Source organism: Podarcis tiliguerta (assembly GCF_965153285.1).
Source record: "Podarcis tiliguerta genome assembly, chromosome: 8".
Taxonomy (NCBI): Eukaryota; Metazoa; Chordata; class Lepidosauria; order Squamata; family Lacertidae; genus Podarcis; species Podarcis tiliguerta.
Genome location: NC_139541.1, coordinates 69,683,226 through 69,755,071, shown reverse-complemented (window position 1 = coordinate 69,755,071; position 71,846 = coordinate 69,683,226). Strand labels below are relative to the sequence as shown.

Here is a 71,846-nt window from a genome sequence, read left to right as displayed (position 1 = left end):
GAAGTCTCTCAGCCCCACTCACCTCACAGAGTGTTTGTTGTGGGGGAGGAAGGGAAAGGAGAATGTTAGCCGCTTTGAGACTCCTTAAAGGGACTGAAAGGCGGGAAATCAAATCCAAACTCCTCCTCCTCTTCTGCTGCACACTTGAGTGCAGACCTCCCCTTCCCTGCCAACTTATTTGCCTCTCGCCTGTGCACAATAATAATACTTATGACTTGCCAGGAAGGTAAGTAGAAACTAGTCTAAAGCAACAAAGGTACAAAGCGAAAATTCAGATTAGTTGCTCCGCCCACTTTTGCCTCTGACCCTGCCCACCAGTGGCATGTGGCCCCCAAAAGATTGTCCAGAACAGAATGCGGCAGCTAGACTGGTGACTGGGAGTGGCTGCTGAGACCACATAACACCGGTCCCAAAAGACTTACATTGGCTCCCGGTACGTTTCTGAGCACAAGTCAAAGTGTTGACCTTTAAAGCCCTAAACGGCCTCAGCCCAGTATACCTGAAGGAGTGTCTCCACCTCCATCATCCAGCCCGGACACTGAGGTCCAGCTCCGAGGGCCTTCTGGTGGTTCCCTCACTGTGAGAAGTGAGGTTACAAGGGACCAGGCAGAGGACCTTCTAGGTAGTAGCGCCTGCCCTATGGAACACCCTCCCATCAGACGTCAAGGAGATAAACAACTATCGGACGTTTAGAAGACATCTGAAGGCAGCCCTGTTTAGGGAAGTTCTTAATGTTTGATGATTTATAGTGTTTTTAATATTTTTTGGCGAGTCGCCCAGAGTGGCTGGGGAAACCCAGTCAGATGGGCAGGGTATTAATAATAATAATAATAATAATAATAATAATAATAATAATAAATAATTTGGCCCTCAAGCTGAAAACATTTTCTTGCTACAAAAATAATTGTGCACTTGTTTCTTGGTACTGTTGCCTACCTCCAGTTCCCTACCCAATTCAGTATTATTGCCCTTTCTCCTTGCCAAGGGCATTGGGATTGTTTTATTTTTTTTTAAAAAAACTGCCCAGTTTGATATTTATACCCTGAGACTGCCAGCGATTGGGCTTGGTAACATTAGGGGAAGCTGACCATAGGACAATATATCCCTGTCTAAATACCCCAAGACAGGTTGGGTTGACAAATGAATCTATTCATTCCTATTAAAGTGTGCAGGATTTGTTCCGAGCTGCACCTACTGGGAGATCATGTATAAAACCCCCACTGAGCTATAGACCATACGGGCAACAGGGATCAGTGTGACTCAAGCGTTCTGAAGGATTGCTCTGCAAACACGAATGGGAGGCTGGTAAGAGTTTCACTTTTGGGGTAGAAGGTGGTGGAATTCTCCAACTTGCTTGCAAAAAACAAACAAACATGGTCATACAAAGTCTTCTGCTTTATCTGTTTTTAACCAGGAGCAATGTTGTGTAGTGGTTAGAGTGTTGGATCTGGAGGGTGCCTCCAGGGTTGTGTTTATTGTTTGATCAGGGCTCTTCGTGGATGCAGGTTTTTCAGAGCATCCACACGACATCATTGGCATCAGAACGCCAGCCAACATCTCCATTTCCAGCAGAAAATCTGCTAAGTTTTAAAACGGTTGTGAATGACTCATTGGCAATATTTGAATGACCTAGATTGCCTCTAGACTATTAGTATCGTGTGGGAGGAATACAAGCGCCTACTGAAAGTTTAGGTTTGTACTTATAAAGTGGATTAAAGCACTCTGTTGTACTTATAAAGTGGATTAAAGCACTCTGTTGCCCTAGCTCATGGGTAGGCAAACTAAGGCCCGGGGGCTGGATCCGGCCCAATCGCCTTCTAAATCCGGCCCGCGGACCGTCCAGGAATCAGCATGTTTTTACATGAGTAGAATGTGTCCTTTCATTTAAAATGCATCTCTGGGTTATTGGGGGGGGGGGGACTGCCTGGTGTTTTTACATGAGTGGAATGTGTGCTTTTATTTAAAATGCATCTCTGGGTTATTTGTGGGGTATAGGAATTCATTCATTTTTTTATTTTTTCCAAAATATAGTCTGACACCCCACAAGGTCTGAGGGACCGGCCCCCTGCTGAAAACGTTTGCTGACCCCTGCCCTAGCTCAACAAAATGACTTTTAAAAAACAAAAAAACCCAGACTTTTTGCTCTTTGGAAAGTAATGAGGAAATGGATAAAAATGTGTGGGGTGGACAGCCGATTAGCAGGAAAACATGCAAACACCCCACAAACAAACGAGGATGAATGCTCATTGTCATATAACCAACCCACAAACAACTCAAGCTCAATAATGCTCAATGAACTGGACACAGTCTGACCACTGCAGACAAGCAAATCAGGATGAATGCTGAATAACTTGCAATACTAAGCCCCCACCTGCAAGCACCATTCGAGGCAGCACCCCATTCACTCATGAGAGTCACCTGGTGGCCCCTAGATTTACCTTCCTTGCAGGGCTGCTGGGAGAATAAAGCAAGGGCAACTACACACACCTCCCTGAGCTCCTTGCAGAAAGGTGAGATTAGAAAAATGCAATAACAAGAGGTCCAGTTCACAAAATTGTAGAGACTGAGATTGCTGGGGACATGGGTTTCTGGAGGGCTTTGCCTCAGGCCTGATGTTTGCTAGAGTTTATTCTAAAGAAAGGGTTTCATGCAAAGAATACAATAGGCATTTTGGAGGCTTCTTGTCAGGTGGAAAGAGGGGCATATCGATATTTTAAATATTTTAAATATTTAAATATTTTAAATAAAACAAATCACACTCAGCTCTGGTTTGTGCCAACCATAGTTTACGTCCCTATTGCTTTAATTGTTACTATAATTTCTGATATCTGATTTGAAGCCCTATTGAGTGCAATGGGACTTACCTCTGAGTAGGCACACTGTAAAACTTCTATGAGTAATCAAGTAAGATTCGGATTAAAGCCTGAGCATATAAAATAATGCACAGTCCAACTCAGAGTTAAGCCCCACAGTGTTCAGTTCCGCTTACTCCTAGGAAAATGGCCAGAGGATTGCAGTCTAAATTAATGTATTCAAAGTAACTTTTACAATATAACGCCAGAATGGGGCATCCTTACTCAATTGACTCGAGAGAGTTTGGCAACTGGCCCTAACAGAGAAATTGACCAACAAAATGTGATTAGCTAAAAGAATCACAAAGACTCATTTATAACTGGCTAGTACTATTTTATTGATAGGAATAAGAAAAAACAATCATTACCTTCTGCACCCATCCATATCTTTTGGTTGATCTATGTTAAACCACATCCTATGCTTTACACTGCTGGCTGTGTATTCTTATGCTATATTTTCAAAGTGTACCCCAGGGTTTTGGTTAAGGGGGTGGGTGTTTGCTATTTAAAAGACACGTTCACCATTGAACTATTTTAAAGTACAAACAAGAACAAAGCAAAAATGCAAATTAACTTATTAATTATTAGGTCACCAACCCAGTTCATGTTATAAAAAGTGAAGGAGGGGCTAAGAATAATGAGACCACACCTCCTACTGTTCACAGAACTAGCACTGGGTAAGTATGTCTTCTTCAAAAAAAAATGCCCCCCAGGCGTACCCAAAGAGTCAGAGAGCCAATGCAAAAAGCCTCTGACTATAGCTCAGTATTAGCCATTGTGGGGTAATTTATCTGCTTTTAGAGGTGCTACCAGCCATGAATAAGGCTTCCCTATTCAGAAGCAAGGAATACCAAGCAATGGAGATTTCCTTGGCTTGTTGGCCATAGGCAGATGGGAAGAAGTGTATCTGACTAGCAAGTAACCCATCAGGTGACTTGTTCTTGGAAAGCCCTGGGGATCAGCTGATTGTTGGGGCTTGCAAAGCACAGGGTTTGTGCAGGGCTTTGCAGATGTTGCCAATCAGCTGTATGGCAGTGCCTACAAACCCCCTTCTGGTTCATCCACATATTTACCTGCCCCGAACCTGATGTTGTATATGTCAGGTATAGGACGGGTGGGCATGGCTTGCCTAAAACAACCTCCTGTCCCAAATGTAGAGGCTTGATGGGCATAATTAGGGCCACAGACTGCAGGTTCCCCACCACTGGTCTAAGGGGATGATTCTAGCATAACGCATGATAGGTCCTAAGCTCAAATCTTAGAGCATCCCTGTATGTAGGAAAGGAAGCTATCAGATCTTTCGCAGCCCAAAGCCTGAGACTCAAGTAGTGGGTTTAATGATGTGTTGATGTCATTGAGACAGGGCCTGGTAATGTCACAACTCTTGAATCAAAGATAGGCATGCAGGTCAGGCATGGTGCATGACCTCTAGATGAATGGGTGCAGCCTGGAGTTAAAGGGATAGCGCTAGAGATGTTCAGCAGATGCCAGAGCTCTTGCTAATTCCATTGATTAACTTGCTTCTAATTCTAGCACTGCAGGGGCTATTGTTGGGAGAAGTAGCTGAGGCAGGTAAGTTGAATTCAAGTACTCCAAAGCCTCCCCCAACATGATGCCCTCTAATTGCTTTACATTCTAGTTGTTTTAGCACATCATAAAAGAGTTGCTTCAGACCTTGGGCACATGGCAGGCTCTCTTTTCTATGCAACTATTAACAGGCCTCAATTAACATTGAAGTGTTTTATTTTCTTTGCACTGGGCTCAACTAATATGCACTGAGTTGAAGATGTGGTCACACTTTTGTGAGATCTCCCCCCCCCCCCAAGATTTTATTAAAGCTTTTTCATAATACAATAAGATGAAAGAAACTAATCTAATAAAAACAGGAATGGGAGAGGGGGGAGAAGAAAATACAGAGTCCTCTCATAAATGCAGCTCTTAAGCAACCCTTCTCTCACACAGAAAGTGGTGGACCCTCCCAGCTTTCCTTTCTTCTCCCAGTCTCTGAAACTGGGAGGTCTTCCCTGCCCTCTTTTCCCCATGGCCACTATTCTGAAATATTAAAATAAACTGCAATTTTCTTTCTGGAAGCTGCATGGTAGTATTCACAACACTCCTCCCTACTATTACTCACGATTTCTTTCCCGATTCACTTCAGATGAACTGCTCTACCCTTATGGACCCAAACACCAGGACAGAACCACCCCAAAGGCAGATGACGGGGCATCTCCTCAGATCCCCATCTCTGAGAGCTTCTACTTTTACACCAGGAGGTATCAGTCTCTTTATGTAAGTATCACTCTGATGGCTCTCACGACCCTCTGTAGCCCTTTCCATTTACAGCAGAAAGCTCTCTGGAGATCTCCCCAACTGTCTAGGAGGCAAAACCAGCCTGTGATACCCCAGAGCAGGGGTAGGCAATGTCGTGCTTTTCAGATCTTGGTGACCTGTAACTCCCATCATCCCTGACCACTAGCCATGTTGGCTGGGGGTGATGGGGGCTGTAGTCTGGCAACATTTGCATAGCATCACATTGGCTATCCAGCCGCTGCTGCAACTGCCATCATCCCTGACCAAGTTGGCTTGGGGTCTGGAGCCCAACAGCACCTGGAGGAGCTCAGCTTCCTCATCCCTGGTCTACACAGTGGCAGATGGGCCACTGACACCTTGCAACAACCCAGGACTCCTTTAAGAGTCTTACAGAAGAGCAGCTATACAACTATCAAAAGTGTGAGGGCCCTGTCTTCTTTTTCACCTGATCACTCAGGTACATTGGTTTTTTAAAGAGACTGTCATTTTATTCTCAGGACTTCCTCTGAGGCTGACCTGAAATTTCCCAGAAAATAATTTTCTGACAGGTTTTAGAATGCTCATTTTTCAAGCTGCTCCTGAACTATTGGAGAATTCCCCTTCTCCCCTAAACAATATTCAGCAAAATAGCCTCCCCCAGTCTTTCTGTCTGTGAATCTTGGGTGCAAATGTGGATCCAGTTAGAATGTTTTGGGATTTTATGTTAAGATTACGGATTGGACCTTTTGCCTGCCCCCCCCCCCAGGTGAACAATAATGGAGTGGTGTCATTTGGTAAGCCAGTCAGCCAGTTCACTCCTGATCCTTTCCCCTTGACGGATGGACGGGCCTTTGTTGCTCCCTTTTGGGCTGATGTCGATAACCGCATCACTGGCGAGGTCTACTACAGGCAGAGCCAAGAAAAGCAGCTCCTGCAGAGAGTCACAGATGACATCAACACTTACTTCCCAAGTGAAAAGTTCACGGCTACCTGGGCCTTCATAGCCACTTGGGACCGAGTGGCTTTCTATGGATCCCTGTCCTCCAAGGTACGATTCTTTGATAATTTCTTCATGACGGCATTTCACTCACACACCAGAAACAGCTGTATACACAACAACACTGGCTGCCTGAGTACAGTTCACTGGTATGCAAATAGCAGCTGTGGGGCAGACTTCTGGACCAAGGGGACTGAAGAAGGAGAAATTTAACTCTTTCTCTCCCTGCCAAATTCTATTTGTAACTGCTATTTGCATTTCAAGGGAATGTGCTAGTGGTGCCAATTGAGACTTGGCTGGAAATGCAAATAACATGTCCAGTGTTGTGATATTTGCCAGGACCACAGCAGGGAGGGAGAGAGAATTACTCATGCCCCTGCTTGGTCTTCCCTAGGGCTGCCAGACGCAGACAAAGACAGGGCTCCTACACCTTTAATAGTTGAGTCCAAGGGAATTTCAGCAGATGCACCTGCTGAAATCTGTTTTTTGACATGACTATCAAAGGTGCAGGAGCCCTGTCCCATTTTTGCACCTGGTCATCCTAGTCTCCCCTGCAGCTGCTACTTACAGAACAAAAAAAAGTGTGTTGATTGCATTTCCACAATTAATATCCCTTCTAGTTTGGCCCTAAACTAGTCACTTCCATGGATCCAATATGAAGCAAATATAATGGCTGTACAGGCTTTCCTACAGCTGCTATTGATGCAACAAAATGGATGAACATTGATTGCATTTACACCATTAGTGTCACCATCTGCTGTGAACTTCAGATGGCCAATGAATATATCTCAAACTTTGGTTCAAGCAGCTGCAAACCCAGGGGTTACCAAAGGGGCTCCTGCCAGATGTTACTAGACTACAACTCCCATAATCCCTGACCATTGGCCATGCAACATCTGGAAGACTCCACACTGGCTATTCTTGCTCAAACCTTTCCTGATTTGAACTCTGCAGTAATACTCTCTCCAGAGCACCCAGCTACAGCCTATACTAAGGTTTTATTTAAAAAAGGGAAAAAGCAGAAAAAATATTACAAGAAGAGAGGTGGGAAGGAATGGTTTCATTGAGAACACTGTCTTCATCTGGTGAAAATAAAAGCTGTTTTCTCCCATTGCACCCTGGGCCCTGCTTAACTTCCTCCATTTACTTGTGTTTAACTGTAACCTGGCATGTATTTAATGTGCCATAAAAGTCGCAATAAATCCTGATTAAATGCCTGGTTAAGAATTTTAAAGCCTTGGGACACCGTGACCAGATTACAGAGCAGAGTAATAGTTCTACCAGCTGACAAAATCAAGGGAACTGTAAGCAGACGGCTCATTGCTTTCTGTCCAGTTAACCGCAGTCTAAAAGCAAACAATATCTACTGGAATAAAGGAGGAAGATGCCACTCCCACTCGTGTGCACATTAAAAAAATGTCCATGTGAATTCAATGGTACACCCTTAAGGGGCGAACAAATGCAATGAATGCTTTTGATTTTTGAATTCATGTTTGTTTTTCTCATGTACATGCAGCAAACCATTCCTAATCAATCATAGGGTGCTTCCGCAATGCACTGTTTATGGTTTGGGATTCAACCACATACCAGCAAAACTCTGGTTGTGCAATTGTAGTTGATGGGGAGGTATTGTGCAAGAAATCCGCTTCCCCAGAATATTGGACCTTTTGTGATAAGGAAAGTGACTGGACAATGCAGTGGGCAGTGTGGGTGTGAGATAACTGCTGCTTTGATGCAACATCTTCCTGTATCCACGCAAACAAATGAGACTGGCTGCTCATTGATTAGCCAACATTGCCTAACCTCCCTGCAAACAAACCAGGGTAATTGCTCAATAAACGGGTTGTCTGGAAGTGGTCAGAGAAGCTATAAACAATACATACCTCACAATCCAGGAAGGTGGATTTACGCCAGGCATAGGCAAACTCCAGCCCTCCAGATGTTTGGGACTACAGTTCCCATCATCCCTAGCTAACAGGACCAGTGGTCAGGGATGATGGGAATTGTAGTCCCAAACATCTGGAAGGCCGGAGTTTGCCTATGCCTGATTTACACTATGGAGGCTCCCCTGTCTCTTATACATGTGTAAATTAGGGAACTTCAGAAGAGGGAACTGACCACTGAAAGGCAAGCTGTACCCATCTACATTCCAGTTGCATTATTCTACCTTTATATAACAGGGATTGAACCTGGGACCTTCTGCATGCAAAACGCAAGCTCTAACACTGAGCTGTGGCCTCACAGAAACTGTGCTCTGGGAACCGAGTTTTGTTGCTGATGCTATTCCACATTATCCAGGAAAAAGTGTGAAGCATATGGATATGGGAGACAACCAGTCATTGTATAATTGCTGTAGGGAAGAGGATGCTGATATTACCCATTGATCATGCATTTGGTGTTGGTTTTTAGTAATTTGGTTAGAGAATAAAAGGCGAATTCCCTGGATTCCTAGATCCAGGTTTGGGGCAAGTGTTCTTTGGTGAGAGAGTCCCAGCAGATTTAAAATCACAAAACATGCACCAAACTAATGTGTGGAAATATAGGCCATTTGATATTTAAAATATCCCCTTCTAAGTTTCTTTTAAAGTTTCCCACTTAGCATAAAAAGAGACTACACGTTTGAAAAGTTAAAAATAGTTTATTTACAAACTCTTTGACGGTCAGATTCATGAGCTTTTCCATACAACAGCTAGAAAAGACAGGCAGCACAACTTAGTTTCAAAAAGTGGTTAATACTTCTAAATTATCTAAAGATGGCTTGCTAAAGCCATGTGGTCTAAGCTTGGAGCATTCAGCTTAGACAACCTTACTTAAAGGATTCACATGGTGAAAGAAAAAGAATAAAGAGTTTGGTAACCTTTCCTTCCAGTGTGGGTCCCAGCTAAGCCTGGCAGGACTGCTTACTCTGTGATCTTAACCCCTTAATAGCAGGGACGTGGGTGGTGCTGTGGTCTAAACCACTGAGCCTCTTGGGCATGCCGATCGGAAGGTTGGCAGTTCAAATCTGCGAACAGGGTGAGCCTAGCAGTTTGAAAGCATACCACTGCAAGCAGATAAATAGGTACCACTGTGGTGAGAAGGTAAATGACACTTCCGTGCTCTATGGCTTCCGTCATGGTGTTCCATTGTGCCAGAAGCGGATTAGTCATGCTGGCCACATGACCCAGAAAGCTGTCTGTGGACAAATGCCAGATCCCTTGGTCTGAAGCGAGATGAGTGTTGCACCCCGCAGTTGCCTTTGATGGTCCAGGGGTCATTTGACCTTCTACCTTTACCTTAACCCCTTAATGCATTAATTAGAGTTAAGCATGTTGGTTATATGAGACTGATATATCCCACATTTGGCACCTGTTTTGTATAGGTGAACACATTCCAGGCTGTTTTAACCTCCAATGGTAAACTGTCTTTCGTTATACTGAACTATCAGGACATCCAGTGGATATCAGGGCAGGCAAGTGGTGGAGATGCTCACACCGGCTTGGAGGGCACACCTGCTCAGGTAAGTCCCACCTCTGGTTACATGCTGAAAGGAAGTAGTTGTTCAAAATGTCTAGAGGGCACCAGGTTGATGAAGGTAGATGATCTGGTTGATCCAGTTCAGCAGGAGGAAGTGAAGTGTTACCTAGCAAGCCATGTATTCTGGAGACACATGAGCAGAACTCTCATCCTTTGCTCATGTTCCATTTCTCTCTTCCAGGCTGGATTTAACAATGGAGATGCTAACAACTACTTCAACATCCCTGGATCTTGGACTCCAAGCATCATTAATGTCAGCTCCACAAGTAACATCATGGACCCTGGGCGCTGGGTCTTTGAGGTGGATGTCTTTGCAGTGCCAAATGGCTGTGTTTACAAAGGTACGTTGATCGCTACTCATTAAGAATATAAGAAGAACTATGAAGGATCCAGATCAAATTCTTCTAAAATCTTGGGAAGGGTCATAAGGGATAGAATATCTGCTTTGCTACCAGCTCCACACCCACCAAACCCTGTCCTCCCACCAAATTCACCCACCTCGCTCAGACCTCCTCCCACTGCTCCTTCTTATACTGCCTGCTTCACTCCAAGGATGCTGTTTCAGATCAGTGGCGGAGGACAAGGAAGAGGGAAATGGCAGGTGGTGGCAGAGCAGGATGGTAGCTGGGGAGTTGCCTAATCCTATTTCGTGACCTGCCCACCTACCTCTGTCTCCCTCCTTTGCGTCCCTTGTCCTTGTACTCCAACACTGCTGTGATGGCCTCACAGCTCTCAGATGTGTGCCCACCATGCTGTGATATGCAACACCACCTGTTGGTAGCCAAGCTGACAGCAGCATGACAACTGAGTAAGACCTAGGGAAGGGGAAGTGGATCCAGATAATGGGCCAGATCCTTACCTCCCTGCCATGGATGATGCTGCCCAGCTATCAATCACCCAATGTCAGAATGTTGGGTGACCCATTTATGCCCACATGGACAGTCAGCTGATCAGGGCTTTGCATATGCTACCAATCAGCTGTTGGGCAGTGTCTCCTAACAGTCATTGGTCCTTTCATGTCTTTACCTGTCACACACCTGAAATCATATATGGCATCAGGTGTAGGACAGATGGGTGTTCCTTGACTTGCCCCCAACTGCCTTGGGAGCCAAATGAGCAGGCCTAATTTGACCTGTGGGTTGGAGGTTCCCCACCTCTGCCATAAGAGAAGGGCCATTGCTTGGCGGTACAGCTGATGCTTCACATCTTCGGTGAAGTGGCCAGATGAAGGGGGAAATGTCTTGGAGAGCCTTGTCTAGTGGACCTTGTATAAGGCAGATTTCTGTACAGTGGTCCCTCGGGTTAGGAACGTAATTCATTCTGGAGGTCCGTTCTTAACCTGAAACTGTTTTTAACCTGAGGTACCACTTTAGCTAAAGGGGCCTCCTGCTGCCACTGCACTGCCGCCGCATGATTTCTGTTCACTTCCTGAAGCAAAGTTCTTAACCCGAGGTACAGTCATACCTCTTGTTACGTTTGCTTCAGGTTGCGCGGTTTCAGGTTGCGCCCTGCGGCGACCCGGAAGTACCGGAAAGGGTTACTTCCGAGTTTTGCCTCGCACGCATGTGCAGACGCGCAAAATGACGTCAAACACATGTACAAAAGCTGCAAATTGCGACTTGCGCACGCGCAGACGTGGGTTACGTTCTGCTCATGTTGCGAACGGGGCTCCGGAACAGAGGTATGACTGTACTATTTCTGGGTTAGCGGAGTCTGTAACCTGAAGCGTCTGTAACCTGAAGCATCTGTAACCCGAGGCACCACTGTATATGCATCTTACTGCCGTTAAATTTTAGCATCTCTTTCCTGCTTTGACTAATATGTGCTGTTTTAACCTCACCTGTGAGGTTTGCAATAGCTATTGCTTCAGTTGGGTTTGTAATGTGACTATAATGAAACCAGAATGCTCTCGCGCAAGCTATTGGCACGAGCCCTTCTGGTCACTTAAGTTGCTTATGACTTGCATTCTGTCTTGATAGCTAATTTCCTGCCAGTCAGTGCCACCTTCTGGACTGAATCAACTTGCGAGGAGAAGTGCCAGTGCACGTCTGAAGATCCCAGGGTGACATGCCAGGCCAGCGGGTGCTCTGCAGATGAGATTTGCCAGCCGAATTCCTGGTACCATGTGTGCCGGCCCACCCATAAGGCCACCTGCCACGTCTTGGGTGGGCGGCACTACACCACCTTTGATGGCCGACTGTACCAGTTCCAAGGCAACTGTGTTTATGTGCTGTCTCAGATGTGTGCACCCTCACACAACCGCAGCCTGGAGTATTATCGGGTGGAAGCAGGGATTTCAGGGGAAACCCCAGAAGTGTCACAGATAGAGCACTTGCGCATGATGGTCTACGGACAGGACATTGCTGTAATAGCCAACTCTGCTGGGCATGTCATGGTAAGTGCTTTGAATTCAACAGCCAAGATAAATCCTAAACTCTTCAGATTTCCCTCTGCTCTTCTTCCCTTATTTACTCACTTCCCTTATTTATTCACTTTCACTCAAGGGTGGGGAATCTGTAGTTTTGCAGCTCCCATCATCTCAGAACATTGACCATGGATGGCCAGTTTTCTTCACCCCTTCACTAGCTGAAAAGACACCCTGAGTGACATACAAGAACCAGTAGTAAGACAGTCCTTGACCTCAGTTTTAAAGACACAACACATAAGGAAATAGGGTTGGGGAGGAAATAGTTGTTGTTGTTTTTTTTAAAAAAAAACAACTCAGTTTTTTATAACAAGCAGCTGGGGTGGAAACGGTTCCTGCAGTGGTGAGGAAATATTTTCCCTTCTCTCCTTTGGTCTGCAGCCTGATGGTTCCACACCTCTGGTCCACCCTAGCTGGCAGCAGCTCCTCAGGTACCTGGAGATGCCAGGGATTGAACCGGTGACCTTCTGCACGCAAAGCAGATGGTCTACCACTAAGCTATGGTCCTTTCACAATGAGAAAGGCCAGACTGATAGTATTGGCTGTAGTTCTGCAGGATCTCAGGCAGGGGGTCTTCAAATCACCTGCTACCTAGTTCTTTTAACATGGAGATGCCAAAGATTTGAACCTGTGTGACTTTCTGCAGGCAAAACAGATTCTCTACCCCTGAACTAGCCTATGAGTCCTTCACACTGAGCTATGATCCTGCTTTCTTTGCAGCTGATTATGGAACAGATACAGGAACATAATAGTGTCCATAATTCCCTGAGTTCAGATCTCAAGTGTCTGTCTGGATAGATCTCAGATCTATCTAGAACTGTTATCATGTGGGGCCAGCATCACTTTCTTAAGTACAGTCTAGGCAAGAGCTAAGCTATGGCTTTTAACTCTGCTTTATTCTGCTGAACCCCCTTCTAGATCAATGGAATCAAGAGCCTTCTTCCTGTGACCCTCCTTGGTGGCAAGGTCCGAGTGCATCAGAGTGGATTCTCAACTATGATAGCCACTGATCTGGGGGTGGAAATTTCCTACAAGGGGAGTCAACATGTGGAGGTTGCTGTTCCTGCCAGCTACCATAATGCCACCTGTGGCCTCTGTGGAACCCTGAATGAAAACCCCGCTGATGATTTCTCGACTCCAAACAGATCCCTCGCGGCATCAGCAGCTCTGTTTGCTAAAAGCTGGCAGGTGCACTCTGCGGAGGACCAGTGTGGGAACACCCAAGAGTTGCCAAGCTGCCCTTCAACCGAATTGGCTCTTTTTTCCAGCCCAGAGTACTGTGGGATCCTGAAGGAATCTCCAGGTCCTTTTGCAAACTGTGCAAAGGCTCTGCCTCTCTCCAGCTTTATGGAAAGCTGCACGTATGATCTTTGCAAATCTGGGGGCAATCGGACGGTACTGTGTGAATTTCTCCATATTTATGCTGGACGTTGTCAAGCAGCAAATGCCACAGTTGGGCAGTGGAGATCGGATTCATTTTGTCGTGAGTCAACAATAATAATGGTGGCGACAATCACCTATGAGCCCCTGTTTTCCAGCCCGGGCTTGTTGTGAGGACGGCCTGGTGGGGTAGGGAGCCTGAGGCCTAGCAGCTAAAGGCAGCCTCTCTAGGGGCTGGAGGGACTTTGGGTTCAACAACATCTGGGAGGCCATAGGTTTCCCATTGCTATCTTATGAGAAAGGGCCGGAAGAAGGCAGCCCATGGTTTCCTCAGGTGAACAGGTGTGTGTGTGTGTGTGTGTGTGTCTAGTCCAGGGTTTCCTAAATTTGAGTCTCCTGGCTCTTTTTGGACTACAATTCTCATCATCTCTGACCACTGGTCCTGCTAGCTAGGGAAGATGGGATTTGGAGTTCAAAAGCAGCTGGTGACCAAAGTTTGGGAAACCCTGGTATCAACTCAGGTACTATTTGCATGATTCAGGAACCTAATTTTCTTTTCAAGCCCAGCCATGCTATTCAGTAGGGTGAAGTGACCTTCTTTAGCTTGCAGAGAGTTGGTAAAGGCATAAATTGGTGTTTGAATGGTGCAGCACAACTTTATGAAAAGTTGGGCGTAGCAGAGTATGTATGTTTGCACTCCTCTCCAGGCACTGATTTCCTCTACCCCTCTTCATATATTCTTTCTCCATCAGGAATAACTTGTCCAGAGAACAGTCATTACGAGCCTTGCTCTACTGCCTGCCCAGCCAGCTGCTTGGATTCCACAGCCCCACTTTATTGCAACGAGCCTTGCAGGTAAGGACAGGAAAATACATCAGTTTTGGTTTCTCTTAGTTTTTCAGTTTTCCAATCACATACTCTACATTCTTAGTTTGCATTTTTTTTAAGTCCTCAAGAGAATCCATCAGCATTTTATTGCAAATTTCTTCCAATCGACACATATTTGTGTGCAATTTCCCCCAATAGACAGAATTTTGCAAAGCAGTTCCCCTAATAAAATGCATTTTTGTATCTTATTTTCACAAATATATGCATTTTTATACACACTTTACCTAAGCATATGCCCAAAAATGGAAAAAAGAAGAAGAAGTCCCAGCAAAAGAAGAATGGATACAAAAACTTACTGAATATGCAGAAATGGCAAAACTTACCGGACATATAAGAAATCAAGATAACAAACTTTCTATAAACAAATGGAAATGGCTTATTGAATATTTACAGGCAAACTGCCAGGATGATTGTAATAACCTGCAGTTTTATAAGAGTATACACTTAAAGTAGATGAATAAGTGAGCAAATTAAGTTAATTTGGATATGCAGAAAATATTAAAACTAAATTTAAGGAATCACAGAAAGAGGGGGAAAGAAGTCACGTTTTGCAATATTAAAATGATTGTAAAATTATTGAAATGTATAAAATTGGAAATCATAAAGAAGCATATGCATTTCTGTACACATTATTGGCTGGAAAACTGCAGTGCAAAATTCACAGGAATTTCGGTTTGGATAGTTCGAATTAGGTGGACTTGCCTCTAGATAATGGGTGCCAACTCCTTGGGGCCCTGGGTGCCTGAGGACCCACAAAATTCCCCATGAAGGGGCTGGGCACCCACAAATTTTGGTGCCAGGCCATGCATGCTACATGGCACTCACGGCCCTGGGCTCCCAGGGTTGTGGTGCCAACCTGACACTCCTGCCTCTAAATGTGAACTGAATTGCCTTTCTTCCCTGTCCCCTACTTGCAGGGAGGGCTGCTTTTGCAACAGAGGCTACATTCTTAGCGGAGGAGCTTGTGTGCCCCTGGACCATTGCGGCTGCACTCTGAACGGCCGGTATTACCAGCTGGGAGATGACGTGATCCTGACAGATACCTGCAGCCAGAAATGCTCCTGTAGGCGCCCTTCCCACCCCATGGAGTGCCAGAAGCATGCCTGTGGAGCTCTGGAAACGTGCAAAGTTGTGAGCGGCGTGCTGGGCTGTTACCCAGCGACCTTTGGCAACTCCTGGGTGTTTGGGGACCCCCATTACGTCACTTTTGATGGGGTCGCATTTGACTACGAGGGAACGTGCAAATACACGCTGAGCAAGTACTGTGCCCCCCAGGGAGCCCTCCCTTACTTTGCCATAAAAGTGGAGAATGAACACCGGGGCTCCTTGGCCGCAACATGGACACGTCTGGTGGAGATAGACGTCTATGGGGAGCACATTGCCATAGCGGCTGGTCAGTATGGCAAAGTGCAGGTAAGGACCTTGTTCATATTCTTTCTATGCCTGGTTCCACCTGGCGTTATTTTCTGTTGCATGGCAGAGAAGGATCTCAATGGTTGGGTGCACAATCACTTGAGCAGGCTTGGCAGAGGAGGAGGAACACGGGCTGAATGCAGATGCAGACCTGGATCCCTGTCATCACACTCAATGGCATGCATGTTCTTAACTGTGTGTTTTATTTATCTGATGGGATTTGTATACTAGTTAATCGTAGGGTTGCAATTCATCCGGAACTTCCCAGGTACATCCTGAATACTGCATTTGACAGCAGTGTCCAGGTGGTAAAATGTCAGGGAAATTCCGGACATATGACAAGCCATGTCGGTAGTGTCGTTTTCACTGATTTTCCTTAAAAGTAGCTCAAAAGCGTCATTTTTTGTTATTTTGCCAAAAAAAGAAAAAGAAAAAAATCAACAACTTTGGCACAAAACAAAAAACTCAACAATTTTTCTCTCTGGATTTTCACTGTCCGTATTCTTATAAGCAGTTTACAGAAAACAAAATGCACATTAAGATTATAAGTAAAAGTCATTTAACCTACTTTTTTTTTTTTTACAACATATAAATAAAACCAGCCATTTAAAAAAGGATAAGTTGGTTTCAGCATTACACCTCCAGCATCTTTCTGAATTAGCCACTGCCTTTCTATACAAATATTGTGCAGTCCAAGGGCTGGTGTCCGTCCTGGGTCTCCTGCAAGTGTGGTTCCCGAATCAGCAGGCGATGCACACATAGAACTTTCCTCCTGCATGTGAATTACCCTTTGCTACAAATGGTTGTCACCTATACTTTTGAATTCATATTGCAACTTAAGCCAGTGGCGCTTATTTGGCAGGTACAATATCTTACTTACTAGTCTTACTTTGGATCTAGCCAGTGCTTTTCTTCTGGGGGGATGCAGGGGTTTGCATACCCCTAAACATTGTGTGAATCTAAGTTTGGCCTCATTGAGGGGCAGTATTTCAATATGAGTAGGAAAATGAGAGTACCCATAAATATTTTTTTTTGGGGGGGGGGAAGCACCTGAAACTAGCTTTTTATTGTATCTTTGCTAGGATGTAGTAAACCAGCAAATTCTGATGATGCCAAGGTTTGGCAGTGAGAAATGGTGCGATAGTAAAACCTTCAGAAGGTATTACATCCACATCTGAAATGTTTACTTGCTTATTAATCAGAAAAATATATATATGTATATACAACCATACCTTGGTTTTCGAACAGCTTAGTTCTTGAACGTTTTGGCTCCTGAACGCTGCAAACCTAGAAGTGAGTGTTTGCGAACTATTTTTAGAAGCTGAGCGTCCAATGGTGCTTCCGCAGCTTCCGATTGGCTGTAGGAGCTTCCTGAAGCCAATCAGAAGCCACACATTGGTTTTTGAATGTTTTGGAAGTCTAACAGACTTCCAGAATGGATTCTGTTCAACTTCCAAGGTACGACTGTAATGTGGAGCTCATTGTTCAAGAGTTCTCTAGTGGGATGCACCTTGGGCTTCCAGTGTGAGGGCTTCCTCTATGGCTTATTCAGTCCGTAATAACTTACTGGCTTGCTTAATATGTAAAGTGAGTGTGCTGCACCCTTTTGTTAAGTGATGGAAGGAATGTAACTCTGGGTTAAATTGGTTGCGGTGGTTGCTGTTCAGTAATCCCCCGAGAGCACTCTGTGGTCCAACCACTAATATGCGGCATAATCTATCTGACAGAAATGTGGGTAGAGAAAACCACATCAGTAATTTTTTTTATTATTGAAATCAATAAAGTGGTTTGCTCATTAAAGTAGGCTTGGCTACATCCAATGACAATTTGGCTTGAGAAATGTATGCTGCACCAGCTTTAAAAGTGCCTTGATAGACAAATCACACGCACCTCTACTATACTTGTTTGGGAAATGGGAGGAAAAGGACTGGGCTGCAACAGAGCCATTCCCCTCTAGGAACATTGGAAGCTGCTTTTAATGCGTCAGACTGCTATTCCACCTGCCTGATTGTGCATGCTGATTGGCAGTGGCTCTCCAGGGTTTCAGGTAGGGAGTCCCTAACTGCCCTAGGTGAAGATGGTGGGGATGGAACCTGAGGTCCTCTGCATCTTCTAACACTGAGCTACTGCCATTACCAAAAAAGTAATGGATGGTGGAAGGCTTCCAAAAAGATTGACGATCGTCAGAGTTGGGAAGGATGGTCTGTTGTGACAAGCGGACGCTTTCCGGGATGTCAACCCTACTCAGAGATGCAAGGGATTGAACTGGAACCTTCTGCATGTGAAGTATGTATAGATGGAGCAGCTATGGCCTTTATCCATCTAGGCTGAGTTGTGTTTTCCCTGTGCACTGAAGTATCGTTACAACATTTTGTTCTGTCTCTCCTCTACGTAGCTCTATACTTCTCCCATTTTAAAAACACCATTAAGTTGTCTGAAACCACATGCCCCACCCAGAACTTGTGATGGGTGAACTTGTGGCTGGACCGTGTTGCTGAACTCCAACTCCCATCAGCCTCAGTCAGCATGGCCAGGGATGATGGGAGCTGGAGTCCATCAACATCTGGAGGTCACCAAGTTGGGAAAGGCTGTTATGAAGGCTGCTTAAGGATTTGGGCCTGTCATTCACTGTGAATGCAGCCGTAATGGTCTGAGAAAGACATCTCCCTGCCTTTCTTTCCATTTAGCTGAACGGCATCCTCCTCCAGCTGCCTTTCGACTTCGGAAATGGGAAGATCTATGGCTATTATAGTGGCTTCTCTGCCATCATCCAGACCGATTTTGGCCTCTTTGTCTCTTACGACTGGTCCTACTATGTGTCATTTTCTGTCCCCAAGTCCTATTCTGGACTGCTCTGTGGACTCAGTGGAGACTTCAATGGGAATCAGAGCGACGACTTCAAAAGCCCCAATGGCACTGTGCTCTCGGATGCTGTCGCTTTTAGCAATAGCTGGAAGGAGGCCAGCTCACCTTTCCACTGCACAGTTGTTGGGTTTCCGCCACGCTGTGATGAAGACCTGCTAGACCGGTACTCCTCTGTGAGCTCCTGCGGAATCATCCGCGATCCAGATGGGCCATTTAGACTCTGCAGTGACCACGATATGGCTCGGGTCCACTTTGAGAGCTGCGTGAAAGACATGTGTGTCATGAACGGCAGCAATTTGTGTGAGGTCCTGGCCACGTACGCCCAGCAGTGCCAAATTCACGGAGCCACCATTCAGTCCTGGAGGGAGATCACTGGGTGTGGTAAGGGATTGACGACTGGCATGTGAACTGCAATAGCAGCAGTACTGAGTGGCTCTCAGCCTGTGGCCTGTGAACTCTATTCAGGTGGCCCACAAGAAAATGGTTGCAGAACAGTCAAGAATATATGTGTTTGGCCAGGCAATTGATTTATTATTTCTGACAGTTGAGATCCTTTGGATTATTGAACAAGCTAATAAGGCCCCCTTTAAGCCTCCATTTACTTCTTTTTTTAAAAAAGGAAAAGAAATGCCAATTAAAGGCAAGACCACAAGCTATGTTATGATTTCTAAAACGAGAAAGAAAAGCTTATTAAGTGGTCCACTGGGACCCCCAACAATTTTTTCAACTGGTTTACAGAGGGAGAAAAAAGAGTTTGAGAACCACTGCTTTAGTGTATTCAGAAAATTTTGATCACATTTTCTCACTCATCCTTACAACAGTCCTATAAGGGGGTGGGTTGGGGGGTGAGGTTGGGACTGAGAAATTAAGACTTTTAGAAACAGCATCAGTGCCTGCTAAAGCCACAGCACCAAAACAAAGTTCACCACTGAGGTCTGCTCTGCAATCCTTTTTTTAAAAAAAAAATTAAAAAGTGCCCATTGCAATCAACTCTTCTACAGTTTTGACATATTTACTGATAGCAGAAAAGTTTCTTTAATTACTTTAGTGGTTTATAATAGTTTCAAAGGTAATTAAAGATAGGAGGTACAGCTGGCCTTTTCCCTGGAGATTAATCTCCAGTATCATAAGCAGTAGGGACACGGGTGGCGCTGTGGTGTAAACCACTGAGCCTCTGGGGCTTGCTGATCAGAAGGTCAGTGGTTCGAATCCGCGCGATGGGGTGAGCTCCTGTTGTTGGGTCCCAGCTCCTGCCAACCTAGCAGTTCAAAAGCAAGTAGATAAATAGGTACTGCTCCGGCAAGAAGGTAAATGGCATCTCCGTACGCTGCTCTGGTTTCGGTGTTCCATTGCACCAGAAGTGGCTTAGCCATGCTAGCCACAAGACCTGGAAAGCTGTCTGCGGACAAACGCCAGCTCCCTTGGCCTGTAAAACAAGATGAGCGCCGCAACCTCAGAGTCGTTTGCGACTGGACTTAACTGCTAGGGGTCCTTTGCCTTTACCTTTTTATCATAAGCAGTGCTTGGGCAAATGCTGTAATTTCTCCTCACTCCTGGTTCATGCATCTTTCTGATAGGATTTCTCTATTTCCTTGATAGCAAGCATCTAGAAGTAAATGCTTGTTATCTCTGTCCGTGGAGATAAGAACAACAGATAACTCTGTCACAATTATTCACCACTTAATTACAACTTTCGAGGAGCTCTGAAAGCTGCAACCGACCTGCTTAGCTCCTTCCCGGAAGTCGGTCTCCTCTACAGTGTTGAAGGAGCTGCACTTTTGCATTCTCAATATCTTTTCGTTTGTGCTTGTTTCAGAGTTGCGCTGCCCTGCCAACAGCCACTATGAACTCTGTGGACCTTCCTGCCCTGCTTCTTGCGCCCACCCAGCTGTGCCCTCTCGTTGCCGGACTGGGTGTGTCGAAGGGTGTCCGTGCAACCCTGGCTTCATGCTGAGTGGCACCGAGTGTGTGCCTCACCAGCAGTGCGGCTGCACTCACGGCGGAAGATACTACCTGACTGATGAAACCTTCTGGCAAGAAGAAAACTGCAGTAGCTTTTGCCGCTGCGATAGCATCACCCATGCCGTCACGTGCACCCTCTCATCCTGTGGTCCTGGAGAGTTCTGTGGCATTCGCAAAGGCGTTTATGGGTGCCATAAGCTGTTGGGTGGCACTTGTTGGGCTTCGGGGCATCTCCACTACACTACATTTGATGGCCGGCATTATGACTTCTGGGACACCTGCAAGTACATATTTGCAGAGCTGTGTGCGGCTAACACATCTTTACCCTTCTTCAGGGTTGAGGTTAAGAACGAGAAGCTGCACAACAGATCTTTGTCTGTGACCTCAGAGGTGTTTGTGCAAGTGGGCACCCATCAAATACACCTGCAGAATAGACGCCGGGGAACCGTCAAGGTAAAGAGCATGGGGGAAAGCTCTTAAGTTGGGGCGAGCAGCCTTTTTGCTCCTACAGCATTGGCAGGGGAGGGGCTGCACTAAGGAGCTGTGTACAGGCTTTCCCTGCCTTGTAGGGGTCAGGGGGGGAGAAGACCCTCCCCTAGTGGCAGAGCTTCATGCTCTGGCACCAGGGGGGGGGGCAGAGAGCAGGCAGGGCTAGTGCGCATTCTGGACGCATGGCGCGCTGCCCGCAGGGGTGTGGTGCACGTCCTGGGGGCATGGCATGATGTCTGTGGGGGTGTGGTGCCCAGCATGGACAGGGGGGCAGCCGTGATGGTACCCCACCAGGATCACGCTGCCAGGGGCGGTGCACTCCACCCCCACTCCTTGTCCTCCGCCAGTGCCTGCCCCCACCTTGGCAGGGTGAGAGAATCCCCTTTGAAAGCAGGGAAGGGCTGCATTGGTGACAGCCAGCTTTTTTCAGTTACAAAGACTCTCCGTGCTGTGGTGGAGAAGAATACAATGGGGGTGCAGTCAGCCCCACTGTGAAGCAGTCTTAGTGGCATATTTGCAGCATTACCTGCAGTGGCTGAAGTTCCATGGCTCATACTGTGGCAGAGCAGCCCCCAAAATGGGTAAAGATGGTGGTAGCAGAGGGACCACCCAGGAGGCCATGTTAAGAGGGCCACATGTGGCTCACTGATTGCCCACACGTACACCATACTGTGGAGGTAAGGTTCATCCTGCTCTTGTGAAGAATCTGGTCAGGGCTATGATTGGTAGCGAGATGAGATGCAGATACAAAATTCAGATAAATGGGGCATGGGAAGGGATTTGAAAGATGAAGAAGGAGCAGGGCAGCAACAGAAGAGAAGTGACATAGCCACGGGCATATGAATTTATTTTGTTTTATTTTGACAAAGTAATAATCACAAATAAATAAGAATAAAAATGTGCACCCCACCACCGAGACCATTCCATTGTAACTATCCAACGTCCCAAAATTTCAACACCTCTTGCGATGGTTTGACCCCTTTCTGTTTTTACAGTACAAATTCTACAGACACCCTTCATATCTCCTCAAAATTATTTATCCTGCATATTCCCCATCTTACCTTTGTGGCACATGTTAATTTATCATTAATAGCTATATCCCACACCATTCTTCCATTTTATATTCTGCTTGCCCCTTCCACTTCCTAGCTAATAATTCGTGCAGCTGTCAATAAATTTGTGATCAAGTCCGTCATAGCCTGTGACCCTTCTGTTCCATCATAAATTGATAATAATGCTACCTCTGGACTTTCAGTCAGCTTTAACCTAGTGATTTCTGTTATCATGTGAAAATTTAAGGCAGGCTTCCCTAACCTGGTGTCCTCTAGATGTCTTGGGCTGCAAATTCTATCATTTCTAGCCATCAGCCATCCTGGCTGGGGCTGATGAGAGCTGTACTCAAAAAAAGCTGGAGGGCTCCAGTTTGGGGAAGAATGTACTGAGGGGGCAATCGGGTTGGCTCATAGTTAGGCAAGGATTATTTCGCAACAGGAGCTAAGATGCCGAGTCAGAGCAAAGCAGGTATGAGACTCATGCAGAAGTCAAGGAGAGACCTCAATGAAACAGGAAACTAATCAATGAGAGTGCAAGAGACCCTGGAACCAAGCCTAGTTAAGGCAAAGTCACATCAATGAGTCTCTTGATGTCCAGGTAAGCTGCCGATCTCACCAAGGCCAGATTAGTAAAGATTCCAGGACAATTGTCGTTTTGGAGTTGTCCTTAGATTGGCCACTTAAGCCCCACATGACTAAAAGTGGGGGCACCAATTTGCATCAGATTTGCACATTGAAAATTCTACACACAACTCCTGAACTTTGTTCTGAAGTAAGGAGAACAGGAATGGTTTCTTAAGGGCCAAAGTAACTTCGCCACCCAGAAGCCTTGTTGCAGAAGAGAAGAGTGCCAGTTCCTTGATGACCCTTCAGATTAACCAGTCTCTGACTTTTTGCTTGTTTCAATCAGATTGATGGGATAACTGCAAACCTTCCAGCCGATGTTAATCAAGGAGAAGCTGTCATTTATCGGCATGGAGTGTACACAACATTGAGAGCGAAGTTTGGCCTGGCAGTGAGCTTTGACCTGGCCCACAGCCTTTTTGTCACCATCCCCGCCGAATACATGGGCCTCACCTGCGGGCTTTGTGGGAACTTCAATGGAGCTGCCGCTGATGACTTTATGATGCAAGACGGCTCCTTGGGGAAGAATGTCTCCTACTTCGCTGCGGGTTGGAAATCTGAGACTGTGCCGGGCTGTGACGGTGGCTCTGCTGACCCCTACCCTCAGTGCCTGGAGCAGGAACAGATCCTCCAGGCAAAATGTGGATGTTGGATCATCCAGAACCCCACTGGGCCCTTTGCTCCTTGTCGGTCTGAAATTAGCCCTGAGCCCTATCTGTCTGATTGTATATTTGACCTCTGTGCCTCCCCAGGGGACAGAAGGGTCCTGTGCCAGTCCATTCAGAAGTATGCCGCAGCCTGCCAGAGAGAAAACCTGAGCATCTCAGCTTGGAGGAACGATACTTTCTGCAGTACGTATACTGGAGCTGTGTTACACTTGAAGCAGAGAAATCTGTCCGTGTTGGTTTCTCATCGTTTCTCATTTTTCCCAGTTTTAAGTTCAGTTCTCCACATTTTTGCAATGGTTTGTGATTTAAAAAATGCTCATGAAAACCTGTAAAAATGTAATATACACATTTTTTGTACTGTATTTTACCTGATATACCTTTTTTTTTTTTGCAAAGCAGCTCATATAGTGCACTTTATATGTTATTTTCACTACTATGTGCATCTTAACACACACTTCCCATTAAAAGAAGGCCTTTTTTGTACACAGACGGGAGCTGCAGAAAAGTGCAAAATTTGAAAGATAGCAGAACATGCAAATTAGGTAGATTCTCACTGAAATTCAAGCTGAATTCCTTCCCCTTCCCTACTTACACGCACAACAATTACACCATATGGACATAAGAAGAAAATGGTTATAATTAACATTAAACTTTCGTATTTAAGGGAAAAGATGCCCACAAGGAGAGAGAGAGAGAGAGAGAAAATTGCTTTCTGTTTCACCCGCCTCACAATTTATTTTATTTATTCTCCTCCTTTTCTTGTGGTGAAAAAAAAATGTAATAATAATAGCTCCCCCCCAAAAGGCTGCTGTAATTTTAAAAAGGCATTTGCTTCTCAGTGGGGTGGAGATCGCAGAATTTTATAAACTCGGTATGGTATTGAAGTAAACTTTACTCAGAGGAGATCCGTTGAAATTAATGAACACGACTAAGTTAGGTACATTGATTTCAATGGCTCTGACTAAAACTTAATTGAGTACCACCTTGGGGCTGAGCAAAAATGGTCTCCCAAATTTCTCCATGGTTTTTGTGGGTGACAAAATGTGTGTGTAATGGGGACTGATATCCTTGGAGAGGGAGTTGAAATTCTCCAACACCTTATCTCTGAAAACTGTCTTTTGTTAAAATTTGGTTTATTTAATGTTGAACGAAACTCTGGGCTGCTCCAGACTGGTGGTGGTTGTTGCTGTTGTGTTGAAAAACGTTACTGATGCACAAATAGTGCATTAGCAGTGGGCTTATCCACACACCATTCTGCTAAAGCTCATACCAATAACAAACTTAGTTGGTCTCTAAGGTGCTACTGGAAGGAATTTTTTTATTTTGTTTTGACTATGGCAGACCAACACGGCTACCTACCTGTAACCATTCTGCTATGTTAGTTGATCCACAACTGCAACCCACATTAACGTCAGGAGTGCAGAAACCATTTTGCCAAGCACTCTGTAGGGGAGGACTGAAATCCTCTGTAACGGTTCAGGAGAAGGTCGAAAAAGAAAAGATAAATCTGAAACTTGCCAGAAAATTATTTTCAGGAAAAGCGCTTTCTTCTTCCCCACCCCTAGATCTCCAGTGCCCACAACACAGTCACTACGAGCTCTGTGGCAATCCTTCGCATCAGTTGTGCTTCGGGACCTGGCTCCAGAACGTCTCTGCCTCTGCTTGCTCTGAAGGGTGCTTCTGTGACGACGGTTACTATTGGAATGGCAATGAGTGCGTCTTGCCTGAGCAGTGTGGCTGCAAGCATGATGGGCGCCACTACAAAGTGAGCTGGTTGTCCAGTCCAGTCAAAGCCAATGTTTAATAATAATAATAATAATAATAATAATAATGGTTATAAGAAAAACTGCTCCCTTTCCCTTTTGGGGTACAGTGGTACCTCGGGTTAAGAACTTAATTTGTTCTGGAGGTCCGTTCTTAACCTGAAGCCGTTCTTAACCTGAGGTACCACTTTAGCTAATGGGGCCTCCCGCTGCCGTTGCATGATTTCTGTTCTTATCCTGAAGCAAAGTTCTTAACCCGAGGTACTATTTCTGGGTTAGCGGAGTCTGTAACCTGAAGTGTCTGTAACCTGAAGCATCTGTAACCCAAGGTACCACTGTATTCCAGAGCCTGTATAGTGTCCTTAAGTGGGTTCCCTCTCGGTAGGAGAAAATAACAGAGGCCAACCAGAGTATATTGAGAAGCAAAGTGGCTAGCAAGCCTGATCTTTATTCAAGGAACTGTTTCAACAGGGTCCCCACTCACCACACACAGGAGGGAGGATAACCCTGAGCAATGGTACACAAACTCTTATATAGACTTTTGAAATTGCCCACCCTGTAGCCCAAGACCACCTCCCCAAAACATCATCCATACCTCACAGAAGGAGGCGGTCTACAGCAGAAATCCTGTCTGCCAGGATACCTGATAATGGTCACTGGTTGCATTACCTGGACAGCCTGGCCATTCTTTTGTGATGGTTAATACTTTAGTTCCTGAATTCAGGTCACAGGCTCACCCTATTCATACACGAATTCACCCTTAAGACAGGATTTGCAAGCGAAAAGACAATGGGACAGCTTTCCCCATTTGCCTCCCTTACTGCAGAGGAATATTTGAAGTCATTGGGAGAGTCTGAATGGCTCCAGGATTGCTCTCCCATACTATTTCAGGCACATGGTTCATATATTTAGATGTGTGCATTTATGAACATATATTCTATATTTGAGACCTTAAAATTCTTATAATATGTTTGTTTGTCTGTTGTACTTCACCCATCCGACTGGTTTGCCCCAGCCATTCTGGGCAGCCACTTCCAACAAAATATAAAGGAACACAGCAAAACATAAAACGATAAAAGCTTCCCGAATAATGCATAATTGGGAGGGGTTATAGATCAGGAGTGGAGCCCTTGCTTTCTGTATGGAAGGGACCAGGCAGCAGGTTGTGAGCAACACCTGGGCCTGAGATCGTAGAGGGCTGCTAAAGAAGTCTCTTCTGCTTTAAGACCGCTTCCTAATATTACCCAAGTTATTACCCTGCCGCCATTGCCTAAGGCAGAAAAATGTCTTGGGCCAGCTGTGGGTATATTGAAGGAGTTATTCAATGGTACCTTGGGTTAAGAACTTAATTCGTTCTGGAGATCCATTCTTAACCTGAAACTGTTCTTAACCTGAGGTACCACTTTAGCTAAGGGGCCTCGCGCTGCCACCATGCGATTTCTGTTCTCATCTTGAAGCAAAGTTCTTAACCTGAGGTACTCTTTCTGGGTTAGTGGAGTCTGTAGCCTGAAGCGTCTGTAGCCTGAAGTTTCTGTAACCCAAGGTACCACTGTACTATATGATGGCCATTTCCCTTTGTCTTTCTCATGCAGGTTAGAGGCCATATCTGGCTGCCCGGCTGTGCAAAAAAATGCATCTGTGACCCCCAGGGCAATTTCCGTTGTTTCGCAGCTAAATGCAACCGGGGCCAGCAATGCGCCCTGAGGGACGGACAGTGGGGCTGCCGGAGTTTCCTGACCACCTGCGTTGTGACGGGAGACCCTCACTACTTCACCTTTGACGGTGCGGTGGTTCACTTCCAGGGCAGCTGTGACTACGAGGTCTCCTACACTTGCAACTCTTCCCGGGATTTCTCCTTCCGGGTTATGGCTGCCAACAGGCATTTCTGGAAACCCAGCGTATCCTTTGTTTACCGAGTAGAAATCTGGCTCCTCACCAGCCACTCGAGTTTCCACATCGTCCTAGAGCGAGGCAAAGCTGCCCATGTGAGTTGAGGCGGGATGCTCACTGTTATCAGGCCTGCAAGCTTGCGCTGATTTAGTCGGCAGGGCCATGGACCTGATGTTGGATTTGGAACTGGAGGGTGTGTGGCCAGTGGCGGCTGGGGCCCATTGCGACTGGTAGGGTTGCCGGACAATGGTAGGCAGAGTTAGAACGAAAGATAGGGGGAACCAACTGTGGCGATCACACAGGGTCCCCGGACGTTTCACCGTCTATTGATCCCTGTGCCACCACTTTTTTTCTCGCTGCCACCACCCAGGCCCTACCTGGTACAATACTGAGTCCAGTCAGGTTTAAATTGGAACATAAACCTCTGTTTATTTATTGCAGTTTAACAAGCGTGTGGTTTCATAAATGGTATTGGTCAATTACAATCATAGGGTGCCTATCCAGACCTATAATTTCTGCTACCTGCTCTCACTCACTAAACCACCTCTCAGATATTTACTTGTCTTCCTAGCTCCTAACTGTTCCTGACTCAGCTTATTTCGCTACACTAACTCAACCTCCCCACAGACTCTATCCCAATTCACTCCCACTCCAACCAACCACCCAACTCCCAACAAACTCTCCCCTCTGACTCCACCCCCGGGTTCCGATTGGGTAACCTGTTTAACTATTTCACCTCCAGCACTCTCATATGTTAACGTCACAACAACTAATGCTAGTTTGGCCCCAGCCCTCCTTCCTGCTGTGCTGCCGGACCAAAACTGAGACCAAAGCAGAGGTGGTTGGCTGGCATTGTCTTCTTGTAACTAAGGTAGGCAGGTGGGGGGTGGCTGAGGGCAGACCCAGGTTGGTGTGGCAGTGCCTACTGAGCTACCCTCTGTTGAACATGGCTGGTTACCAGGCAAGAAAACAATGAAAAGGGCGGTAATACAATGACTACTGCAATCGACACAAGATAATATTGACACAAGGCAACTATCTGTAAACAAGCAATAAGCATCCATAAAAATGGCAGAAGTAGGTACTTTCCCAAATAGGTTTTATCTTAAACAATAGCAAACACAGTAAATAAAGAGTTCTCTTATGATATATCAGTGGTTCAGTGCTCATTTCTTCTCTTTCCAAAAAAGATTTTGGAAATTCTATTAAACAGGAGGTTTATCAAACTGAAAGACATTGTCCTCTTTCTATGCTCCTCCCGATGGAAACACACAGATGCAAACAGATATATCCTTGCTTTAAGTTGTTTACATACTGTCTTTTCTTGTATATTTTTTACTACAAAGCTTGATGACTAAGCTCTTTAGCGATGAAATGTTGGATTACCAGACCGACGTCTGAGCACTGAACCACTGGTATATCACAAGTGGACTATTTATTACTGCATTTGCAATGGTTCTAGATAAAATCTATTTTGGAAAGAGAAGAAATGAGCACTGAACCGCTGATATATCACAAGTTAGCTCTTTATTTACTGCCCTGGTTCAAGACCCCCACCGCCTTACTGTTAGCAACACAGCTAACAGGAAAAACAAAGCTAGTACTACAGAAACTGCTTTTCTTCCCCTGCCCCTTTTAATATACAGGTTAATGGCAGAAGGACCCAGTTGCCAGCCCATGTTGGATCCATTGCTTTGATCTTCAGACTGAGGCACATGGTGGTCGTAAGAACGAAAACCAACTTGGAGATCCAGTTCAATGGGGCCAGCAGTTTGTTCATCCGTGTGGGCCCAGAGTATCAACATCAGCTGTGTGGAATATGTGGAAATTTCAACGGTGATACCACTGATGATAAAGTCCTGCTCAGTGGAGAGAAAGATCTGAGCGATGCAGAGTTTGGGAATGCCTGGATATCAAGCACCAGCCCCAAGTGGTAGGAGTATTCTCTTTCCCCCAGAGCCAAAATGGAACCTGCTCTGTTCCCCTGTGACCTATATTCCATGCAAACAGGGCTGGTCCTGCCATAAGGCAGAGTTGAATTAGCCAGCTTAGACAGCAGATGCCGTGGTGTGTCACACAACCTGCCCTACACCTTGTAAAATAGCCTGCTGGCCTCAGATGCTGTGTGTTTAAGTAAGATTCAACCACTAGTCCACTGAGATTCTGTACACGGAATTGTGGGGGAGCCATTTTTTAATTTTAATTTTTGCCTCCGGTAGCGAAAAATCTTGAGCCAGTCTTGCATGAAACCCTTTCTTAGGGAAACACAACTGCCCAACCTTATCAGCAGAGGTGTTGGAAGAAAAGCAGTTCTCTCACAAGGCAGTCCTCTCTCTCTCTCTCCAATTGCCGCTAGAGAGGCTGTTGACGTATTGTCTTCCCCTAAGGAGAAGAGAGAAGAACGAGAAACACTCTGGTGAGCTACCATCCAGCTCCCAGTTGCAGTTCCTCCGTGCCCCAATGGCCACCAGAGGATGTTTTGATATTTGATAGTATTTAGGGGATGACATACATTTTGTATTTGACAAGTAGGCCGCTTATGACATTTCCTATTTTATGATTTCCTTTTTTTAAAAAAACACACAATACATCTGATCAGATTTGAAGTTGTTGAATGTTAAATTCTGTTTTGTTTTGCTGCTTGTTTTTCAAAATCACATTATAATGTGGATTACTCAAAATGTGAAACGGCAGAATTCGGCAAGAGGGTGAATTTCAAATATTTTCAGAGTATCCGTCATATTTACCAAGGGCAAGCAAATTTTTGTTCAGAAGAACTTTCTGATATGATTGTGATTCGTGATCATTTTAAATGATGAGATTAGTTTAACCGGTTTTCCTGATTGTTTCACATGGATATACAGTGTAACATACATTATAAAGCACCTTTGAGTTAACATTTTAACCGAGTGGTGCAAAAAAAATCAATTAATAAACAGCTGGTTCTCCTTCAGTCTTGCCACGATTCTTGGGACTCAGCTAGTCTGGTAAAGAAAAAGAGATTTATATGCGTTGTATATGCGATATAACATTGTGCCACCAGATGGCGACGTGGAGTCCCGTTTTTCTCTACCTGTTTTCCCTGTTTAAATTTACAGCGCTTTAGACTGAAACGCTTCTTTGATGTGCCTGCCTCCAGCCTTGTTCTTCCCATGATTCTTTTAGGTGTCAGAACGACACTGGGCATCTTCATCCATGTCCCAAACAACATGTGTTTGAGCGGAAGTGTGCTATCCTGATCAGCGATCCTGGGCCCTTCTCTGAGTGCCATTGGCACAGAAGCCCTGACCCTTATTATGAGTCCTGTGTTTATGACCTCTGCCAGTACGGACAGGCCAACCGCATGCTATGCGGAGCCATTGAAGCCTATGATGAGATGTGCACCATTATTGGTGTGAAGGTGACAAACTGGCGTTGGGAGATTGGATGCAGTAAGCAAAAAGGGGTATTTGCTTTTATGTTGAAGTGCTTGCACATTAGACCAATAACTATTTCTGCCTGAGGGCTTCCTCAGTAAGATGCCTGGACCCCTTGCAAGAATCTCTGGTTCAAGGCTGCCATCAGTTTTTGCTGGGGGAAGGCTCAGTCATTGTGGAGCATATGTTCCACATGCAGAAAGCCCCAACTTCTCCAGCTGGAGCTGGGAAAGCTTTCTGTCTAAAATCCTGCCAGTGACCATACAGTTGTCACCTAAGCAGCAGGATAGCCTATGTGGTTCCATCTAGATGTTGTTGGACTCCAGCTCCTATCGGCCCCAGCTAGCATCACCAGTAGTTGGTGGTGATGGGAGTGTTAGGATATAGTTCCATTCCACTTTAAAAGGGTCAGGCATGACTGTTGTGCATCACATGCTTGTTTACATCCAGCACGGTCTGCTGGGAACTTCCGTTGTATGTTGCTTTTGCTATACTGCTGTTTTGCTGGACACGAAGGCATGCAGACATGTTTTCCTTTATTCCTGAACTATGTTGAATAAATGCTGTACGTTTTTGCTTGCACATCTCTCTGTCCGCCTCTTCACTGTGAGGTGCGTGCACAGAGCGTGCACAGGTCTCTAAATGTATCTGAGGCTCGTGTCACTGACTGACTGATGCTGTTTCATGGGAGACCAGTGATCGTCCGGAGCCAGCTGGGGGCCTGCCTGATGCCCCCGTCTCCCCGCATAGCTGTCAACTTTCAGATTTGAAAATAAGGGATCGGCAGCCTCACCTGTCCCGGGGACAGTCTATGGAATATCTAACAATCCGGGATAGCAGCGGGAAGCAGTGGGAAATGGCGCTGGAATAAGGGAAATTCCTGCAAAAAAAGGGAAGGTTGACAGCTATGTCTCCCCGGCAGTATCCCAACAGGGAGCTGTAGTCCAACAACATAGAAAAATAGAGTTGGAAGGGACCCCCAGGGGCCCCTAGTCCAATCCTCTGCTGTGCAGGAATCTCAGCTAAAGCATTGATGATAGGTGACCATCCAACCTGTGCTTTAAAACCTCCAAGGAAGGAGAGCCCACATCTGGAGGGCGCCTCATTGTCTATCCTCCTGCAGACAATACAAGATGATTTCTAGGTTGTTCCTGGTGCTACTGCTGTGAGTCATAAGGACCCCAAGCAGGTTCTCTCCTACATAGAGATTCAACCATTCTGTGTGTGCACTAAATAGAAAAGAGGGGTAGAATAAGCATTACTAATAGCTGTGTGTCTATAGGACAATAATATGCCCCTAACATGCATGCAATATGCATATCAATGTAATATTCTTGACATCTCTGTCAAAGCTGCTGAGAGTCTCATAATTAAGATCAGCCCACAATATCTTTGGGACTACAACTCCCATCATCCCTGACTATTGGCCATGCTGACTGGGGCTAGTGGAATTTGCGCTCCCAAACATCTGGATTAGACAAATGGATAAGGCAAATGTCTTATGGCTAACCTCTCAAACATAATTTACCTTTGCCTCCTGTAGGAACCGTGATGATGATGATGATGATGATGATGATAATAATAATAATAATAATACATTATTTATACCCTGCTCATCTGGCTGGGTTTCCCCAGCCACTCTGGGCAGCTTCCAACAAAACACTAAAATACAATAACCTATTAAACTAAACAGGGCTGCCTTCAGATGTCTTCTAAAAGTTTGGTAGTTATTTTTCTCTTTGACATCTGGTGGGAGGGCGTTCCACAGGGCGGGTGCCACTACCGAGAAGGCCCTCTGCCTGGTTCCCTGTAATTTGGCTTCTCGCAGCGAGGGAACCACCAGAAGGCCCTCTGTGCACCAAAATGTTTGACTGATACAAATGCAAAAAAAGAGAGACCTTACCAGGACTTTGCCTTGATATGCTAAGTCTGAGCATGAGCGGCTTCCAAAGCATTTCATGTTTTTCTCCCCCACAGGTTTTACCTGTCCATTCAACCAGTATTATGACTTCTGTGGCCCGGCCTGCCCAGCCACTTGCGCCAACCTCAATGCACCCTCCCGTTGCACAAAGCCCTGTGTGGCAGGCTGCTTCTGCCGAGAAGGCTATGTTCTTCACTCCGGGGTGTGCGTGCCCAGGAGGATGTGTGGCTGCATGCTGGATGGCCGCTATTACCAGCTGGGAGAGGAAGTGATCCTGACAGACACTTGCAGCAAGAAATGTTCCTGCAAGCAGCCTGCGCGCCACATGGAATGCCAGGAACATGCCTGCGGGCCTCTGGAAATATGCAAAGTTGTGGATGAAAAACGGGACTGTTACCCCATGAAAAACGGCACCATGTGGATATACAGCCATTCTCGCTACATCACATATGATAATCACGTTTATGGTTTCCGAGGCGCCTGCAAATACACCCTGACTACCTACTGTGGCCCCCCAGGAAAGCTTCCTGGTTTCACTATCAAAGTGCTGAATACACACAAGGCCTCCCTCGCGGTGACGACAGTGAAGCAGTTGGAGCTCTATATCTATGGGGAGCAAATTATTATAGAAGCAGGACAGGAAGACAAAATACAGGTAAGGCTTTGCTGTGTTATCCCTTGCTTCTCTGGCTCCCTTTCTGCCCCAAATGTAAAGGGCTCATCATACTAGAACCTGGGACATTCAAGACAGGCAAAAAGTAAGTATTCTTCACAAGGCACATAAAGCTTTGGGATTTGCTTTGACAAGATAATGTGATGGCTATCAGTTTGGGTCTGCACCAAATCTTTCAGCATTCATTGGATGCCTACAAATTCTAGTGTAGAGTCTAGAGAACTTATTTCTATCTGCCTTCTACATAATGTACAGCCGTACCTTGGTTGTGGAACTTAATCCGTTCTGGGAGTCTGTTCGACTCCTCGAACGGTTCGAAAACCAATTGGCTGCAGGCAGTGGCGTAGCGTGGGTTGTCAGCACCCGGGGCAAGGCAAGTAATTTGCACCCCCCCCGGCTGCACTGTCCCTCCCCCAGATAGTCCCTCGCTCTCTCTCCGCACCGCACGCCTGGCACCCTCCCCTCCACAGTGGGCAGCGACCCGGCGGCTCGGATCGGATTCGCACAGCCAGCACTGCAGTGAGAGAGAGTGAGTGAGCCAGGTAGGGGCAGAGAGCTGCGAGTGCGAGCGCGCCCCCCCCCCGATGTTGCGCCCAGTGCGGCCGCCCCCCCCCCCCGCACCCCCCATGCTACGCCACTGGCTGCAGGAGCTTCCTGCACTCAATCAGAAGCCGCAGAAGCAACATCGGACGTTCAGCTTCCGAAAAATGTTCACAAATTGGAACAGTCATTTCCAGGCTTGCGGCATTCAGGACCCAAAATGTCCAAGTACCAAGGCATTCAACAACCAAGGTATGACTGTATACAGTTTCAGAAACTTCTGTCATGCCACCTCTAACAAGCTTTTTCTCTAAACTGGGAAGTCTCAAATACTGCAGCCTTTCCTCACAGGAGAGTCGCTCCGCCCCCTTGACTATTTTGGTTGCCTGCTTCTGAACCTTTCCCAACCCTTCGATATCCTTTCTGAGCTTAGGCAACCAGAACTGTAAACAGACTTCCCAATGTGGTCACACCAAAGATTCATATAACAGTATTATGTTATGGGCTCTATGATATTGACATAAAAATTCAGGCTTGAAAACGAAGACTTCTTAAAGCGCAAGTTGGCATAAAATGCAGGCTTTGTCACTGATAAACTATAAAAAGACTTAATGCCTATTCACGATTGTCCAGGGTACCACCTTTATTCAATGAGGCTAATCTGGAAGGCTCTGTTTCCCTGCCACCTAATTTAATGCGCTATTTGTATTTTTATGGTTTGATTGTACCTTTTTTAGAAAGAAATTGAGAACTGCCCAGAGAATTCCTGTTATGCGGCAACCTTTTAAAATGTTGTTAATAAATAAATAACAAGTGCATCGCTGGCAAGCTTAAACCCTTGGCCTTGACATAGACATGTCACAGAATGTTCGCATCCCCATTTTTGTCGTAGGTAAATGGGTACCTGATGAACCTGCCTGTCACCCTCGCATCAGGGAAACTCAACGCCTATTGCAGTGTCTCTGGCCGCTTCGTCATCGTTGAGACCGATTTTGGCCTCTCTTTCTCCTATGACTGGGTTTTCTACGTGTCTGTTTCTCTCCCCGAGACTTATTCTGGCTCCCTTTGTGGCCTCGGCGGAGATTTCAACGGGAACCGCCTTGATGACTTCAGGACTCCCAATGGTACTCTGGTAAAGAATGCTCATGCATTTGGAAACAGCTGGATGCATGCAAGCTCTCCGTTCTACTGCAGAGCAGTTGGGGCTGTGTCTGAATGCAGCGAGACTGAAGTAGCCAGGTTCAGATCGAAGGACCGCTGTGGAATTATAAGCGACGTGAACGGGCCGTTTAAACACTGTAACAGCCCAGAAGATGCTCGGCTCCACTTGGAAAACTGTGTGAGGGACATGTGCGCAAGCACAAGCAGCCGCAAGACTCTCTGCGAGTTGCTGCAGAGTTATTCCCAGCAGTGCCAAGCTCGAGGCATCAACATTCAGCCGTGGAGAGAGATTGCTGGATGTGGTAGGCAATTTTTCACTAGAGAAAAATATATTTAGGGTACAAGACTCTAATTTTTCTGCAGGATTGCAGGGAATGTGTGGGCTCCATTGGGCACAGGATTCAGCGTAGACTCAGCTTCCTATTCTTTTTATTATTACCGGTATTCTTCTTTAAAGGAAGCTCCTAGAGCTCATGGCTGAGAAAGGGGTGCTTTCAAAGTCTGTGGGTGATACTGAAATCACAGCAGAGGAAATTGCTAAGTAACAGATCTAGGAGGTCAAAGGATAGTGTTTAGAAATGTCACGGCTTTTGCCGTGACTAGCTGAACCATAAATAAATAAGGCAAAATAATTTTAAAATGCAGGATGATATGTGCAAAATAGGGGGAAATTATATGTTGGTTCCATCTACAAGCTCATAATAGTCACATTTTGGGGGGACAGAATTTTAATTATTTTAGCACAGAGTGCATATTATGCAGCATGGCCTGATATTGTTCTTTGACACTGAAATCTGACTTGGCCACTTTCTGAAAAGCTAAAAAAGCACTGAGTATTTCTGTAACATTTGGCTATATCAGAGAATAGAATTTCTTTTTGTCTTCCCAACCCAAGCAAGCCTTTTGGGCTAAAAGCAAGCCGTCAGACAGTTTTATTTAATTTTCACATTTCAGTCCCTACAGAGTATCAAAGCAGAAGGCCTGGAAAACACGTTTTCTGAGACAGGGCTTTTTAATTTTCTAATTCCAAAGTGCAACGTGCAGGCTTCATTGTGTTTGTCCTCAGAAGGACCTTCTAAAGGCAAAACAATAATGGGAAAATGTTTTACAAGTAAGGTGGGCCTTTATCTCCTGTGCCATCCAGGCATTACAAGAGACCTACACCAAAGTGTTGTATTCTCTGTCCAGGAACATTCTGGTTCAGGTCCCCAGTTTGCGTGGAACAGAAGCACCATTTGGGCATGCAGAGAGCGATGGGGCGAGGGAGAGACGAAAGGCGTTAGGATGGAGGAGAAACTTAAAGCAAGTGTTTTATTGCTATAGAATGAGCAGCACATCTCTGGACTAGGAAAAGTGCTGTTTCCCCTTGCCTCCATCCTGAAATATTCCCATTTAGTGTGGTGTCGGAATGCTTTTAAATCTCCCAGTAGTCATCTGCCTACCCTTAGCCATGCCTCCAGGTGTTCTGCTCCTGGTGACTGGACTGGGATGTGTTCAAGATGGACAGCTCCTAGGGGAGCTCAAGCTGGAGCAGGTATAGAAATGTTGCTTCAACACAGATTAACGGTGGCTTGAGCCTTAAATAAGGCTGCAAATATTTTTTGCTTTTGAACTGCTGTGCAAGCATGGTACCAGCTAAGTTTGATGTTGAAGGAATTGTAGAACTCTTCGGGAGGAAGTCTAGGAAGCTACAACAACAACAAACAACAACAACAACAACAACAATTTATTTATACCCCGCCCATCTGGCTGGGTTTCTCCAGCCACTCTGGGCGGCTCCCAACAGAATTAAGAGCACAATAAAACATCAGACATTAAAAACTCCCCTAAACAGGATTGCCTTCAGATGTCTTCTAAAAGTCAGATAGTTTTTTTTATTTCCTTAACATCTGACAGGAAGGCGTTCCACAGGGCGGGTGCCACTACCGAGAAGGTCCTCTGCCTGGTTCCCTGTAACCTCACTTCTTGCAGGGAGGGAACTGCCAGAAGGTCCTCAGAGCTGGACCTCAGTGTCTGGGCTGAACGATGGGGGTGGAGATGCTCCTTCAGGTATACATGGTGGGCGTTGCTTCTTTCTGCACCAGTTTATTTAAAAAATCTGGCTGTGTGTACATCACCAGCTTGAAATGCAACCAAGTTATTCCTTTTCTCAACTCAGATCATAGCTTGGGGGTTTTTTTGGGGGGGGGGAATACATAAAAATGCTGAAGTTCATAAATAAACAACCAGGCTGATACAGGATAGACATGGGTTGTGGCTAATGTTGTGGTGGCGCTGTGGTCTAAACCACTGAGCCTCTTGGATTTGACAATCAGAAGGTCAGCGGTTCAAATCCCCGTGTCGGGGTGAGTTCCCATTGCTCTGTCCCAGCTCCTGCCAACCTAGCAGTTCGAAAGCACACCAGTGCAAGTAGATAAATAGGTACCACTGTGGTGGGAAGCTAAACAGCATTTCTGTGCGCTCTGGTTTCCATCAGGGTGTCCCATTGCGCCAGAAGCGGTTTAGTCATGCTGGCCACGACCCGGAAAGCTGACTGTGGACAAACGCCAGCTCCCTCAGCCTGACAGTGAGATTAGCGCCGCAACCCCATAGTCGCCTTTGACTGGACTTAACCCTCCAGGGGTCCTTTACCTTCCTTTACCTTTTACCTGTGTTTAGTCCACTTCCCAAACTAGCAGTGGGAGTGAACTGGATGCCTGGGAGTGTGTGTAAAGGCTCTGTCTTAGCTAGAAATAAATGAATATTCTATGTGATGTTTTTATTTTCCAGACTTTACTTGCCCATCAAATAGCCATTATGTACTCTGTGGTTCTCCCTGCCCTGCCTCTTGTGCTGAACTGGCTATGCCCAAGAACTGCAGCTGGTCTGCATGTGTCGAAGGATGCCAGTGCAATGCAGGGTTTGTGCTGAGTGGCATCGAGTGTGCGCCTCTGGAGCAGTGTGGCTGCTTCTACAAGGGACAGTATTACCTGAAAGGGGAAACCTTCTTCCAGAAAGGAGAAAACTGCCAAAAGATGTATCAGTGTAATGGACCCACCTATGCCGTCGTTGCTGTTGAGTCCCTGTGCGGACCCGGACAATTCTGCGGTACCCAGAAGGGGGTGTATGGGTGTCATCCATTGTTGGATGGTATTTGTCAGGTTTCTGGGTTTTCCCACTACGTCACTTTTGATGGGTGGCATTATAGCTTTCAGGGCACCTCCACATATGTCTTGGCTGAACTGTGTGGGGTGTCCAAGCCTTTACCAGCTTTTAAAGTTGAACTGAAGAACGAGAAGCAGTCCAGCAGCCCATTATCTGCAGCATCAGAGGTGTTTGTGCTGGTGAACCACACCCAGATACATCTGCAGAGCGGACACATGGGCAGAGTCAAGGTAAGAACATTCTTATGTATTCACAGCTTGGCTAATTTATCATCATCATTTTTAATTTGTATACCATCTTTCTATCTTACAATACTCAAGGTGGTTTACAAGCTGAAGAAACAAAAAAATGTACATCTTATAACAATCTAATGCAACACAAAAATGTGATAATAAAACATAACTTTAAAATAGGCAACCTGCATCAAAAATGTAACATTCAACAATCATTAGAATAGTATTAAATAATAATAACATATAAAAGTTAAATAGAAATCCACTCAGCAGTTACAATAAATAATTTCTAAACTATAATCAATAAAACAATGGCAAGCCACAGTACAGTCATACCTCAGGGTTAAAGACGCTGCGGGTTAAATCTTTTCAGGTTGCGTCCCGCGGTGACCCGGAAGTACCAGAAAGGGTTACTTCCGGGTTTTGCCGCTTGCGCATGCGCAGATGCTCAAAATGATGTAATGCTCATGCGCAGAACCGCCGAATAGCAGCACGCACAGACGCGGGTTGCGTTCTGCTCAGGTTGCGAATGGGGCTCTGGAACGGATCCTGTTTGCAACCAGAGGAACCACTGTACATAAAATAATACAATACAAATTGAGAATCAGAGACAAGAGGGTGGTGGGGCAAGGCAGGTGGAAAGAGGCCTTGCCTGATGGAGTCTCTCCATCTTATTTATTTGTTAGGGTGCTTACTAAGTGCTGTTATATTCCAGTTACAACTAAAAGAATCAGAAGCAGGGTATCGTATATAAGCCAGTGCAGTGCAATAATAAAACAGGTCTAATGACTGAACTGTGCACATCAGCACCTAAGAAAGATTAGAGGTCGCTGACATCTCATGCTTGTCTCTTCTCTATTGAACCCACTAAATCTTGTCCTACTTATCTTTTCTTTATTTTGTAAAATTTTAAACTCTTAAACCTTCCTCCTTCACTACCCCCAAAACCTGGGCAGATGGAGTGCAGCTGACATTCCACTGGTACAGAGTAGCCTAGCGCCACGAAAGACTGTTTAGTGTCATCAGCCAGCCTTGCAAACAAATCCATACATGTTGCTATTCCACAAGAAAAAGGTATTTACAGCACTTAGAAGACTAACATGTTCACTGTGGCATAAGTTTCCCCTTCATTGGATGTATGGCATGCATAATAGCGGGGAATTGTAAGCAGTGCCATCAGAGAGAAATGAAATGCAAAGTTACAACAACTGACCGCTCAATTACAGCAGCTTTCTGTCAGTTGAATGAATTTTATTATTACAGTCACAGACCAGTTCCGGCTCACTTACAATATCAGGGAAATCATAAAACACAACAGGAATAGATTGAATTGCAATTGGGTATAACAGAGACAGTACAGATACAGCGGCAGTTAAAAATATATATTTCGGTCAGGTTTTTTTGAGGGGGGACTACAATTCCCATCAGTCCCAGGAAGCATGGGAGCTGTAAAAAGGTAAAGGTACCCCTGCCCGTACGGGCCAGTCTTGACAGACTCTAGGGTTGTGTGCCCATCTCACTCAAGAGGCCGGGGGCCAGCGCTGTCCGGAGACACTTCCGGGTCACGTGGCCAGCGTGACAAGCTGCATCTGGCGAGCCAGCGCAGCACACGGAAACGCCGTTTACCTTCCCGCTAGTAAGCGGTCCCTATTTATCTACCCGCACCCGAGAGTGCTTTCGAACTGCTAGGATGGCAGGCGCTGGGACTGAGCAACGGGAGCGCACCCCGCCGCGGGGATTTGAACCGCCGACCTTTCGATCGGCAAGCCCTAGGCGCTGAGGCTTTAACCCACAGCGCCACCCGCGTATGGGAGCTGTAGTCCCATACAAAAGCTGGAGAGCACCATGTGCTCAATAGTGTATTTGTTTGTTTGTTTGTTTGTTTGTTTGTTTGTTTTGTGTTGGCCTCTGTTTGAAATGCAGCATTTTCCTACAGCGGCTTACAACATTTAAAAAAATTAATGATCACGATTTTGATTTCCCGCCTGTTTACAACCATCTGCAACTCAAGGTGGCGGACATAAAGTCAGGATAAGGTAAAGGGATCCCTGAACATTAGGTCCAGTCGTGACTGACTCTGGGGTTGTGGCGCTCCTCTCGCTTTATTGGCCGAGGGAGCTGGTGTACAGCTTCTGGGTCATGTGGCCAGCATGACTAAGCCGCTTCTGGCGAACCAGAGCAGCGCACGGAAACGCCGTATACCTTCCCACCGGAGTGGTACCTATTTATCTACTTGCACTTTGACGTGCTTTCGAACTGCTAGGTGGGCAGGAGCTGGGACTGAGCAACGGGAGCTCACCTTGTCGCAGGGATTCGAACCACCGACCTTCTGATCGGCAAGTCCTAGGCTCTGTGGTTTAACCCACAGCGCCACCTAAACAATTCAGCTCACAATGAAATCGAGCACCATTAAAACAGCAACAGATGCGTTTTAAATCGACATCCTGAAAAAGCCCACCTTCTGCTGCAATCCTGTACATTCACCTGACAGCAGAACCCATGGAACTCAGTGTGGCTTGCTCCTAAGCGGACATTGTAGGATTGCACTGTAAATAAATAAACCTCACTTCCTCTGGCAATTAATACTTGCTGTCTCCCACATGCATTGTGAGAAATTGAAATACTGTCTAGATACAGCTACCTGCCGTTTTCTAGAGTGATGGGTTTCGGGGAAGAAAGGTTCAATGTTCTTCTTTTGCTCACACAGATTGATGGCGTGGTCACAATCCTCCCAGTGCATTTAAAAAACCAAGGAATTGTCATCTACCAGCATGGGTTTTACACTGCTTTAAAAACAGACTTTGGGCTAACAGTGAGCTATGACCTGGCCCACAGCGTCTTTGTCACACTTGCCCCTCAATACCAAGGCCAGGTATGTGGGCTGTGTGGGAACTTCAATGGGGTCGCTGACGACGACTCGGAGACACACAATGGATCTACAGTGAAGCATGCTTTGGATGCTGCCCTAGACTGGAGATCATCAGACATTCCCCATGCTATATTTGGTCGGCAGGGAAGTCTCGTCCAATCTATATCTATGTGCTGGATAATACAGAATCCTGATGGGCCATTTGCCTCTTGTCACTTGCAAGTTGACCCAGAACCTTATCTGACGCGTTGCATTTTTGACCTGCACATCTCTGCCGGGGACAACAACGTCATGTGCTGGTCCATTCAGACATATGCAGCAGCCTGCCAAAGAGCCAATGTAACCCTCCGGCCCTGGAGGACAGAGTTTTTCTGTGGTAGGTCCATTTCGTGAAACTCAGAGCATCCCACAGTTTTGGGCTCTGTCCACATCGGCCCACTTCCATTGCAGCCCTCAAACTTCCGTTTCCCAGTGCATGACTCTTACAATTGGTCCTCAAGGACATGTTTGCTTAATCATATGTGCTTTCTGTTCCTGTGACTACTGCATCGTTCTTTGCATTCTAAGCAGCAGAGGATAGCATAGTGGGGTTCACTGCTCATCTGACCTCCATTACTGATTCTAAGTGTAAACTTAAATTTTGGGGCAGGGAGAAGAAAATGGAACAAATTAGTGCAGATTTGGAAGCGTCCCATATGTGCCCTGCCGACTATGCTGTAGTGTAGGCAAAGAGAGGGAGGAACAGCATTAAAAGTCAATGCTGTAAGGGCTGGCAGAATAGGTGAACATGTACCAAGGACAAAATCCTTCCCACCATTAGCTACCTCAGGTACTGAGTGTCAACAGGACTGTAGCTATTCAGATCAAATCTGATCTGATCAGGGTTGAAGCCCAAATGAGGTCACTGTGGGACAGGCATCCCCAAACTCGGCCCTCCAGCTGTTTTGGAACTACAATTCCCATCATCCTTGACCACTGGTCCTGTTAGCTAGGGATGGTGGGAGTTGTAGTCCCAAAACAGCTGGAGGGGTGAGTTTGGGGGTGCCTGCTGTGGGATAACCAGCCTCAAACAACCAACATGTTTATGTCTAATTAATGCACGAAGAGGTTAATACCATAGAGTAAGCTGTCCTTCCAGGCTTGGCTGTGTCCACTTCCCTTCACCTTGGAGGAACTAGCTTATGAAGCCCTCCACAGTCTACTTGTGAAACTCAAACCAAGCTCAAACCACATGGCTCTCATCAGCCACTCTTGAGTTCCTATACCAATCATTTAGGAACTTTCACCACTTTGGAACTAAACTATACTTGTTGTTTTTATTTTGTGGTTTTATATATTAATTTTATTCTGTAAACTGCCCTGAGACCTGCAAGTATAGGGTGGTATATAAATAATAATAATAATAATAATAATAATAATAATAATAATAATTACTGCCTGTGCCACCTTCTGACAGATGTATGGAAAAGCCCATGAATCTGACCATTGGAGAATTTGTAAGTAAACCACTGTCAGAATAATCACTAAGGCAATTTTTTAATTGATAAGCTCAGTCACTGTATGTAAATGCTGCATTACAATGATGGTGGCACAATAATAATACATCTTTAAGAGAACTAAAACCATGGGTGAGAGCAATGGCTTTTGTAAGCAGTGAAAAATATAAACAACCACTCCAGATTTTGAAAAATCCCTGTTACAGTACTGTATTTTGGTGGTGGAAAAACAAACCATTTCTCATCCTTGTTTATCCTCTTCTTTTCAGCTGCAGATTGCCCAGCAAATAGTCACTATGAGCTCTGCAAGCCGCCTTGCCAAGATCTGTGCTTAAGCTCCACATTTAAACACCTCTGCAGCCCCCTGTGCTCAGAAGGCTGTGCCTGTGATGATGGATACTTGCGGAATGGAGACAAGTGTGTTCAGCCTGAGCAATGTGGATGTAAACACAATGGGTTGTACTACAATGTGAGTAGATTTCACCCTCCCTGATGCTGTTAAAATACCGTTTAAAAATACTGGCATGCAATGCTGTGTTGTTGTTTTTTAAAGAGAGAATTAAGTTTACTGTGCTAGATTCAAAGCCAATATGAGCTTATGCAAGTGTTTAGACCATCTCCAGTCTTTACTGAGCATTTATCCTGAATTGTTTGTGGGCAGGTTCTACAACAAATAAACACTCATCCTGATTTGCTTCTAGAGTGTATACTCATCTTCCCATTAATCATCCATTCATCTCATGCTTTTCAATGCATTTCCTCATCTCTTTCCTAACTGCCAAAACTCGTTTCCTCTTTAAAGTGGATTTGTTGCACTAGGGGGGGACAGAGCACTTTAATCCCCTTTAATTGTGCAAACCTAATTTGCTCTTGGAGGGACGCGGATGGCGCTGTGGGTTAAACCACAGAGCCTAGTACTTGCAGATCAGAAGATCGGCGGTTCGAATCCCCACGACGGGGTGAGCTCCCGTTGCTTGGTCCCTGCTCCTGCCAACCTAGCAGTTTGAAAGCACAAAGTGCAAGTAGATAAATAGGAACTGCTCTGGCGGGAAGATAAACAGTGTTTCCGTGCGCGGCTCTGGTTCGCCAGAAGTGGCTTAGTCATGCTGGCCACATGACCCGGAAGCTGTACGCCGGCTCCCTCGGCCAATAAAGCGAGATGAGCGCCACATCCCCAGAGTCGGTCACGACTGGACCTAATGGTCAGGGGTCCCTTTACCTTTACCTTTAATTTGCTCTTGAATCCCTGGAGGCATCCTTAAAATCACACGATGCACCCTAAGGCAGCAAGCGTATGCATGCTATATTATTTTCTTGTTAGTATTATTCATCATCATTATTATTCATTAATTGATGATTGTTCAAATTCAGGTTTTCCCAGGGAAAGCAATGGGGCAAGAGGAAAACCACTCAGACCCATGCTTAGAAATTGCAGGACAAGCTGAAGTGTGGACGAGCCCATAGTTTGGCCCAGGCTCCCTTTATCAATAGCAGCCCTCCAAAAGGTGAGGGAGAAGGCTTTCCATCTCTGCTTCCCAACATCTTTTTGACTGGGGGAGACTGAGATTGAACCTGGGGTGTTTTGCACCCAAAGCGAGAGCTCTGTTATTTGGTCCTCCAAGCAAATGCCTTTGTCTTGGAAGTCCTGATGTGTCAGGACATACTGATAGGGGCAGTTTTTCTCTGCCACTCATCCCCTCCCTTGTTAGATTCTGGCTGCGTACTGATTGAAGACAAAATAGTTATTATTATTATTATTATTATTATTATTATTATTAATTTATACCCGACCCATCTGGCTCGGTTTCTCCAGCCACTCTGGGCAGCTCCCAACAAAATATTTAAAACACGATAAAACATCAGACATTAATAAACTTCCCTAAACATGGCTGCCTTCAAATGTCTTCTAAAAGTCAGAGAGTTGTTTATTTCCTTGACATCTGATGGGAGGCTGTTCCACAGGGCGGGCACCACGACCGAGAAAGCCCTCTTCTGCTGGTTCCCTGTAACCTCACTTCTTGCAGGGAGGGAACCCGCCAGAAGGCCCTTGGCGCTGGACCTCAGTGTCTGGGCAGAATGATGGGGGTGGAGATGCTCCTTCAGGCATTCTGGGCTGAGGCCATTTAGGGCTTTAAAGGTCAGCACCAACACTTTGAATTGTGCTCGGAAACGTACTGGGAGACAATGTAGGTCTTTCAGGACCGGTGTTATATGGTCTCGGTGGCTGCTCCCAGTCACCAGGCTAGCTGCCGCATTCTGGATTAATTGTAGTTTCCGGGTCGCCTTCAAAGGTAGTCCCACGTAGAGCACATTGCAGTAGTCCAAGGGGGAGATAAAATACTGGCCTAGAGGAACAATCATCTGAAGTGACAAAGGGGGTGATTCCTATATTCTTCCTTTCCTTTGCGCCTTGGGAAAGGGCCAGCAGAGACCACTATATATGTCTGCCCTCTAATTTCCTTTCCATTTTCTCTATGTCTGTTCTGCAAAGACAGAGCTCTTGCTGGTTTATATAGTTTCATATTTCAGAGATATGCTCATATTCATATATATATATATATATATATATATATATATATATATATATTCGTGATCTTTTCACAATGGACATTCTATCTCTCTTCATGGCTGCTTTCCCTACCAGATCGGAGACCTCCTCTGGCTCTCTGGTTGCACACAAAGGTGCAGTTGTGATGCTTCTTCCGCCTTCCGCTGTGTCCCAGCAAGCTGCAGCCACGGACAGCAGTGTGCCCTCAAGGATGGCAAGCTGGGCTGCAGGCCTCGGCTGGCCACTTGCACCGTGTCCGGGGATCCGCATTACTTCACTTTCGACGGGGCTGTGGCGCATTTCCAGGGCACTTGCGCCTACGAGATCTCAAAGACTGACGGCTCCTCTACTGACCTCTCCTTCCGGGTGGTGGCGGCTAACAAGAATTTCCAGAGTCCTCTGGTGTCCTTTCTTTACCGAGTGGAAATATGGCTTGTCTCCAGGCAGTTCCGTTCTCATGTTGTTTTGGAACAAGGCAAAGATGTGGAGGTGAGCAGAACTTGTTGGGCTCAGAGAAGAGGCCGTGGGGTGGGAATCAAACACAAGCAGATTGGAAGATATACATTATAGAGCAGCATAACCAGAAGCCATTCTTAAGGAACACAACCTATGAGGAAAGGTGGAAGGAACTACAGTGGTACCTCAGGTTAAGTACTTAATTCGTTCTGGAGGCCCGTTCTTAACCTGAAACTGTTCTTAACCTGAAGCACCATTTTAGCTAATGGGACCTCCTGCTGCCGCTGCACCGCCAGCCTGATTTCTGTTCTTATCCTGAAGCAAAGTTCTTAACCTGAAGCACTATTTCTGGGTTAGCAGAGTGTGTAACCTGAAGCCTATGTAACCTGAAGCGTATGTAACTGAGGTACCACTGTATCTTATGTGAGAATGTTGTGGATAGTAGGAGAGGATATATTGATTAAATATTATCCTTCCTCACTCACGCTAGTGAGTCAGTAGCAGAGTACATTCCCCAGTATATAGCAGGAAGCTAGTAGGTAAATTCATTTGAATCTCTTTACTTAAGCCAGGCATGGCCAGACTTGGCCCTCCAGATGTTTTGGGACTACAATTCCCATCATCCCTGACCACTGGTCCTGTTAGCTAGGTATGATAGGAGTTGTAGTCCTAAAACAGCTGGAGGGCCAAGTTTGGCCATGCCCGACAAGCAATCTGGCTTGTCCAGATTGGGCTTGATCCTGGTAAATTCCCCTTTTACCCCTCTTAAAAAGAATAAAGACACAACAGTCTTTTTTTAAAAGTAATGATAAGAAGTTTACCTACATTCAGTTCGCAGTAGGTTTGCTGAAAGCAGGTTTTTAGCTTGTAGTTACAGGAAGAGAGTGGGTTCATCCTATGTAGGGATTTGAGCCCATGTGATGCTGGCTCAGAGCCAGCAGACAGCAAAATACATCAGTATCAGAAGAAAGCAACAAAAGAGTAAAGGGAAGTTGTCCGTGTGACTGGCCCTTTTACAGGGGTCTCATGGGGTCATGCCCACCTACCTGGTCACACGCAGGGGGAGGATGCTCCAGACCAGGTGTGACAGGAAGTCATCCCGGAACTGGAGTAACATCCCCCTGTGTGTCTACTCTGGGCAAACAGGAAGTCTTGTACTTGACTGCTTATGTTACACCCCACATCTTAGGCTGGAGAGGAGAAGTCTGAAGAGGGATGTGATAACACTCTTCAAATATGTGGAGGGTTAATTCCCAGGGCCCATTTTCTTGAGGTCTTTTTGAATCTGCCTATATTCTTGTGAATTTGCCTCCAAATCCTGATAGCTGCTGAGGACCATTGTGATGCCCCCCTACTTTTACCACCCAGATCTCAGAGTGGAGGTGGAGAAGTCTAGGAAGAAGCAGTGCCAGCAATTGTAAGCAGCGGCTGTTTCAACAGCCTGGCATGTGTGTCCTCCTTGGGCCTTGCTTTGTGATGTTGTAACCCACAATTTCCCCTCTGAACACTACAGTTATTTCCTGGTTCCCATTGGACTTCCATTCCCTTTTCAGGTTGATGGGAGGCAGACCCCCTTGCCAACAGAGCTGAAGCAGTTGGCCAACATCACGCAAAGGAGGAACGTGGTGACTTTGAGAGCGCTCCCCAATCTGGAGATCCAGTACAATGGCCGCCATGCTTTGTTTGTCCGTGTAGGCCCAGAATACTGGGGAAAGCTGCACGGGATGTGTGGGAACTTCAACAGCATCCGCAGGGATGATAAGGTCTTGCCTGATGGCAAGAAAGCCAAGAACGATGCGGAGTTCGGCAACGCTTGGATGTCGGACAGAAGCCCCTCAGAGTACGTTTATACCCTTCATCTTTCCTTCGCCATTTATGGTGGTGCTGGTGCATTCACACGTGCATGGAAACAGGAGCTGATGAGGGCTTTCTTTGCTGCAGGACATGCTCTTCAACTGCCTTTGCTCCTCATGCATTCCTGCATCTCAGTGGCATAGCGTGGGTTGTCAGCACCCGGGGCAAGGCAAGTAATTTGCGCCCCCTAACCCGGGGCAAGGCAAGTAATTTGCCCCCCCCCCCCCCCCGCTGCACTGTCCCTTCCCCAGATAGTCCCTTGCTCTCTCTCCGCACCGCACGCCTGGCACCCTCCCCTCCACAGTGGGCGGCGACCCGGCGGCTCGGATCGGATTCGCACAGCCAGCACTGCAGTGAGAGAGAGAGAGTGAGCCAGGTAGGGGCAGAGAGCTGCGAGTGCGAGCGCGCCCCCCCCAGATGTTGCACCCGGTGCTGCCGGCCCCCCCTGTACCCCCCACGCTATGCCACTGCTGCATCTGAATCAAATGCAGACTGTTATCCCCCATTTTCCAGTCTGACTGTCTGCTTTGTTTTCCTTCTCACCACTGGTCCTATGATCCTTCCATTAGGCAGCAGATGTTGGTGGGTGGGAAGTGATGGGGAAATGTTGGAGGACTGATCTGTGTGACACGTGGCCTCCCTGTGCTTCCTAAGCCTGGTCAGTTTCTGTACATGGATCAGGTGTCATATTATCCTTTGCCTCAGGCAGCAATTCGTCTTGGGCTGGTCATAAGTGTTCACTTGCTTATCTACTTAAGATGTCTGGCTTTTAAATTTTTTATATATTTTTTCTACCCTATTGCTTGTTCGCTTAGAAAACCAAACACTATTTCATGGAAGGGTGTGGAGATGGCTTCATGACTGATAAATGGGCCACTCGATCAGCTCTATGCAAATCTGCTACAAAACAGAAATATGTGCTTTCCCTTGCGCTTGGCATCTTTTCATGAATATGATGAATGTGTTTCCATAGCAGCCTGACCACTAAATTTATGTGCATCTGTCTCTGCTGAGAAACAGCATTCTCTGATTGGTTTCAGGGAGAATGGTCCACACCATTTCAGAATTAGTGTTCACAATGGGGACCTGCAATGGAACCTTGCAGAGCAGAGTGCTCTTGTTCAGTGTGCTAGTCAGTCATGCCCTTTCCATTCCTCACACAACAGGCATTATGTGGTCCCTGAACATGCTTATTCCTCATTGGATTGTCTGCCTTAAGAATTTTTCTACTACTGTAAATCTTGAGGTTCCACTAAGTATGCTGGTGCCTCCTTTTGGGGCCTTTGCGTTTTGGCTACAGCAATATACAATATTTTTTGCTCTATAAGACTCACTTTTTCCGTCCTAAAAAGTAAGGGGAAATGTGTGTGCATCTTATGGAGCGAATGCAGGCTGCACAGCTATCCCAGAAGCCAGAACAGCAAGAGGGATTGCTGCTTTCACTGCACAGCAATCCCTCTTGCTGTTCTGGCTTCTGAGATTCAGAATATTTTTTTTCTTGTTTTCCTCCTCCAAAAACTAGGTGCGTCTTGTGGTCTGGTGCATCTTATAGAGCAAAAAATACGGTAATTCATCACTTCCACTTGCTATTAGTATAAGTGATGGCTGTCAATCTCTTCTTTTCCTAGCCAAAAATAGGCACTTGAGGAGGATTGGGCATTACTGGATATTGGAAAGGAGCAGTTGTCCTGCTTGGAAGTTTTGGAATTGGGGAGATTTCATAAAACTCCTCTGGAGATTCACCAGAGTCCAATTTTGAATGCGGCTTAAATCTTGCCTGTTTGGGTTGATCTATGGAGTTTTGTACAGAATTTCTGAATGCACAGTAATTCCAGTTAACCGCTACTCACACTTTCAGGTGCAGAAATGACACCGGAGGATTTGAGCCTTGCGTAAAGCAGCAAGAGTTTGAGCAAATGTGTGGGATTCTAAGAGATCACTCTGGGCCTTTCTCAGAGTGTCACTGGCATGAGGATCCAGCTTCTTATTATGAATCCTGCATCTATGACCTCTGCCGGTTCGGACCAGGCAATCTCATGCTCTGTGGAGCCATAGAAGCTTATGAAGAGATGTGTGAGATGCTGGGAGTGACGGTGCCAAACTGGAGGAAAGAACTTAAGTGTGGTGAGCATGGTTCCTCTTGAGCGATCTATGACATCATCACTTATAATGTGCAAATGTGCACACATTCATTTCTATGCCTTTAGTTCAGGAGAGCTTTTCTGTTGTGAACCATATTCCCACAGGGGTAATCTGTTTGGGGCTGCATGCCAGCACTTGGGGGCGGGGGGAGAGCCATTTTTGGCAAAAGCCAAAAATGAGATGTGAAGTTTACAGCACTGCAGGCTTGCATAGTTCTCTCGTTCTCTCGTTCTCTCTCGTTCTCTCTCTCTCTCTCTCTCTCTCTCTCTCTCACACACACACACACACAGAGTCCCTCCATCTCTCACCGTCTCTTTTTCTCCCCTATGAGGAAAAGTTACAGAATTTGTGTTATACCATGCCCCTACAGCAGCCCTTTTTTTGTGCCACATCCCCATGGCAGCCATTTTGTGATTGGTGCCCAAAGCACTTACTCAAAAGTCCAAGTATGCCCGTTTGCCTGAAGAGGTTTGTGTCCTCGGTGCTGTATTATGAAGAGATGCCCTTTCTAATAGACGAGATCCTCCTACACAATATTTACTCTCACAAGTAATCTCTATTCAGCAAAGCTTCCTGCCATCTTTAGTTAAATGTTTAGGACAATATCCAGCTAAGTTTTACTCAGAGTAAATGCACTTACATTAATGGGTGTTAGTCATGTTCATTAATTTCAAAGGCTTTGCTCTGTAGAACTAACATTTATAGCATGGTATTTCACCGGGGGGATAAGGGACAAATATTTCACTAATTACCACCCCCCAATAGAATTGCCCTAGTGTCAGATTCTGTTCCCACAGCAGGGGGGGGGAGGAGCTTGAATTACTTATTTCCCCTCTTTCTTCTTCCTTTTGCAGAAAAAATATCATTAAAAAAGAAAAAATATGGATCCAGATTAAATCAGTTGAAATTAGGACTTGTACACATTTACCTTTTGGCCCGTGCTTTCTAGGCACAGATGTGTGTTTTCCTGGTCTGGGTCCGAGTGTTTTTGTTTTGCCTTGCTGCTTTCCCCAGAAAACATAATCTTTAACACTGAATCGGAGCAAATGGCAATTCGGGTTTTCCATGGATAGTCGTTTGCTCTGATTCAGTTGTAAAGAGCAGGTTTTCACAGGGAATACAGCTTCGATAAGTGTGGATGAGTGCTTCTGTGGCTGCCTTTAAATGTTTGGGGAGGAAGGAAAGACCAAATCACAGCCCCCTTGCATCTATTTTGACTTAAGTTGCCAACCAGGGTTGCAAAATAACGTTGTGGTTGTCTCTTTGTTTGGTGGCAGCGAGGCAGCCATGTCCTCTTCTTTTGGGATAATTTGTTTTCTTTTACCCTAGAAATTGCCTGCCCAGCCAACACTTACTATGATTTCTGTGGCACAGCCTGCCCTGCCAGTTGCAGCAACCTCAATGCTTCTGCCCAGTGCTCCAAGCCGTGTGTGGCAGGTTGTTTCTGCAGAGAAGGCCATGTTTTGAAGTCTGGAGTCTGCGTGCCCTTGGAAGAGTGTGGCTGCAGGCTGAATGGCCACAGCTATCAGGTGGGCGAAGAGGTGATCCTGACAGACACCTGTAGCAGGAAATGCTCCTGCAAGCAGCCTGGCCGTCCCATGGAATGTTGGGACCACACCTGTGGGCCTCTAGAAAGATGCAGAACCATAGACGGCATCCGGGGCTGTCACCCTGTGAAATACGGCACCATGTGGGCATTCGGTTACCTCCACTATATCACATTTGATGGAGTTGCATTTGATTATCGAGGCGTCTGCAGGTACACACTCACTAGGTACTGTGGCCCTCCCAGCCAGCTTCCTGCTTTCACCATCCATGTGACCAACGAACACATGGGCTCCATCGCAGCATCTTGGATCAGACGGATAGAGCTGGATGTCTATGGGGAACACATTGCTGTAGCAGGAGGGCAAGAAGGCAAAGTGCAGGTAAGGAGAACTTTTTGCAAGCTTGGAAGAACCTCACACACACCCCAGAGAACACTGCAGAACTGATTAGCAGAGAACCTGGAATCCCCAAAGAGTCGCTAGCTTGGCACGCTCGTACACAAATACACTCTGCCTATACAGCCAATTTTCGCAAGTCTGCAGGATGTTTGAGGAATCATCGCCATCTAAATTTAGCAAGCGTTTCAGGTGTCTTCCTGTCCCAAGAGGGGATGGAGAGGAGGTCACAATTAAAGGAGCTGCTCATTGACAAACATGCAGCAGAATGTTAAGCATGCTCACTTAGCAGTAAGTCCCATCGCATTCCTGGTAAGTGCATTAAAAGATTGCAGCCTTAGTTGTCATGCATAGGTCAAAACTGGAAGTAACAGCAGTAGTCATGTATGTCTGAAAAAGTGGCTGCCCCATTGCATAGTAAGATGTAGATATGGCATCTCAGGGCCCCTGCAGTTGTCCTTTTCCTTGTGCCTTCGTGATGATTTGTGCTCATGATAGCATCAGGTAATACACCATCCTCTTTTTAATACTGTTTGTGGCTGCAGACATTTTTGGGGTGGGTGTGCTTGCTGCTTTTCCATTGGTGCATGTCCCATAATGGTCTGCTGCAATCCTGTCGCTTTTCATACCATATATGCTCAGGGCAGAGAGTGTGTGGGCTGTCTTTTTCTTTCATTGCACTTCAGCTCAGGAATGCCCCTCCATGCAGCAATAAAGTGAATCAGAACGGGAAGCCCGGCAATGTCCGAAAGGTTGCCAATTCTTGTAGAATGGCAGCTTAAGGAATGAATATGAAAATAGTAAACTAAAATGAGCAATGATTTCAGTATATTAAAAATCACACCAGTCAATTATCAATTAATCAGTTATGAAATTGATTATGAAAAGTATTTTTTCTTTTCATTTTTTTTTCTTGTTTCTTTCTTTTATCTTTTGTCTTTCTTCTTTTCTAGTTTGCATTCTGGAAAATTGTGTAGATAAAATGTTTTATGCATGTTTATGTATTGTTTCTATTTCTTTTTTTTCTTTCTTTTTTGTAACATTTAATAAAATTTAATTTTTTAAAAAAAACAAAACACACCAGTCAGCATGGGGTTAATTGTGGTCGGCACGGGGGTCTCAGTAGTTCCTAAAGGTTTCTGGCATCACCCTTTTGTCCTAGGTAAATGGCCTCCTGGCAAACCTGCCCCTCACTCTTGCATCAGGGAAGATCAACGCCTACTTCAGAGGCTCATCCATCATCATCCAGACTGATTTTGGCCTCTCCATTTCCTATGACTGGTCTTACTATGTGTCCGTTTCTGTTCCCGAAACCTATTCCGAGTCCCTCTGCGGCCTTGGTGGAGATTTCAATGGAAACCACCACGATGACTTCAGGACCCCCAACGGCTCCTTGGCTCAGGATGCCCTTGCTTTTGGCAACAGCTGGAAGGATGCCAACTCCCCTTTCCACTGCACAGTGGTTGGGCTCCCGTCCTCATGCACCGAAACCGAGGCAGCCCAGTTCAGATCTCAAGGCCGCTGTGGAATGATTAGCGATCAAAACGGACCCTTTAAAGAATGCCACGACCTTGCAGATCCTCAAATGCACATGGAGACCTGTGTGAAAGACCTGTGTGCCACTCGGGGCAGCCATAAGACCCTGTGCATGGCCCTTCAGAGTTATGCTTGGCAGTGTCAGGTTCAGGGCATCATCATTCAGCCATGGAGGAAGATTGTCGGCTGTGGTAAGTGAGACTCCAAAAAGTAGAATTTTAAGGTGTCTTGTTGTATCGTCAACAGCTGGAATGGAAGTTTCCTCCCATTTTTCTTATTTTACCTATCTCTCCTTCATGGAGAGTATTCCCTAAATGGGGAAGAGACATAGCTCAGTGATAGAACATCCGCTATGCATGCACATCTCCAGTTTCAATCTCCAGCATCTCCAGGTCCTCTGTCTGAAAATCCTGGACAGCTGCTGCCATTTGGTGTCAACAATACTGAGATTAGATGGACCAGTGGTCTGACTCAGTATAAGTCAGCTTCATATGTTCTTATATATGTTTCTTTAACATTGCTGGAAGTGTTGCACTGTGTGTGTCTTTCAGAGCTGACCTGCCCATCGAATAGCAACTACGTGCTCTGTGGAACTGCTTCCCCCGCTTCTTGCTCACAACCACCTGTGCCCAGGAGTTTCTCACCTGCCTGTTTAGAAGAATGCCAGTGTGAACCTGGCTCAGTGCTGAGTGGCACCACCTGTGTGCTTCGGGAGCAGTGCGGCTGCAGCTACAAGGGCCGATACTACCTAAAAGGGGAAACATTCTTCCAGGAAGGAGAGAATTGCCATAAGATATACTGGTGTGACGAATCAGTCCATGCCGTTGGTGGCGCAGAGTCCTTGTGCGGCCCCGGGCAGTTTTGCGGTAGCCAGAATGGGGTGTACGGGTGTCACCCATTGTCAGACGGTACCTGTCGGGTTTCCGGGTTTCTCAGCTACATCACCTTTGATGGGCGGCATTATGGTTTCCATGGTGCCTCCACGACTGTCGTGGTTGAACTGTGTGGGGCACCGGAGTCCTTGCCATCTTTTAGAGTTGAGGTGAAGACCGAGAATGTGGCTGGAAATCCTTTACCTGTGATATCAGAAGTGCTTGTGCTAGCGAATAATACACAGATATCTCTGCAGAGAGAACGCCAGGGCACTGTCCAGGTAAGAACGTAGGAGCCATGTTGGAGGTTAAACAGGAAAGGCCTGGGCCTGTGTTGAGCTTCTGCCTAAACTCTTCCCCAGACTCGGCAGAGCAGAAAATTCAGTGTGCAAAAGAGGAGAAAGGAGAGATGCAGGTCCACCAGCAACTCAGCTAAGAAGCCAGTGTGGTGTTGTGGTTAAGAGCTGTAGACTCGTAATCTGGTGAACTGGGTTCGCTTCCCCGCTTCTCCACATGCAGCTGCTGGATGACCTTGGGCTAGTCACACTTCTCTGAAGTCTCTCAGCCCCACTCACCTCACAAAGTGTTTGTTGTGGGGGAGGAAGGGAAAGGAGATTGTTAGCCGCTTTGAGACTCCTTCGGGTAGTGATAAAGCGGGGTATCAAATCCAAAACTCTTCCTTCCCCAGCCCTTTCGGCTGTCATAGGGTTGCAGCTTTGGCATCAGGTTGTAGCAGAGGAGGAATCAGAAAGGACACGGGAGGACCACTCCATCAGCCTGGAGACCAGCAACCTTTGACAACACTAGACATACACACAACATACAGACATGCTGGGCACACAAATTACTCACAGCCTCCCCTTATCAGTGGGCAGTGTTCTAATAAGAGAAGGGGGAAGAAGAGGAGGAGGGATGTGATTGGCCCTTCCATGCTTCTCAAATGATCAGTCTGATGACCAAGGATGGAATAGTTTGCGTCCTCCTCAGGATGCAGGGCTGAGCTGGGCAGATAGATTTAGGCACCTCCCACCCCTAGACCATGTCTTCCCTAAGTGTCCCCTTTTTTTGCTACTACCATAAAAATTGGGGTGGGCAGAGACAAATGTCCATGGGGAGGCAGACAGGTTAGGCCTGGATTAGGGCAGCGGTTAGCTGGTCTTAATGTAAGGCAAGTCAGTGTCATTATTCCCCATACAGAAGATGGGATGACTGAAGCTGAGAGAGAGAGAGTGGCTTCCCTCATGAGTTTGTGACAGAGGGGAGATTCAAACCAGGAACTTTGTCATTTGTTGCTCAGCTTCCTTGCCGCTGTGAACCCCAACCGTTGTTCCTCTGCTGCAAAATGCTCAGATTATCCTGATGGAGCTTCCCACATATGCTATGTGCTGTGCCAAGAGGAGGGCCGTGGCTTGTTGCAAGGGACATGGTTGCAGCCGCAGTAGAAAGGTGGTGGGGAAAGGGTTAAGCACATGCCCACATTGGATGTATCTCTGCTGCAAAATCCCTTCTCCATGGCCACTTTGCAGCAAAGATGTGGTAATTGGGAATCCCTGACCCATCTTCACTCTGCGTAGTTTGGCCATTGAGGTTTCTGTTGTCAGGACTAACCTGCTTTTGTCGTTTCCTTTCATACAGATTGACGGTGTGGCTTTAAACCTCCCAGTGCAAATCCAGGCCCTGGGAACTGCCATTTATCAGCATGGCTTTTACACAACTTTAAAAGCAGACTTTGGGCTAACGGTGATCTATGACCTGGACCACGGTCTCCTTATCACACTTCCCCCTCAATACCGAGGCCAGACCTGCGGGCTGTGTGGGAACTTTAATGGAGCTGTTGGTGATGATTTCCCATTGAAAAATAGCTCCACAACAAAAAACACGTTGCATTTGGGTGACCTCGATGGATCTCGTGCCTCTAACCCCATGTTTGATCTCATCTGGTCAAAATCTATGTGCTGGATCATCCGGAATCCAGATGGGCCGTTTGCTTCTTGCCACTCCCAAGTTGATCCAGAGCCTTATCTGACCGACTGCATCTTTTACTTTCATCTCTCTGTCGGGGACAACAACACCTTGTGCCGGTCCATTCAGACCTACGTAATGGCTTGCCAGAGAGCCAATGTTACCATCTCACCTTGGAGGACAGAGACTTTCTGTGGTAAGCCGAAACAACTACTGCCTCACAGTTTGGACTGCAGTATAGCTAATTTGATGTATTGCTTTTCTGTAAGAAATTAGACAAAACCAAAAGTTCTCAAATTGTGATCCGTGGACTACTGGTGTTCTACTGGGAGCCAGTGTGGTATAGTGGTTAAGAGCAGTAGTCTCGTAATCTGGTGAACCGGGTTCGCGTCTCCGCTCCTCCACATGCAGCTGCTGGGTGACCTTGGGCCAGTCACAGTTCTTTGAAGTCTCTCAGCCTCACTCACCTCACAGAGTGTTTGTTGTGGTGGAGGAATGGAAAGGAGAATGTTAGCCGCTTTGAGACTCCTGAAGGGGAGTGAAAGGTGGGATATCAAATCCAAATTCTTCTTCTACAAGAAGAGTGATTCAGGTGGTATGCAGAAAGACTGAAAAACAGTCAATAGTATCTATACTTACGCTTGCACTTTATTTGTCGTCCCCCCCCCCCCATGACAATGGAGATTGAGACTGTTTTGACCAGGGCAAGAATATCAAACAGGCTAACAAGCACTTGGTCTGGGGCCTGTGATCTTCATAATATGGATAAGCACCCCCCCCTTTTTTCTGTCCTCCATCCAAACAAGCACGAGGTGTTATGAAAGCATGAGGACGCTTTAGCTGAGATTTCTGTATTGCAGGGCATTGGACTGGAAGACCCTTGGGTCACTTCCAACTCTAAGTTCAAGGACACATGCCAGCCAGGCAAGAACACTCAAGGAAAGGGTGCACAACAGGGCTGGTGAGGGGTGAGGCCTGGAGAGAGTTCCAAGGGGGGGGGGGAGAGAGAGAGAGAGAGAGAGAGAGAGAGAGAGAGCTAAAAGGCTGAATTTGGCCCCTTGTGTCTGAGGTTTCCCACCTGTGCTTTGGGATTTCCCCTCCCTTCATGGCACTCTGCTTCTCATTCCATGTCTCTTCTTTCCTGAGCAGGCTTTGACTGCCCTGCCAATAGCCACTACGAGCTCTGTGGACCTCCCTGCCAGGACATCTGCTTCAGTGCTTGGATTAAGCCCCACTGCCTTCCTATGTGCATTGAAGGGTGTTTCTGTGACAGAGGGTACCTGCGCAGTGGAGACAGATGCATCCCAGAAGAGCAGTGTGGCTGTGTGCACAAAGGGCTGCATTATAAGGTGAGGGTCCACACCCCTGCTTTCCAGTGTATGTAGCCACAACGGGCTTTTTCTCTCCCTGCTGCCCTTAATCCTCAAATGGCTCCCATTTACCTACAGTGCTCTGGAGTGATGCTTATATCTGGGACACTGTGGTAACTTAAAATGACAGTTGCCTGGTACTGATTGGAGGAGAACTGGTGCTTCATTAGTCCACTGGGAGGACACCAGCATAAAGAAGGAAGCCCACCAGAGGGCATTCTGCTGAGTGCCCTCTCACTGAGTAGACACAGCTTTACAGTGGCCATATGTTGTTAAGTATAATTGTATAATTGACCCTGAAATTGAGAGTGCCTGTGTGTGTTGCTGAAAAGTTTCAACATGGGGAAATTCTACTGGAGTGTACTAAGTTCTCTGGGCTCCTTCATGGGTTGATAATTAATTGTTGTTGTTCTCTGCTAGCTAACATGGGAGTGTTTAACTTTAGATCACATGGGAGGCTATTGAATTGCAAATCTGCCATCTTGGAAGGGTTGTGGCTCTAGTCCTTTGTTCCCAGGATTAGTGGGAATATAAATGTGTAAAAGAGTCTCCTGAAGGGAAAGAAAACAGCTCCAAGCAAAATGGAGGCTTTAGGAAAGAGAGTGACCTCTGCTTCCAGGTCTGTTTGGAATTCTAAGATGCTGAACCTGTGCTGGACAGCACAAGATACAGTGGTATCTTGGTTCTCAGACTTAATCCGTTCCGGAAGTCCATTCCAAAACCAAAGTGTTCCAAGACCAAGGCGCACTTTCCCATAGAAAGTAATGCAAAACAAATTAATCCGTTCCAGACTTTTAAAAACAATCCCTAAAACAGCAATTTAACATGAATTTTACTATCTAACGATATCATTGATCCATAAAATGAAAGCAATAATCAATGTACTGTATTATAAAATAAATAAGATAGTATTGTAGATGATTTGTTAAAAAAATTCTTACCTGCACTGATGATAGTCATTGTTTGGATGGGGGGCTTTTATCCATTTCCGCAGTCACACAGTCAATCAATCAGTAGCTGAACTGCGTTCCACAAAGTCACCAAAACCCCCCCGAAAAAGTCTCAAAAACAAAAATGCAAAATAAATAGCAAAAACAAAAGTGCTGAACCTAATCCATTCCGGAAGGCCGTTTGACTTCTGAAATGTTCGAAAACCAAGGTGCATCTTCTGATTGGTGCAGGAGCCCCGGAAACAATTGCCGACAGCCACATCGGACATTAGCCCTCCGAAAAATGTTTGAAAACCGGAACAGTTACTTCGGGGTTTTTGGCGTTTGGGAACCAAGGAGTTTGAGTACCAAGGTACCACTGCATTGTACGGAACAACTTGGGTGTGTCTTTGATGTTTATGTTCTGTTTTGAAGAAAGTTCTGCAATTAAAGTTTTGAATCAAACAAAGGGTCCAGGCAACGTTTATTCCAAAAGGAATCAGGGTTGTTGTTGTTTTGCATCCAGTCACTTCAAGTTGTGCACCAATAATATCTGTGGCAAGTCTTTCAGCTCACAACCTCCCATTATGCTTGCAGATTGGGGAGCGGGTCTGGCTCCCTGGTTGCCGTGAGAGGTGCATCTGTGACGGCCCTTCCGACTTCCGCTGTGTCCCAGCCAGCTGTAACCTCGGCCAGAAGTGTGCTGCGAAGAATGGGAAGCTAGGCTGCCATACACGGTGGGGAACCTGCACAATCACTGGGGACCCTCACTACTTCACCTTTGATGGGGCTGTGGCGCATTTCCAGGGCACTTGCGCCTATGAGATCTCCAGGACTTGCCACCCCTCCCTTCCCTTCTTCTACCGGGTTGTTGCAGAGAACAGGCACCAGGGAAACCCTCAGGTGTCTTTTGTGAGCCGAGCGGAAGTCTGGCTGAAGAATGAAACGCTGAGCTTTCATATAATCCTAGGGAGTGGCCAAACAGCAGAGGTACGTGAAAGATTTCTGGGTATGGTGCATAGTTATTTTGGGGGGGGGGGGTGGAAATGCTTTTATCCTGCTTTATATTCTCCATGTGACCCGGAAGTGTCTGCGGACAGCGCTGGCTCCCGGCCTATAGAGTGAGATGAGCGCACAACCCTAGAGTCTGGCAAGACTGGCCCGTACGGGCAGGGGTACCTTTACCTTTACCTTTATATTCTCCACAGGCTCTCAAAACTGCTTACAGAAAATGCAATAAAAATGATGTCAGAGTTTGGTATCGGGAACAGCAATTGCCCAATGGTGACAGAATTACTTAGGTGGCATTTCCTGCCCATCTCACCCTTGTTGGTTTTCCACCAACTCCTTAAGGCTACTTTATGCTGGCACCATTTTATTTATCTGCCTAGTCAGATTTGGTATTTTATTTAGTGCCCCGCTTGAATTTCGTTTTAGCTGCCTTCGCAGCTGTCGGTGTTTTTTTAATTAAAAAATTCAAATTGTTACGGGTTAGTTTTCCTTTTAGACACACTCCTATCGTCAGCTACCTTAGGCATTTATCAGATGGAAAGCTGGGAAAGAAGCTTGCTTTAATAAATCACAATGACAATGAGGTCCTGGGAAACAATTTCAGTGCAATTGAACTGAATGATGAAATCTGTACTTTGTTGTGAAATGATCACAGGTGGCCACAAACCTTTCTCTGACACATCTGATATGCTTACTGCCTCAATCACAGGTCAACCAGGAAAGAGTGCAACTACCCCACAGCCTGGGGGCCCTGGGTGCTATTTCCAAGGTCAAAAACATTGTGACAATAAAAACAGTAGCCAGTGTTGAGATCCAGTACAACGGCCGCCACACACTCTTTATCCATGTGGGACCAGAATACCAGGGGAAGCTGTGTGGAATGTGTGGGAATTTCAACGGCATCCGTAGAGACGATAAAGTCCTGCCTGATGGAAGCAGAGCCCAGAATGACTTGCAGTTTGGGAATGCCTGGAAAACAGATACAAGCCCAATGGGGTAAGAGGGGTCGATATTGCAGCGTTTAACACTTTGTTGGTCTTTTCATGGCATCATCTTTACGGTCCGATGAACGCTGATGCCTTGGTGTGAGGGTAGCAATGTACAGAATATCTATTCCCATAAATTTTCTCTCTCTGCTCAGCAAGGGGTGGTGTGGCGTAAGGCACAGGCAATAAGAGTGTTCAGGTGAGCTGCACTGAGCACGTCCTCAGCATTCAGCTCAAGCCACCAAATGGTTCAGCACAGCCAGCATTTCTCAAGTCAGTTTCAAAATAAGCCAACTTCAAAACACATGTAGCAGAGGTGGCTTATTTAGCTTGAGTCTGTTTTAAACCATGACCTCTGAACAAGATTAGTAGGAAATAAAATGGACACTAACAAAGCTTTTCTCTTGGTCACACTGAAGTAAAGATGTCTGAGAATTCCAGTGAAAATGGAAACATAAGTGGAAATTGCCAGTGTTTGCTTAGTTGTCCGAAGTGCAAAATGAAAATATACCTGGCGAATATGATTGATGATGATGATGATGATTTATTTATACTCCACCCAACCGGCTGGGTTTCCCCAGCCACTCTGGGCGGCTTCCAACAAAGATTAAAAATACATTAAAACTGCTGCTTTAAATCAAGTAATACGTAATTGATTACATTACCCCTATTTGCCTTGTATTCCCTTTGCACTGAAATGAACAGAACAACATAATGTATGTTGGGGCAATATATATATATATATATATATATGCTTTCGTAGATTTTATATATATATATATATATATATATATATATATATATATATATACATATACACACAGAGAGAGAGAGAGAGAGAGAGAGAGGATTCATGGTTGTCAAGATCCAAATTTGGGGCAAGTACTTTTTGGGGAGAATATTCCAGCAGGGATTTAAAATCACAAAATATCCAGCAAGATAAAGCATAGAAAATGCGCATTTTAAAATTCCCTTCAAAGTTTTCTACTTCCTCCAGCATAGGAAAGGACCATGTGTTTGGTAAGTTAAAAATGGTTTATTGTACTTACAAACTCTCCAAAGGTCAGATTCATGTGCTTTTCTATAGAGCATTCAGAAAAAGTTTCATAGGCAGTAAAACTTAGCTTAGTTCCAAAATGGTGAAAGTTCCTAAATTATTGGTATAGGAACTCAAGAGCGGCTAGTGAGAGCCATGTGGCTGAGGTGGAGCAACTAGCTCAAACTTCTTCACACACTGAGCTGGATTACCAGTCCCCCCCCCCCAAAGGGAAGTGACATAGCTAAGCCTGGCAGGACAGCTTCCTCTATGGTGTTAACCCCTTCGTGCATTAATTAAACTTAACCAGCCTCATAGAACCAACATGCTTGTCCCACAATGCCAATGTAATTTACATGGAAGCCCAAGGTTTGCCTAGGCTCTTTCCTTTTCATGCCCAGCTCTGGCCGGTGACCACAGAAAGGCGTCTGCTGGGACTAAAACCCCCTGTCTTTACTTTTCAGGTGCTTGGATGACACTGTAGCACTAGATCCATGCAAAGATCCCCAGGAATATGAAGAGGTCTGTGGGGTCCTGGTTAACAAATCAGGACCATTTGCTGAGTGCCACTGGCATGTGGACCCTTCTCCTTTCTATTTGTCCTGCTTATATGACTTGTGCCACTATGGGGTGGCTAATGGCATGTTGTGTGTGGCCCTCAGCGCTTACGAGGAACGGTGTCTTCTTAATGGGGTCCACCTCAGTGGCTGGAGAGCAGCTGCCCGGTGCCGTGAGTTCCAATTTCATCAGCTGCCTGTCCATCTTGGGGGCAACTGGGGTTAAAGGGGCTTCCAGATTCTCACTCTTTTCGTGTGGGATTCAGTTACAAACTGGCAAATTCAGGTTGTGAAATTATAGCAGATCGGGAGGTCTTATCCACTTTCCAAATGTTCAGACTTTTTGCAACAAGAAAAGTGACGGGAAAATACACTGGAAAGTCTGGGGTAATACTAGCTTTGATGCAACTTCATCTAACCTCCCCACAAACAAATCAGAATGAATGCTGAATAAATAAATGGTGGACATTATCTGATCTCCCTTCAAACAAAACAAGACCAATACTTCTTAGAGAGGTTTTTTGGAAGCACCCCAAGTCTATTAACTAGAAAGGGATGGAAAACCAACCTTGGTGACTACACAGGGTAATTAAATGTAGGTAAAAACCAATCCTCGGAAAATCTGCTATGCAGGTGTGAGGCTCATTCTTTCTTCTGTTAGTGCTGCTGCTGCTGACAGACTTCCTCTACTTTCTGTGTCCCTGAGCTCTCAGACTTCCTCAGAGCAGGGGTTGACTAACCATTGTCAGATGGCGGGCTGCATTCTAATCCTTGGGCCCTATTGAAATTTCCTCTACAGCCAAAGTGGCTTTCACTTCCACCCCAGAGGCTGGAATGTTTATCAGCATTCTGTGACTTGACTTGCCTTTCTCCCTCAGCAATCACAAAAGATAATGAACATCATGATATTTAAATCACTGGCCAGAGGTGTCCGTGTGTAACTTTGTGTGTGTGGTATCTTTAAAAACTGTAAACATTTGAAATGTTCCTCTCTGTAGCTTGCGTAGTTTCAACACCCCCATCCCCCTGCTTCTTCAATACACACAATCTCACAGGAATAGAGGGGGTTCCTCAGGATGTGGAACCACCAGGAGAAGACTTTGGAGCAAAGGTAGAAGGCCCCATTCAGCAGTATAAGCAAGTTCCCCCCCCCCACATCCCCCCAGGTCTGGCTTACCACTTTGTGAAGCAAGGAAAGTAATGCATAAAAGGTAAAGGTAAAGGTGCCCCTGCCCGTACGGGCCAGTCTTGACAGACTCTAGGGTTGTGCGCCCATCTCACTCAAGAGGCCGGGGGCCAGCGCTGTCCGGAGACACTTCCGGGTCACGTGGCCAGCGTGACATCGCTGCTCTGGCAAGCCAGAGCCGCACACAGAAACACCATTTACCTTCCCGCTAGTAAGCGGTCCCTATTTATCTACTTGCACCCGGGGGTGCTTTTGAACTGCTAGGTTGGCAGGCGCTGGGACTGAACACGGGAGCGCACCCCGCCGCGGGGATTCAAACCGCCGACCTTTCGATCGGCAAGCCCTAGGTGCTGAGGCTTTTACCCACAGCGCCACCCGCGTCCCAAGTAATGCATACTATGATCCAAAAAGACCCCTCTGTGTGAAGTTCAGAGTCTGCAATTACCTAAGACCACCACTGATTCCTGCAGCTAAACCTGTTTTTCTTTCTCTAGCCGCAACGGACCCCTGCCTTGACTTGGCATGCGAAGAGAATGAATGGTGCGGCGAGAAGAACGGGAAATGGGGCTGCTTCTGCCACAGAGATTATAGCCCTGCCAAACGGGCTTCTTATGGTAAACAAGAACCACAGCTTTTCCCTTTTGTCTTTGCGTTTGCCTTTGAAACACGAAGTGTTACACAATGTCAGTATTCACACATTCCCCTGGTGCAGTGCCGTCAAACCGGGGGCCGCATGTGTGGGTCCCGACCATCCCAGAGTGGCCCTCGTCTTGCCACACGCTGGGGCGGCTCCAGCTCCAGCAACAATATCTTCAGCTGTCACCTGCAACAACCCAGCTGTCAGAAACAGGGCCAGGCTGCCAAATTCCTTTTCTCCCTCCAGATTACCGGTTGACATGCGGCGGCAGCAACAGTGCCGTGTCTCTCTCCCGCTGCCTGCTCTTCGCCGATGGATTCCCTGCCGAGGAACTGCATTTGGCAGATCCCACCTGCGCTGGCACGCTTGTCGGAGACAGGCTCCTCTTCTACTTTGATACTGTGCAGAAGACCTGTGGGACCACAATGGAGGTGGGGAGAATTGTCCAGCATAAAGCCTCCCCTCTCCCCACCCCACTCAGGAAGAAACACTTGACAGATATCCCAACATGCAGCTGCTGATCCAGTAAAAAAAAAAAAAAAGCCTCTCTGCTGAAATAGGTAGCAGCAAAATATCTCTGCCTGACTGAGATGCTAGAAAGCTGCTTGCCATCAGAGTAGACAGATGAGATGAGCAAATAATATAAGCAGAAGTCAGTTTCCTATGTCTGTACCAAGGATGTCCAACCAGTAGATCATGATCTACCGGTAGATCCCTGGCTGAACCTGGTAGATCGCTGGGCAATCCACCCACCCCACGCACGCTCCTCCTCCCTCCAATGACAATGGGTGGATCACTGCCAGTTTTTTTATATACTGGGAGTAGATCACAGTCTCTTTGGAGACTGTCTATACCATCTCCTGCTATCTGATCCTTTTAACCAGAGATAGACCTCCTAAAAAGCAAGATTCTGGCAGGTAGCGCTGTGGTCTAAACCACTGAGCCTAGGACTTGCCGATCAGAAGGTCGGCGGTTCGAATCCCCGTGACGGGGTGAGCTACCGTGGCTCGGTCCCTGCTCCTGCCAACCTAGCAGCTCGAAAGCATGTCAAAGTGCAAGTAGATAAATGGCGGGAAAGTAAATGGCGTTTTTGTGTGCTGCTCTGGTTTTGCCAGAAGTGGTTTAGTCGTACTGGCCACATGACCCAGAAAAACAGTCTGCGGACAAACGTCAGCTCCCTCGGCCAGTAAAGCGAGATGAGCGCCACAACCCCAGAGTCGTTCGCGACTGGACTTAACTGTCAGGGGTCCTTTACCTGATACCTAACTGGCTTACACTAAGGGAGATGTCGGTATTATTTCCAGACTCCTGGAGACTGGGAGGAGGGACACTGCCAAAGCAAGAAAGGAAAATCTGCCCTCTGTGTCCGCTTACGTTGCAGTGGGCCTCACAAAGTTCTTTCCTTGCATTCTTTCCAGATCAACACAACCCATGCCATCTACTTCAACGCAGTGGAGGGCCGTGTGGAGAACACCTACGGAGGGGTGATCAGCAGGGATCGCTTTCTCTTCCTGCGCTTCTCCTGCGCCTACCCGCTGAACATCAACCTTTCAATGACATCTGCCATCCATCCCATCCAGGAGTGAGTTCAGCCGGAAGGACAGGACAGAGAAGCCAAATGCCCCAATGCAGGATTTCACATCCTCGTAATATTTGCATCTTTCCAGCGTTGGCTCCAGCAGCACCTGGTCCCCTGCAGAGAGCTGTCTTTGTATCCTTTCGCTGTGCTCCTCCCCATCTTTCCTTGCATGCATCTTTCAATTGTGGAAGCCTTTCTGTGCCTCTTCCACTCACATGGCTTCAAATACTCCAGGCCTTTTATCTAGGTTCACCATGTTGGCTCCAAAGTTCTTTGTTCCTTTGCTCTTATTCGCTTCAAATTTACGTACCTTTGCATTCCTCTAAGAATCTACCTTCTGGACCAGACTGAAGGCCTCCCAGTTCAGTACTCTTGACTCCAACAAAGGCCAAGCAGAGTTTTCCCACCCTCCAAAACATTGCTCTTGTGTCCTTCCAACCTCCTGCTTTCCAAATCTTTCTTCTTCCTCACTCTTCATCTCCCATCAGTCCTCTTCCTGATCCCAAGAAAGTGCAGTGCTGCCCTGTTGCTTGCTCCAAAACAAAAGCATTGTAACTCTCTTATGTTTTACCCCTTTGATAGCATCATTAACACCACTCTCACCTCCGGCCAAGGGAGCTACCAGACCACCATGACTTTGTACCAAGACCCTCAGTACAGCCGGCCCTTCACCCAGAGCCCTATCCTACTCACTGTCAATCACAGGGCCTATGTGGGCATCAGCATCTCGGGGGCAGACGCCACCCGCTTTGTACTGACCTTGTCGTCGTGCTGGGCCACACCGGACAAAGACGCCTCCTCCAGCATTCGGTGGGATATCATCACCAACCAGTAAGCTGCTTGCCTCTTCCTGTTTGCGTGGTCTGCTTGAAAGGGAACAGGGCCTACTAACTGGAGGAGACAGGCAGGGAGAAGAGAGAATTCATAGCACTGGAGAACAGGGGTTGAGAATTGGGAGGATACTTGGGTTTGGCTGTTGATGCCTTTTAGACATCGACCATGGACTGAGGGCCAGGACACCTGGCATGAAAGGGCAGCTAGAGAAGAAAGCCACAGCATTCAAGCTGAATACAGTGGTACCTCAGGTTAAGAACTTAATTCGTTCTGGAGGTCCGTTCTTAACCTGAAACTGTTCTTAACCTGAGGTACCATTTTAGCTAATGGGGCCTCCCGCTGCTGCCGCGCTGCCGCCACACGATTTCTGTTCTCATCCTGAAGCAAAGTTCTTAACCCGAGGTAATATTTCTGGGTTAGCGGAGTCTGTAACCTAAAGCGTCTGTAACCTGAGGTACCACTGTATGTATTAAGAAGGGGAGAAGTAGAGGGACTGCAGTGTAGCAAGACAAGAACCTAACTTGAATATTCTCTTAACTGAGGATCAAACTAGAAATGATGTTATTCATATATTTAGTCCCTGCGTGACTGTTTTTCTTAAAACAAAACATATAAGTAATTGCTATAGAGACCTCAAACTGGGTGGATAACATTCTGGGCAGGGAGGGGGGAGTCTTAAACTCTTGCCCCCACTAGGATCCTGATCAGAAACTGATCCCTCCACACTTACACACCCAGAGCCAGGCAGAGGCCCGGGCCAGATAGATAATGTGTCCTCCCCTTTTTTTTACCATGGGGATAACTGAAGTCTTATAAATAAGAAAGTATATAAATTTTTTTTAACAAAAGTTATTGTAATGGTTCTAGGGGTTACTCATGTGTAAGCTTGTCCCAACGTCTGGCTGGGTTGCCTGAGTGAACCTTTCCTGTCCGGGCAGCCACTCGCCCGTGACCATCTCAATCACTGGCAGAATCCGTCAGTGGGCGTTTCTTAAACTTCTTCCAGCAAAGAAGTTCTTTGACGCCCAGTCTTCGCCTACTTTCCCTGCGCGGAAGCCTTCTGCGCAAGGAGGGCGTGGGCAGCGGAGGACCCTTTCTCTCCCCGCTGGTCCCCGGCAAGGAGTCATGGGATCGCCTTGCCGATTCCCCCATCTCCCCCACTTCTCCACTGGAGCTACGCTGATTCTCTCCCCCAGAAGATGGGCTGCCCCTCCCACTCCCGGGACGCTCTCTGGGATCCCTTCGGAGCTTGCTCTCTCCCTTGGACACTGATGGCCCTGACAGTTATGCTGGCAAATAATTTTATTTCAAGGCTTGAACCATGTCTGCATATAAAGAGAAAATGGAAAATATAGATAAATATGCTGACCGAGGCCCCCTTTGGAATCGGAAGCCCATATGGCACCCCCCCCCCCCATCTGGGCCTGTACACACCTGATGTCTTCAATGCAGAGAGCTCCCTTCCCACTGCAAAGGGGAGCTGCAGTTCCAATTCAGACCAAAGACTCTCTCCTCCCTATCCTTGTTGTGGTCTTGATCCCTTTCTGGCTCCTGCGTATAAAATTTATGGGGAAGGAAAACACAGCCCAAGGGATGAAAGGGATATGAAAATGCTACTTATTAAGGCCTGGGTCTCAGAAAATGTGGTGCAACATCTCCAGCGCCCCTCTGCCCATCATTCCTTGATGTTGCAGAGATCAAGTATGAAAACGCCTCTACGTGAACCAGCCTAATGTGATTTCTCAGCCGATGATCAGTCAACACTCAGCGACTCCTAGCTGAATGTCAGGACTGTCTTAATGGAAGATCGTTGTCATGACCCTGGATGGACATGAAAGTCTTGTGAAGGGTCTTTCGTACCTGCGAGTTCAGTCAAACGAGTGATAAACTTGCACAGGTGAACAAGCCCTTGGTCTCACCAGGCCCCTGCAACTCTCAATCCTTTGCCCTATGCCACCTTCTCATTGCAGGTGTCCAAACCCTCGAGACGGCACCGTGGTAGTTGAAAAGGATGCCGTGTCCCTCACTGGCCATTTCTCCTTCAATGTCTTTGCCTTCATCCCAGATTTGGAGGAAGTGTACCTGCACTGTCGTATCCGCCTCTGCAGCTTCCTTACCGCCAGGTGCACCGTGGTGAGTTAGGAAAAGTAGAAGGAGGAACTGCTAACAAGGCTGGCTCCAGGTTTGAGCGGGGCCATAGTGGGCCCCTCCCATGCCAATGGGTTGCCCTGGTGTTGTGGACTTACCTGGCGGCGGAAGCAGAGTTCTTTCCACTCCTATGGAACCATTTAAGTTTCCCACAATGCCCCCACCATAGTGTCATTCTGGGGTATTGTGGGAAATCAAAATGGTGGTCAGTTTCTCATAGTTCCCTGGAAAACTTCAGGGGCATTTAAATGGCAGATTAGTGACGCCAGTGCTCAGAATGGAGTGCCGGTTAAAGGGGTACCTAGGGCAGGCATCAGCAGTGGTTACCTGTTGGGAGTCTGGGGCCTTGGCAACTGCCCAAGGATGTTGCATGCTGATACAGGGTCAAGGTTTCTGAGTCTGATCAGGCCAAGGCAACAGCTTTGAGAGCTGGTGGTAGCCCTCATAGCCTCATCTGGAGAGAGATTAAGATCAGAGTGATGGAAAATTACCCAGGCAATCTTGACTTGTGTTAAAATCTAGATATGATCCTGATATACCTGCATCAACCTGGACAGAAAACAAACTGGCAATGGGCTGGGAAATTAGCCTGACTGTCATCTTGGTACCCACAGGAGTGCTGAGACTACAGAGCTAACCTATGCAGAATCCTCTAGACAAAACAATAAGGTCCCATTTCCTCCCCTTCTTTCAGAATTGTGACAAGCCAGGCCCTGCGATTGCTGGAAGGAAGCCTCCATCGGGCATTGTCTCAGCTGGCCCTTTCTTGAGATATGATGATTCTCTTGATCAAGGCAAGACACTTTCCTCTCGGCACAAAGGCTCAGGCACCTGGGCCCTGCCTGGCATTGCCTGTTCTCACAAACAATGCTAAAAGAATCTTTCTGCCTCTCCCATGACTGTGGGGCAGGGCAGGGGTGCTGCTGTTTTCTTACCCAAGTTGTAAATTAGATTAATTCAGCAAGGAACTTGAGGAACAGAAAGTTTGATTTAATACATTGAATTAATAATAATAATTCTGGGGTGTTTGTGTGCCAAAGAAATGCAGCTTGTTGATTTTAAATAACCCAGCAGGTGTGTAATTTCCATTTCCTGCAAGCAGACATAGCATTAACAAAGTTCATTAGCGACAGGAGTTTATCTTACATCTTAGGATAGAGTTCAAACAGTGAAAATCCGGACAGCTTTTTAATTTTTTTTTAGTTTTGCTCAAAGTTATTGCATTTTATTATTATTTTTGCAAAATCACTTTTTTTGAGGCATTTTTAAGGAAAATTGCAAAAATGGCACTGCCCTACATCCAGATTTCCCCAAACATATTGCCAATTTCCACCCGGACACTGCTGCCGACTGCAGTACGTCTGGAAAATTCTGGACGTATCACAACCCTATCTTAGGAGAGCACAGCATTGTGGCTTGAACCAAAAAGAAATTCTGCAAGTATTCAGCTTTGCCATTTTGTCATTCAAACTGTGAATGCAAAACTTTAAAATCCGAGCCTTTGAGATAGGTTGGCTTCAGTTGTAAACACACAGAAATTTGGGGAACTACTTCGTTTTAACTGTGGTTAATTAAGAAGCCTAGGTGTTAAAGTGCTGTTAAAACAAATGACAGCTGCATTTGTCAAACACGCCTGTCAAAACATACGCCTAGGTGGACCCGAAACACTTTGTACCTTCCGAAGCACTTTCTAAGTGCGATGCAGCAGTATTCCCCTGCGAGGCTTGTCTCAAATGATCTGCCCGTAACTGGACAGGGAAACTGATTGATAACCATCTCTTCCTCTCTGCAGGGCTCCGGCTGGCTGCCAGAAGCTGCACTGCACCCTCCTTCACCATTCTGCCTGTGCTACTCAGTGCCATCATTTCCTGCAACATTTTCTGCTAACGCCTTTAATCCCAGACAGGGTTGTTGTTGGGAATATGGCTCACGGAGAGATGGAGATGGATCTTGAAATTCACCATCCCCGCGGGATTTCTGCTGGCTGCTGCACATGCTGACACCTTCCCAATTTCTGCTGTGAAGGCAGAGCCCATTATTGGAGATAGAAGCCTGCTGTTGTTTACATCAGGGGTGGGGAACCTCAGGCCCTCAGGACTCTAACCAAGCCACCCCCCCTCTTCCTCGGCCAAACATTTCACCAGCTCTGCTTCACATATTCCTTAAGTGTTTTTTGTTTGTTTGTTGTTGCTCTGCCTCTGGGTTTGCCCTCCACTGGCTTGTGTCCTGCAGAAGACTGCCCAGAATGGAATGCAGCCCTGAAAAATGTCCCCCATCCCTGGTTTACACAATCTTTTTGGGACCAAACTTGGTGCAGTACCATTCAAGCAATTAGCAACCATGCTGATGATGCTTTAAATATATAAGCAGGTATTGGTGGGAGGTGTTTTTTGGAATCTGGGTAACCTACTAATTTAAATAACAGCCCTGATCCAGATTGGGATTACAGGGGAGAGCAGAATGATAAAGCCTCTGTACCCCTATTTGCCAGAGTCGTGATCTGCATCACACAGCCTACCTCTGGTTTGTTTTTGTTTTTTTACCCTAAAAATAAAACAAACAATTGCTACTTGTACAAATGGTGTCCTCTCTAGATTGGCCCTTATCTGAAGACGACAGTGAGCAAATCCAAGTGCCTCAGCTCTTTCAAAGGGTTTTCTTGCTTTGTTTTCATGTGTAACACTACAAATGGAATGAGCTGCTAACTGGCTGGGGGGAAAACTCACCTGGCTTGCTCCAGTGCTTCTGGATTTTTTAACTGCTGAAGCTAAACATGCTCACCTTCTAATTGCTGCAGGTGAAACATTTAAATGAGCAATGGTGCACCCACATGCCCTTTGCAGCCCTAGCTGAAATCCTGAAAGTGGGGTTAGAGTTTAATTTTGCTTTTGCATTTCCCTGCATTGGTAACTCAAATGCTGGTCCTGCAGTGGTCAGAAATGCACAATGGATTTAAAAGCGCCTCTCTGCCATTCTGTCCCTTATTGGCAATTCATTGGCATGGTGATTCATTCTAAAATTAGGCTTTAATCCTGTGTGTACACTTCCTTCCTGGCAGCCAGAGCCATGGAGCTCTGCTTCCTCACACCTGTCTCATCAGCAGCTCCAGGGCCTATTTGGACTTCTCCAACACCCATGTTAAAGTTACCCTTCTCTGCTGTACTTCTTCTGGCAATGTGTATGACTTTACTGACATGCCTGCCGTCCTCATCAAATTTATCCTGGGACTAGTGGTCCCTTCCACTTTGCGGTGTTGGGAAGCAAGAGGAAGGCGACTCAAATCTAGTTTCAGAGCTTTGCATCGCCCTCTGAATCTTTTCCAACATCCTCTTGCTGATTCCCTCCATCCTTCCCCTCGAGTTTAGTATCATCCTACTTCCCATCTGTGCAGGGTTATGCATCGCTGAACCTTTGCTGCAAGGCGCTGATACAATCCTGACCAGATTTTATTTTTTATTATGTGTTTTTGTGTTCTCATTTTGCATTTGTATGTTGCGAGCTGCCCTGTGATCTTTGGATGAAGGGTGGTATACAAATGTCAATAATATTCTTTATTCTTTATTCATTATTCATTATTCAAATATTCATTTTAATAGCCGAAATTCTACCCCAGAGTGTTAAATTCAATCTTGTCCAAGTTTCCATTTCTCTTTTTGTTTCTTCCCAGTTTTTTTTATAATTATCTTCAAACAAATTTATATTTTTCATTGTTATTTGTATTCCTAAATATTTCA

The 71,846-nt window shown here is 46.2% G+C and overlaps 2 protein-coding genes across 2 annotated transcripts; both read left to right on the top strand.

The window, feature by feature from the left end:
* Positions 1 to 13,780: 13,780 nt before the first annotated feature.
* LOC310683546 (IgGFc-binding protein-like) lies at positions 13,781 to 52,209 on the top strand (the record flags this gene model as incomplete). Its single annotated transcript, XM_083453478.1, has 20 exons — positions 13,781 to 13,793; positions 14,212 to 14,314; positions 15,265 to 15,760; positions 18,448 to 19,006; positions 20,442 to 21,040; positions 23,039 to 23,603; positions 24,986 to 25,185; positions 26,776 to 27,168; positions 28,720 to 29,006; positions 30,239 to 30,504; positions 32,467 to 33,065; positions 34,516 to 35,086; positions 37,665 to 38,158; positions 40,869 to 41,033; positions 41,217 to 41,406; positions 42,796 to 42,969; positions 45,250 to 45,563; positions 47,084 to 47,370; positions 49,243 to 49,508; positions 50,856 to 52,209. 20 exons carry the CDS (start codon positions 13,781 to 13,783, stop codon positions 51,518 to 51,520), a joined length of 7,206 nt encoding a protein of 2,401 aa, XP_083309604.1. The 3' UTR covers positions 51,521 to 52,209.
* On the top strand, positions 51,728 to 70,966 carry LOC310683545 (alpha-tectorin-like; the record flags this gene model as incomplete). Its single annotated transcript, XM_083453477.1, has 15 exons — positions 51,728 to 51,781; positions 52,632 to 53,196; positions 53,557 to 54,158; positions 55,513 to 56,035; positions 56,989 to 57,188; positions 58,736 to 59,128; positions 59,859 to 60,145; positions 61,636 to 61,901; positions 63,409 to 63,528; positions 63,798 to 63,982; positions 64,970 to 65,133; positions 65,713 to 65,961; positions 67,935 to 68,097; positions 68,807 to 68,906; positions 69,905 to 70,966. The coding sequence occupies 15 exons, from the start codon at positions 51,728 to 51,730 to the stop codon at positions 69,997 to 69,999; spliced, it is 3,966 nt and encodes a 1,321-aa protein (XP_083309603.1). The 3' UTR covers positions 70,000 to 70,966.
* Positions 70,967 to 71,846: the final 880 nt, after the last annotated feature.